Here is a 72,089-nt window from a genome sequence, read left to right as displayed (position 1 = left end):
ATCCTACGGAATTACAATTCGTACCCCACTATACCCTAACCGGTTTACAATTGACCAGTGTTTTCCAAAACGCTATATTCACCATTCTAATGAATTTTCATAAATCATTTTTTTTTGTTGTTGTTTTCCAAGTAATTTCAGTGGAACTGTAGTGGGTTATGTTTAGTTAATTTTAGAGCTGTCAATCGATTAAAAAAATGAATCGCGATTAATCTCATGAATGTCCTAGTTAACTCACGATTAATCACATCCCACTGGTCCAAAATATGTCCAGAAGACGTGGTCGCCGAACTCCAGAAGACGTCTTCAGACTAGCCAGAATGAAAGTTTTTAAGACGCATTTCCTGGACGTTGAATAGATGTGTTGTTCTGGGTGTGATATAGGCGTTGCTTGAAGACGTCTGAAAGACTTAATTAGACATCCAGAAGACGTCCTCAGAGTAGCCAGAATGGCAGAGCGTCTATTTGCAACTAATGTTGGTTGTCTATAGACGTCCTGAACCGGGTCAGGCTGGACTATTGTCCCAGTGTCATTTATCAACTCATTTTGACTGTAAAATGGACGTCCTGATCACAGCCTGGACAGACCACTGTTTTTTGGACATCCATAGACGTTGCTTGCTCAGTGGGATATATTAATCACACATTTTTATCTGTTCAAAATGTCCCTTGATTTACAATTTTAATACTCTTGCTCTTACACTTTGTGCAAAAGTTTTTTTTTTTTTTTTTTAATTATTTATTGCAAACCACAGTATATGTTACAGCCATTCATGTCTGTAGTAATACTGTCAAGAAGTATTGGGACAGATGACGCAATGCTGGCAGCACCATTCAGCAAGAAACAAACTTCTCTCCTCCTAGAAGTTCACATACTGCAATAACATAAAAAAGCTCTTAGTTGTTGTAGCCTAATTCAAGCCTAATTCAAACATGGTTCTTCTCTCTCTCTCACACATACACACACACCAAATATGCACGAATGCACAAACACTCACTCACACACACACACACACCGAATGTGCATGAACGCACGCACACACACGCACGCACGCAGGCACAAGACAGATAGCGTTAGCCTAAAGTTACAGTAGTAGGAAGGGAAGAGAAGAGCCAGAGGGATGTCGCACACAGACACACACATACACTCACATTAACGTTACCCAGAGATAGTTCTCATTACTGAGTCCAGTAGGCTAATCTCCTGTCAGCACAACTGTATTTGTCTGCCCCAACGCCTGCTCTACCTTAGACTTCTCAGTTTCGTGCAAATTCTCAATGCGGCTAATAATAACTAGTCGTGCTAGTGCTACGATGGTAACTCAGTTCACATCGACAGTACATGCAGACTTTGCTGACCCTGGCAATGTTTTAAAACTAAACTTTCCATTCATTAGTTTGTTAGCAGCGTCCATTTTAACGTCTTCCGCTGGACATCTAAACAAGGGCATTGTGGGGCGAGCTTACTGTTTTGCTTCTGGTTTACAGCCGGGTCCTGTAGTTTTTCTAACGTGGCCACAGCAGTTTATGAAAAAACTTGTCACAGCAGGTCAGAAAGAGCGTTAATCTCGTGATAATCAAAATAACGCTGTTAAAATAGTTTTGAGTTAACACGTTAATAATGCAATATTTTTGACAGCACTAGTTAATTTATCTTTACTCAATCAAAGCAAAACAACTGCATTTTCATTAATTTTACCTGAAATACACAATTAAACAACATGACTTTTTAATGTTTTGAAAAAAATGGATTTATAGCATTTTGGAAAATAGCTCTTCAACTTATTTTTTAACTCAGGCCCTTCAGGACTCTGATCATATCTGGGGTATTATCAGCAAAACGGCTGTTAATCAAGATGGTCACACTGCTTCTCCGATGACCAAGCCCTCCATGGTTCAGCAGAAGGAGCTTCTCAGCAGAATCTACTCTACACCGAGTGACCTGACCAGTGTCCAGTACATAGAGGCTCATGGGACTGGAACACCAGTAGGTGACCCAATAGAAGCAGGCAGCATCTCAGAGGTCATTGCCAAAGCCAGACCAACAGGGTCAGAGGCTCTCATCTTAGGCTCTGTTAAAAGCAACATTGGACACACTGAATCAGCAGCAGGTGTAGCAGGACTGATCAAGGTTCTCCTAATGATGAAACATGAGACTATTGTTCCATCAGTGTTCTACTCAGATGACAGTGCTAGTATAGATGCAAATGCTCTCAGTGTTAGAATACCCATGAAGGTAGAGAAATGGCAAAGCTCTAACCCAGCTGGGAGGGTGGCAGGAATAAATAACTTTGGTTTTGGTGGCACAAATGCCCACGCAGTTATCAAGCAGTACAAAAACTCACAAGTTGCAGTAGATGAAGATAGGAAATTTCCGAGTCAGCAGTATGTTGTGCTTTCTGCGGCTTCTGAAAAATCACTTACAAAGATGATTGCGGATATGTTAGATGAGACTGAAAAGGAAAGTATTGATAGCTTTCAAAATCTTGCATATACATCGGCATGCAGGAGAAGTCATTCAAAACACCAATATAGGAAAGCTTTTCTGGCATCGTCATTGACACATCTGAAAGAGCAGTTTCGGGCCGTTCTGACCAAACATTTGAAACCATCCAAGCTAGACACCGCTTTGGTGTTTGTGTTCTGTGGTAATGGTGTTACCTACAGAGGCATGTGCAAACAGCTTCTCCAGCAAGAGCCCATTTTTAGACAAAAAGTAAAAGAAATAGAGGCTCTTTTGCAAAGCCACAGAGATACCACCATTGTCGACAAGCTGGAAAATGATACAGATGAAGACAATGATTTCTCAAGACCAGACATGGTCCAGCCTCTCCTCTTTGCAATTCAGGTTGGCATTTTCTGTCTTTTCCAACACTGGGGTGTTAAACCAGATGCTGTTCTTGGGCACTCTGTAGGAGAGGTTGCTGCAGCTCATTGCTCTGGACTGTTGTCACTTGAGGATGCTGTGAAGGTCATCCATTACCGTAGTGTGTTGCAGAACAAGGTCACTGGCGGGAAGATGCTGGTTGTTGGGAATATGGGTGTCTCAGAGGTCTTAAAACTCTTACCTCAATACTCAGGGAGGGTTTGTTTGGCTGCTGTCAACAGCCCGCAGTCTTGCACACTGTCAGGGGATGCAGATGCGATAGACAAACTGCAACAGAGCCTGGGCAGTTTGGAAGATAGTGATGTCCTTTTCCTTCGTGCCTTGGATGTCTCTACTGCATATCACAGTCATCATATGAACCAAATACTTTCAGAGTTAGAAAACACCATAAATCTTCTACAACAAGGAGATAGAGAGACAGAGTTGTACTCAACTGTTTCAGGTACTGCTGTTTCAGATGCTGATTTTTGCTCTGGTAAATACTGGGCTCGGAACATACGCGAGCCTGTATTATTTGAATCAGCGGTGAGGGCAGCTGCTGAGGGCAAGAAGAATGTGGTCTTTGTGGAGATAGGACCCAAGCGAGCTTTGCAGAGGAACATCATTGAGACGCTGGGCACTGATGTCACAGTGTTGTCTTCTGTCCAGCCAGGCCGAGATCATGAGACAATGCTACTCACAGTAGGAAACTTGTTTGAGAGAGGGTTTGATGTAGACTGGAACACATTTTACAGAGGATGTGAGACCCAACCAACAAATCTGCCAAGGTATCACTTTGATGTGATTAAAAAGCCTATTACCTTGGAGGCTAACACAAGTGGCAGTGCAAGTAACCACCCTGTTCTTACCAAGACATCAAAATATGGTGCAGAATTTTGCTGTGATCTGTCTTCAGACTCAGTGTCTTACCTACAAGACCATAAAAATAACGGGTTGGCCATCCTCCCTGGTTCATTTTATGTTGACCTCGGCTTATCAGCTTTCATGGCTAGTGCAAAACCTAGAGTACCGTTGAATACTCTGGAGCTCAGCATCAGTTTTCAGAGTCCCTATTTGGTCAACAAGAACGCATCAGAGATGAGGGTCAAACTTGAACCAGGTGAAGATTGCACCAAGTTCAAAGTTTATTCTGACACAGCAACCTTTGCAACTGGAGACATATCACACAGAAAAGGAAGGGTGGCTGAAGAGCCCTACATATCTCTGGAACATGTTTATGAAAGATGTACACTTGTGCAGAGCTCTGATGAAGGATATAGGAAACTCCGTCTTGGTGGCTATCAGCATAGCTCTGTTTTCCAAAATAAAGGATACGTCCACTATGGAGAGGAACTGAGAGAGGTCATAACAGTTGTAACAATCCCTGAACAGCTCCACTCTCAGTTGCATGACTACTGCATTCACCCAGTAGTGTTAGACTATTTCATGCAACTTCTACCTGCTGCAGCTGGTCCTAGATATGTGGCAAGGCCTGGATTTCCAAGAAGTATTGCCAGTCTGACTGTTTTTGAACCTCTGCAAGATGAAATGGCAATTTATATTAGGGCAACAGAGCTTGGAGTTAACCATTTTGAAATATGCGGTTGGTTCACAGACAAACAGGGTAAGGTCTTAGTTGAGATCAAGCAGGTGGTGGTCAAATATCTTGGAAGCTCCTCTGACATTGTTGAGCAATATTTTTACCACAATAACTTTACTGAAGCTATTGAGGAATCAGAATCATTTGAGGCAAAAAAGACTTTGGTGTTTGCCGATGATTTGGGAATTGCCCATTCTTTACAGCCCCATTTGAGCTCAAATTGTGTACACGTGTCATGTGTTGATGGCAAGGACGTGTTGAACAATGGGTTGCAGTCACTAATGCAGAAGTTGAGTCTCTCAGATAATATGGACGACTTTGGGGACATTTTGTTTATGTGGGATGTCGCAAATATTACCACATACTCAATGGATGCAGTGGTGGAGAGTGGGGTTAACTGCTGTGAGATTTTTCGTAAAATCATTGTAGAGCTGAAAGCAATGAATTATACGAATTCCATCAGGACAGTGACTCATGGATGTGCAGACAGCGCAATTGATCACGTCAGTCTTGGATTTGTGCTCTCGGGAATGACAAGAGCGTGTGCTGCAGAGGTGCCAGATCTCTTGTTCCAGCTGATTGACATCAGCTCAGTCTCATCTGAGAACATCAGAGCTCTGGCTAGGGTCTTGAGCTCATATCCCTGCAGCAAATACCCAGAGCTGTCTATAAAAGACGGTCTGGTTTATGCACCAAATATAGTCCACACACTCCCTGCAATTAGTATGGACCATCAGGAGGGAAGAGTTCAACTTCTGGAATCACAGAATTTCTGTTTAAAGACTGCTGACCCATATAAAATGACAAATTTGACAGCCAGTCTTACTGATGATGAGGTCAATGACGTCCCAGAGGGACATGTTGAGGTACAGCTCAACAAAATCTGTGTACACTCTGCAGACTACTTTCCAGTGAGCACATCTGCCCTCAACTTTGGTGAGACAGTGTACTGGAACAAGTATACTAAACAAGACCACTCACTCCTGGCTCTTGACTTTAGCGGCACTATCACAGCAGTGGGCCATGGCGTGACCAGACTTAAAGTAGGAGACATCGTCGCATCCTGTTGTCCTGTGGCAGCTTCCTCTAAGGTTGTTATCTCAGAAAAACTGTGCTACTCAAACAATGACGTGCCATTTCTGAAGGATATTCCATGTATATCCCATTTTGTTATAGCATGGAACATTTTACATCGCACATTACCTAAAATGGAAGGCGAGGGGAGGCTTGGCGTCCTCTCAACTGTTACAGATTCAAGCTTGAGTAAAGTCCTTGCACAGACTGCTAACAAATCAGGATGGAATTGCACAATAGTTACAGAAATTAATGGTGGTGGTGCTGAGATGAAATTTGATGTCTGTGTTTTGTTACCTCCATTTGATAAATCACTGTTGCAGAGCGCTTTCAGCGCTCCTAGTGTGAGAAATGTTGTGATTCTTTGTGACAGCCAGGCTTTATTGTCTCTCTCTGAGCGTATTCTTAGAGCTGGTTATGACAGCATTTACACCCACATACTTCACTTGCCTCAAATTCTGGTGAAGGGACAACTCACAGAACATAGGAGTCACATTGAGACCTGGCTTAAGGCATTACACATTGACAGACATTTGTTGAACCTCTCAAGCATTTGCTTCGAAAGTGTGACCCCTGACAGTAGTGACAACCGAAAAGTACAAGAAGGTGAATCCTATTTCTGCACCAAGACCATATCTGTGGTGACTCTGAATAAAGAGGGTGATGACAAGTGTAAACTCTCCAAGATTCCACTGGTACCAAAAGAGCACAGGCTCTTCTACAAGAACTGTGTGTACATTGTGACTGGTGGCCTCACTGGACTAGGGTTTGAGACAGTGAAGTTCATTGCTGAGAGAGGTGGAGGGTACATTGTCATTCTCTCCAGGAGGAGTCCCAACTCTGAGATGCAACAGGAGATTGATGCTGTGAAACAGCAATATGGAGCTTCTATTGAAGCTTTGCGGTGTGATGTCTCTGTAACAGAAGAGGTAGAAGAGACTGTCAGTATCATTAGACAGAATTGTCCTTCTAGTCCCATTAAAGGGGTCTTTCACAGTGCAGCTGTACTTCATGATGGCATCCTTGAACATCTCAACAGGTCTCTTTATGAAGAAGTCATGAAGCCAAAAATAAATGGAGTACTAAATTTGCACCATGCCACCAAACACTGCAACCTAGATTATTTTGTTTGCTATTCCTCAGTTGCTTCTTTCACTGGGAGTCCTGCTCAGTCTAACTATGCTGCAGCCAACTCATTCCTGGACAAATTCTGTCATTACCGAAGGCATCTTGGGCTTGCTGCACAGTCCATAAACTGGGGTGCTCTAAACCTCGGACTGTTGTTAAACAAAGATCGCCTGCAGAAAATCTTAGAGACAAGAGGACTTATGGTCCTGGAGTTGATTGAAATACAGCAAAGCCTTCAGGATTGCCTGTTACTGAACCAACCACAGCAGCTTATTTGTAAGTTTAATTTCCAAAATATTGGAAGTAATTTTTATTCACAAAATGCATCTCTAGGGTTGCGTTTAGCCCCACTGGTGAAGGAGAAACTTGGGGACATTAAGGCGCCAGACCCAGTTTTTGAGCATGCCCATCAGTCCACAAGTGAGTATGTCAGGAGTGTTTTGTCCAAGACACTTGATGTTAAACCTGAGGAGATATCTGAGGACACACTCCTCTCAGCTCTTGGCATTGATTCTATGCTGGCCATGACTCTTCAGAGTTTGCTGTCCAAGGGCAGAGGTGTGACCATTCCTCTGGTCAAATTATTGGACCCAAACAGCACAATGCACTCTTTGATTGCAGTTCTGAATCAGCTTGCTGACAAAGCTTAAAGTCTTCATCATCAAAATGAATATCCTACTTGATAAACCATTCAGGAAATACCTACTGTACTGTACGTACCATTTCAATCCAAAGCCTATTCTAGTAAAGGTTGTACTACTGTAGCGTTCAAATATTCACACCTTTTTTTAATGGGTGAAGGGGACATGGATATTAGATATGGAAAGTGGAAGTGGATAGTGAAAAGAGGAAGTGACAACCGTGATATTAATATTGGCAGCATAAATGTAGAAATATTGGGTAAGGAAAGATTTTTCTGTTGATATTTTCAGTCAACATTTGCATTATATATTTTACATGTGAAATGTGTAGGCCTAGTCTCATTATTATAACCTGACATTATGCTTGTAGTGTGTAATTGTGTAATAGTTGGAATATGTGTATGTGGTACATAAAGACATTTATCTTAATCACTCTATTTGTATGTACATTTTCAAATAAACTTTTGAATACCTTACACACTGTGTGGGCTATGTTACTGACTGAATATTTAATTATTTAATTCATCACTTCTTTACAAGCTCTACCTTGGATGCACCAAATATGAAACAAATCAACCACAGGGTGGCAGTGTTTATTCTGTAACTCAGAGCCGGAGAGCGAGAGTTTTGAACAATTCAAGTCCTGGTTATCGAGCCCCAGCCGTGGCGCGACTGGCTGGGGCACTTTCACCGCACGCCAGCGACCCGGGTCCGATTCCTGCCTCGTGGTCCTTTCAGGATCTCATCTCTCTCATCTCTCTCTCCCACTCACTTCTTGTCCCTCTCTCTCCTATCCTATCCGATTAAAGGCAAAAAAGCTCAAAAATATAAATGACAAAAAGACAATATCATGTTGGAGACTAATGTCAGATGATTCTACATTGCACATTGCTTTTATTTCACCAAATATTAAATAAGTCAGCCACCAGGCAACAGTGTGTAATGCTGTACTCAGAGCCGTATAGCGAGAGTTTTGAACAATTCAAATCATGGCTGCCATGTTGGAGACCAATGTCAGATGATTCTACATTGGACAGTGCTTTTATTTTTCATTCCAACTTGCTGCGGTCCCCATGGTGCCCCCTAATACTGGTATTACTATACATTTCCTATGTCAATTCTTGACATTAGTCAAAGGGAGAAATTGACATTTAATTCAGACAGTACACTATAAAAAGGAGCAGTCAGGGCTGTCCAATTCATCAAACTATTTTACAATTACATGAAACAGTCTTTTTAAAAAACAAAACACATCCTTATTGTGTTCAAAGTCATTCCAATTGAATAATTCACTTTTTTTTGGGGGGGGGGCTTTTTTTGCCTTTATTTGCATAGGACAGTGAAGGGTGAGACAGGAAGTAAGTGGGAGAGAGAGACAGGGTGGGACTGGGAAATGACCGCAGGCCGGACTCGAACCTGGGTCCCCGTGGGCACTCGGACCCATATGTGGTATGAGCGCTGTAGCCTGCTGCGCCACAGCGCTCCCGAATAATTCACTTTTAAGTAAGACAAGCATGGGGGAAAGGAAAAGAGGATTTGTCACATTTATTAAACCACAAAACATTAAATTAAACAAACTCCAGTTTTTCTATCAAACACAATTACGTTGGACTGACACATTTTGCCACAGTAATGAAATCATCCAACAGAATCATGTTAGATCAATGTGAAGCATCTAAGTGCTGAACCAGTTAGGCAAAGGAACACATGGGATGTCTTGGTGTCACCGTTTCATTGTGTTCCCATGAGCCTGTGCAAGAACACTACGATAATCATGCTATAGTGTTGCCAAAAAAAAAAGTTTTTTAAAGAGGACTATGCTTAGAGACCAGTAGAATGTGGAGCTGTTGTATCTTGTGTTATGCTTTGAGATAAACCATGCTTTGTTTCCACCATGAATGCATTAGGTATTGAACATACACCAAGCATCAGTGTTTTCAGCAACTATTAATATTTCTACATACTAAATTGTCCTCTAACATAGATATTGTCATACACTCTCCATGTTGCCTTCTCAAAGACAGCACTTGTCTGATCATTTGTGATTCTCTATTGCCATCATAGATCTGTTCTGAATGTGTAGGGACACTGTAGACATATCAAAGAACAAACATAAATAATTAGATATCGCCAGGTCTTTAACAGCTGTGGAGACATAACAAGGTCGAGGGTATGGCCATGAGAGCTTGTTGGCCCCACATGCCGTGTTAGGGAGAAAGTATCAATTAGAGCAATTCATTCCTTGGCATAATTGTTTTCAGGATTATCCATTTTTATTGTATTTTATTTTTTAGATCATTTAGATAATAAGACAGTCAAACTCTGTGCAAACGAATGATAGCAGTTCACCTACAGTAACTCTTCAAGAAAGACTTCAGCTGAATGTTTTGAAGGCCTGTGATTGCACTGAAATGATGTCTTGAACATTGTGGCTCTCCCCCCACCTCTTTTTATTTGCTCTGGTAGCACTCAAAAAAATGACATTTGGAGGAGCTGATTCGATGAGAGAAGTAGCACTGTTTGCTTGATCTAACCCTAACTCAGTTGGAGAGGTGATTGGATGTGGGTGGTGGCAAAGAGGTTGGGGTTGAATATTGGTCCAGTCTCCATCTACCCGTTGAGGTCCTGGGGAGTTTGTCGCGCTTTGTTAGGTATTCCAGTAGCGTATTTCATGTTGTTGTGGCTTTGTGGTGGCAAGCAGTGAGTTGACGGAGGTGGGGATGGACACTGGTACATGACCCTTCCTCTTTGATTTCCTCTCAGCAGCTTTGATAGGTGCTACTATATATCTCAGCAGGATTGATAGGTGATATCTCCTCATACTCATTACAACCATTTGTTTGCTAACATTTCAGGGTTTGACGCCAGTGATTGACCATGAGTCATTTGAGCAGCACCCAGGGACACGCACAGGAATTTTGAGGGGCAGTTGCTCCTACCTGAACCCACCCCCCCCCCCCCCCCCCCCTGTGGCTGCTCCTCATCTTAGACGTAAAGTAGCCTATGAAAAATTGTCATCAGGATAAAATATTAGTCTGATTAATTAATCAATTAAATTTTTCGTAGCCAACCCTGCACTGATGTGCTGCCCTTTGCTGCCTACTTGAGTTGTTTCTCCCCCTCCTGAATCTTTTCAGTGGTCATTTTGACTTGAAACAATACCCCAAATAGTGATAAGATTTAGGCATTTGACCATTTTGAATGAAATAATGAATGTGATGCATTGCTCCCATCATTCATTCTTATTGCTAAAATGAAATGTGAGAAATGAACTATATTAGCAGACATGCCTACCAAAGAAATAGAAGCCTGCTATCTGACAACAGGCTGCTGGTCTGCTTGCAAGCTATCTGTCTGATTATTAAGGCTAAACGTATACTCAGACTGGATTTATGAAGATTTTAATTAATGTCATACAACTTGATGATGATTATTGTTCGTTTGTTATACATCACAAACTCACCTTTTCCGACAAGGTTGAGCAGGCAGTCGGTCTCACCAGTCAACAGCGGCAATATTTTTCGTCTAAGGCCGCAATACAGATCTCACTCTCGGCGCCCCAAATGGAAGTGAATGAGGGTACCTTTACTTTGCAACGTGAAATTCTGCATCCATTGCCTACTGTTTATTATTATTTTTTGCCCTCGGAAGGGCAACGTGAGTCGAGAAGGGCATATGGGCAGTTGTCCGAGCAACCTGAGCAACCCCCCTGTGCACGTCCCTGTCAGCACCCATCTTATCTTGTCCGGTGGACATGGCTGGGCGTTGTTGCTCTGGCTGTTTATGTTTCTCCAAGGTCTGCATTTCAGTGGAGGCTAGCAGGTGATTACCAAACGGCCCCAGGCCAGGGGGTTCAGTGTATCTCTCTTTCAGCTCGGGCAATGTGTTTTGGTTTCGCCGAGTTGTTGATGTCCTCAGCTTGTTCCGTCTGTGTGGCTACTGAGCACTTATCAGAGGCTCGGCTCAAGGTTGGGTTGGCAGAGAAAGATTTGGGTGCAGGAGAGAGAGATGATAGTTTTGGGTTAAGATCTTGGCCCCAGTCCAGCTCAGCTCTGTGCTATGTGGTCTGAAATATTCCCTGCGATTCCAGAAAAGGTTAAAATAGAAAAAGAAAAAAAGCCAGGTATTTAAACGGAATAGTCTGGTAAATAAAGCTCAAATAAGGCTGAGAAAAAGTTCCTTGAAATCTTGGTCATGCATCTGTTCTTTGTAAATGTAGGCTACTATAATTTACTCTAACATGCACATTCACAATGTGCTTGATAATTGCATATTTTGAAACCAGTTATGCAAGATTTTTATTTTGTGTTAGACACTGAAGCATTTGTGAAACAACAAACATCCTTTTCTCATTTAAAAGTCTCACAGCAGAGTTGTCTAGAACCAGGGTTGTGGGCTGAGCAGGTGCTGAGTGCTGGTTCTTCTCTGTGCTCATCTTTCTACTGTTGTGGTTTGATTGCTGCCTGCTTTGGGTTTGTTCCCTGGGAAATTCCTCTCTCACATCCTGGAGGTATTCAAATATGTTCCATAGTTTTAGGGGCTCTGGCATTTCCTGAGGACCACAAGCTCTAGCCTATAGCAGTTTGCTGATCTGTCTGAATTGCTGATATGAGGCCTGGAGTTAACACTTGAGTTTACTGGTGTTGAGGTAATTACATAAAAAGGCTGAACCCTGAACAAACCGTTTTAAGGCAGATTGTTCACAATTTATTCTGAATTCTGAAAAAAAAAAAAAAGAATACGAACAGAAAGAAAGAACAAGAAGCTGATGGAAGCACACAATGGAATCTCCTTAAAGAAACAGCTTAGTGTGCATACTATTGTTGTTATTGTAAGATATAGTCAGTGCGCGTTGGGATTCAGTTCATCCTGTCGGGAATTCTTTTCCGATAATGACCGGCGTTCTATACATTATCCCTTACATAATAATGACTGATCGCACTGAGAGGATTTAGTTTGCTCTGGTAGCACTAAAAAACTGAAATTTGGAGGCGGGGGGTTAGTTGTCTCAGTCTCAGTTAAAAGTAAGGTATCAAGGTTGTGTGTGCATATCACATGATTAATTAAGAATAATTTTAGTAAAGGAAATCTGATATTTAGGAATGCTAGTTTTGATAGCTGCTACTGTATATCTCCATGGTTGGCTTCTATATAATGTCTTGCCATGGCATAAGTAGTATTTTTGGTACAAATTGCTGTCTTATGTTCCTTTTTTCTTAACTATAGTTGACATTGACTTTGACATAAACAATGGCATAAGGACTTGTCATTTTGATTTTGTTTAATTTAACTGGTAAATACTATCTTTTGAGACATAGGCTAATTATTTTCAGTAAGATAGATTTGTGAAATGTTAATGGTTTGAAGAATGCACCTGTGACTGAGAAAAACTGTAATGACTCAACTAATCAAAAAAAGAGTGATGACTATCTAAGGTCAACAAATGTCTGTCTCCAAGAAAGCTAAAACAGGTCACCACAAAAGAAAGGCAAGGATCTTGTGCTACGGCTTACAAGGTCAGGACACTATGAGAACATGACTATTGTTTGTCTTGTAGTTAAACGTATCTGACGGTTTATCTATCAGGTTCAGTTTTAGAAAAAATAAAACAAGGATAAAGACAATGAGTCACGTAGTCAGCAGGTTAGTTTTCTTGGAAACAATTGAATGTGTTCTCCTTCACGTTCTTTCCCCAGAAAATACTAAAAGACACGGATTGCGTTTTGCCAGAAAGTCTAAGGAAAGCCCGTGGCAGCTCTCTATGTGAGGTAAGATTTTGTTTGATTAAGATTGGATTTTATGACTGCCATTAATGTAAATGAGTAGTCATTGGTTTTGTGATATGTTTAAATGTGTTTTGCATACATTAACTTAGATAATGCTTATTAAAAAAGCTGAATTGGTGCGGATGATCAAATTACATAAAAGCTAAATAGTTTTGTACACCTACCATTCTGCCCCCCATTTTAATACACTATAGTTGCACCTGTAATTAAAGATTGCTCATAACTTGAAACATTTTGTTATCTGAAGTAAATGTTTATTATTGTTGTTATTATTATTCTTGTTGTTATTATTGGGGCAATTGCTTTGTCGCTAGTTTGGAGTTTAACACGGTTTTAAACTCCAACTCCCAACTCCAGTAACACTCCATAATAAGGGTCCTTATTAAATAACAAACTAGTCATTAACTAACCTTTTGTTAATATTTGTTAATAGTTACTAAAATCTATCTATTTGCCACAAGTTCATGTTTTTTCATCATTAATATTAGTCATATATAACTATCAGTATGGGTCTCTCACACTGGAAATGAATGTTCACAAGGTTCACAGAGGTCCTCGATAAAACAAAACAGGCATAGCTGAAAGATGTATCAAATTTATGCGAAAACTACACTAAAGGTGATCAGGTTCAGACATAAATAGATGACTAATTAAATAGTTAATGATAAAAAAAAACATTACTTTGTGGCAAATAGATATTTAAGTAGCAATTAACAAATACTAACAAAGGGTTGGTTAATGACTAGTTTGCTATTTATTTAGGACCCTTATGATGGAGTGATACCCCAACACCTACTCCAGTTTAAAACCGTGTTAAACTCCAAACTAGCGACAGAACAATTGCCCCATTATTATTATTATTATTGTTGTTATTATTATATTAGAGCCTACCATAAGAATGGAAGCAGAAGAGGATATTGCTGTGATTGGGGTTGGATGCCATTTTCCAGGAGGCATGTTGCGCACATTAACACAGTAGACTTCTTTGTATGATCAGCATGCACTTTTCAGCAGTATGGACAACTGGGTAACACTTTACATTACAGATCGGTAATAAGTGGGTAATGTTATGGTAATATATGCAATTTAATGGTAATAAAATCTTTAAACCACATATTGCAAATAATTAATGTGTAATTTCTAGACAATTGCTGTGCAATTACCATACAACAACAATGCAAATAACTTGGATTTAAGGGTAAAATAAAATGATAATAACTGCTGTAAATATGTACTTACCGAAGCAATAAATATTTAGGAGTTACTTATTATGACATAGTATGTGACCTGTTATCTGTTGTTATGATGAAATAAATGAATAATTACAATACAATAACTATATCAGGGCTGTAATATACTGTTTTGTCTTTTCGAAAGTTTTTCTGTACGGTGGGGAGTTAGTGACATTCTTTCGAAAAGACAAAACTGTATTTTACAGCCCTGATACCATATAGTTATTGTGAAATTACCTTATTTATTTCATCATAATAACAGATAACAGGTCACATTTTACCATCAAACTAACTACAAAAACTTTGACCACTGTGTTATTGTGCCATAACACTTAAAAGTTACTATGTAATTTAGTCCTTCATAGCACAATAATGTTGGTATAATTACTGAAATATTATGTCACAATAAGTAAATCCTAAATATTTATCGCTCTGGTAAGTATATTTACTGCAGTTATTACCATTTTATTTTACCCAAGTTATTTGCATTGTTTTTGTATGGTAATTTCACAGTAATTGTCTAGAAATTACACATAAATTATTTGTTACATGTGATTTAAAAATATTATTACCATGAAATTGCATACAGTATATATTATCATAACATTACTCACTTATTACCGATCTGTAATGTAAAGTGTTACCGACAACTGCAAACACTGTGTTCTCCATACTATGATTTGTACATAATATAATAATTCACTACTACTATTTGTTATTCATATTCAAACATGTGCAAACATATTTCAGGTGAGGGTCTTGACAACTTCTGGAAGGTTCTAGTGGAAGGGAGAAATTGTACAGTAGAGATTCCAGATGAGAGATTCGACTGTTCCCAGTGGTATGATCCAGATGACAGCAAAATTGGAAAGATACGGACCAAGAGGGCTGCGCTCATAAATGGGTAAAGAAAAAATCAACACTGGACCTCTAATACATGATTTTCATATAAGTATTAGTGGAGCCACTCAAATATTAGGTAATTCCGTGTGAAATCACTCAATTTCAGCAAAATGGGGCAGGTGACCCTCTCTGAAAATCTGAAAAAGGTGTTTGTAGACCAAACCTATGCAAACATCTGAAATATAGTATATCTGTATAACCATTGCAAAACTACAGCCTTTTGAAACCATAATCATATTATATAGTCATAAGTCACAGTTACATCCTATAACACATTTGATTAATCTGTCCTTAAGAGAGTCAATAGTGCCATCAGCATGGGAAATGGCCCTGGTCATGCCCATTTTTAAATCAGGCGAAAGATCAGATATGGCCAATTACCGGCCAGTATTTTGCCTGCCATTTCTAAGATAATAGAAAAATGGGTGGCTAAATTATTAATTCAACATCTTATTTGGGTTCAGGACCCACCATTCAACAGAAACGTCAAACTGTTTTTAGAAAAGGTCAAAGGTTAGAGAGGAGCTCCTATGTTGGTGCTGTCTTCCTAGACTTAAAACGTGCCTTTGATACTGTCCATCATACAGTTCTCCTATCTAAATTAACATATTTTAACATCTCTGAGCAATCTCTCCACTCGATAAAATCTTATTGGTCCAGTAGAAAGCAATGTGTTCGTGTCAAGGACTCAAAGTCTCCATTTAGTGAATGCCCAGTAGGGGTCCCCCAAGGGTTGGCCCAATTTTAAATGATCTACCTGATGCATGCAAAAATGTTGATATTCAGCTGTATGCTGACGATGCTGTAATTTTTACACACGGCAAGAACTATCAAGAGGTAGCAGCCACACTTACATCTACAATGTCTGACATTGATAACTGGATGAACCTCAACACCAAAAAAACAGTCTGTATTCTGTCTGTAACAGAATATGAAAGTGTCAAAATCAAACGTGTTTCTTAGAGGACAGGAACTCGTCCTTGTTCATAAATTCAAGTACTTAGAAGTGCTCTATGACACAACACTACCATTCAAAAGTCACATAAAAAGCATTACACACAAAGTTAAATTTAATTTACAGAATTTTAAACAAGTAAGGCCATTTCTTGACACAAAAATTGCCAAGCTGTTTTTGTTTACCATGATCTTTTCCCATATTGAGTATTGTTTTATAAATTGGTCATCAACTAGGATGACCACACGTAAAAGCATTGAATCTTATTATAAAAAAGCTCTAAAAAGTTTTGATAAAAATACCCTGTCTTTTCACCACTGCAATATTCTACAGAGGCATAAACTTTTAAGTTTTGAGAATTTTAAAAACGTCAAGTATGCTTGTTTTATATATAAAGCGTCATACAACCTTGCCCCTCCCCCACCGTAAAGCTTTTTTTCAAAGACGTGAAAGCAGTGGTAGTACACGGGCCTCTATAAAAGGAGACTCCATTAAACCATTTAGACGTACCACTTTTGCCCAAAACGTGCTGTCAGTAATGGGAGGTAACATTTGAAGAGTTTGGTTCCAAAACGCTTTATCCACCATTTTGATGAATTTTCATAAATATTTTCTTTTAATTTTGTCTTGCAAGTAATTACAGTGGAACTGTATTGGTTTATGTTCAGTTGATTTATCTTTACTCAATCAAAACAAAAATAACTGCATTTTTGTTGATATTACCTGAAATACACAATTAAATAACATGACTTTTAATGTTTTTAAAAATGGATATATAGCGTTTTGGAATCAAACTCTTCATTTGGAATAGCCTACCTCTCCAAATAAGAGAGTGCCCCACTTACAACACCTTTAAAAATCATTTAAGACAGTGGTACCTTCAAAACCAAAAATGCAATCACTAAATGTTACACATCTCATACTGTATATTCTCTCTTCATCTTCCTTTTGTTGCTGCTGTATACTTGTTTATTGTACCTGTTCTTGCTTGTTCTGCTTGTTTGTCTGCATGTATATTTGTTTTTCTGCCTTGGTGTAGATTGTCATCTTTATACCTTTTGGTGATGTCCATGTCAGCATTGTACCTGTGTTGGTGGTGTCCATGTTTTGTCTTTTTTTGTTGTCTATTGTCTTTTTTAGATATGTTTTTATGTTACCTGCCAGGGGACTACAGATGAAAAGTAGTCATTTGACTAATTCTGCCATATTTACATGGGTGTATGTTTTATACAACAATTTTCATAAATATGCATGGTCCCTACCAAATAAACCAATACATAAATACAAAATAAATAAGATGTGTTATGCTTCAGGCCTGTAAAGATTTGCAGTGTTCTTAAGAGTAGTGTAGAGTAGTGTAGTGTCTTAGTGTAAATCTAATTTTGTTTTAAATGTGTAATAGAGTGAATGAGCTTGACCAGAAGTTCTTTGGGATCACTGATGCTGAAGCTGAGCAAATGGATCCTCAACAGAAGCTTTTGTTGAAGTGCACCTACCGAGCACTGGAAGACGCTGGAATACCAATGGAGGAAGCCAGTGGGACCAGGACTGGAGTTTACATAGGTACACTGAGAAAAATGTACTTACTTGAACATTTATTTACTTGACTTTATCATGTACAGTACATCGGTTGCATGTGAATGACATGCAACCGGTTTACAAAACTGATTAATGCTGTGATAACCCAATTTGATCATTTCAATGAAATTGATTAAGTTAAGTTTACATGAAGTATTTGTCAGAGTTACACAGGGGGCACGGAAAGTAGGCATTCAGAGATCTACTGATATTGCAACATCAATCTTAAAAAAAACTCTTTTTTTATTGCACCAGAACAAGAATCATACATCTGAAACATAGAAAAATAAACCAGGTCAAAAGACCATACAAAATATCCATATATTTTAAAATAAACATTCCAATCCCAAATACACTTTCATCCTCTGTATCTCCGCCTTCATCCTGCAGGGGGAGGAACCGGCCACGAGACCCAGTCCTTATCCCAGTCTTGACACAGCGAGCTGGAGCAAAGATCATTGAGGGCAGAGCAAGATACTTCGTCATAGTTCATGTTTATGGGCGCAAAAAGGGGGATCACTTCCTCTGCATAAAGGGGTGTGTCATGCCCATAGATTTCAATGGAACAGTTGTTGCCTCTGCTCTGCATACAGGGGGATTTTGATCCCCCCCTTTTGCGATTCGGGTTCCAGGAAGTGGCTTCTCATGAAGTATCTTGCTCCGCCCCTTAATGATCTTTGGCTGGAACCAGAGCCCATTTAGGGAGAGCCGGTCCACTCGCTATTAACTCCATTGTACCTGCAGTTCCTGTTGCAGTTCCGCTAGGGGCGATCACGAGCAAGTGCAAAACAATGGGGGTCTATGGAGCTAGACGGCTAAATTGGTCTGTTTCACCTGATTGTCATTGAAAAATCGAGGATCGGAATTTAGTGTCTGCAAGCTCAATATGGATTATAGGTCGAAAGTTGAAAGAACAATTACTTTTGGCCCTTTGGTTTCTCACAGGCTTGGTCGTTGTTGCCCATAACACACTAGCATCCTGCTAATGAATGACGTCATTGACACGTTTGAAAGGCATTTTAGAACAATCAAGGGACCAGCCATGTCCTGTGGTTTGATGTGTTTTAATGTCTATTATGTTGTATGTTCCTTAATGTGCCAACTCACTTGTCTGCACACCAAATCTACCTCCGGGTATAAATAAAGTTATCTAATCTAATCTAATCTAATGTGCATTTTCTTTGACCCCCCTTTCGCATGCAATATTCCGATTTCTTCACAAAAAATTATATCCAGAGAAAAGTGGATTTTAGGAGAAACTCCATTCACCTCCATTCATTCTCCACTTGCTCGCGCTCACCCTCTAGTTGCAGTACCATGCGGAAGTATTTAGAGAGTGGTCGTTCTTCCCCTATTAGACATTAGGTGCATCTCATGCAACGTTTATACGTCCTCCCTCGCTCCTCCGGCCTCGATCCTCACTGATCTACTTAAAGACTGATGGGGTGGAAACAGTGGGATAGTCTATCCCTTCTTCTATCTTTCTTTATGTAGATCAGTGAGCATCGAGGCCCGAGGGGCGAGGGAGGACGTATAAACGCTGCATGAGAGGCACCCATTCTCTGCTGGAGCTCTCTCCTGCAACTCCCTGATGATCTCGTTTCACCGCAGCTGTTACTCATTTAGTCTCCATCACACCTGGGTCAGAGACGGTTTATAAAGCGAGACGATTCATATGAGGGTAAATTCTGGTTTCATTGTGACGCAACTGCCACTCCCATTTAGGAGGCAAACGGAGGTATTTCTATGGGAAAAATAAACCTGTTATCAACGGCACCTGCTTCTGCTGATTCTACACCGTTCTAAACCGATTATCTCGTCACTGATCACGCGGATCAGGCGGAAGTGGTGCCATTTCATTCCATTGAAAAACCCCTTTATGATTCATCTTAGTAACTATACGATCTTTGCCCGGGTCTTCGCTTTCACCCCATTCCTCTGATTTTGCCTTCTCAGCAGATGTTCCCACTTTGCAGCCTTAAACAAACTTTTCAACTTTGTGCCAAGACTTTCCGTCTTTGCAGTCGGAGCAGCAGCTGCAGCCTTTTCTGCAACATTTCAGTTCTAGCTCTCTCTAGGCCTCTTCCAACACTTGCAGCATTTTCTTGACGCCTTTGTTGAAGCAATCCCTTTAAGAGGGGGTCAAGACACTCCTCACCTGTAGCTTGCATTGTTCCAATCTAACCAGCATTCTTCTCACTTTTCCCCTGATCCGAAACTCCACCACTGCCTTCTGCCATCCTACCTCGCTGTGGGCAAACCTTGAACAGGTTCTCCGTTGAACCACACAAGCTGCAGGACTTGAGTGCAGAGCACTCTGCCACCGCAGCGATCCCCAGAGCCACACAACCTGCATCTTCTCAGTTCACACTCACCCATCTTGTGGCACACACTTGCAGCACTCCCCTGGATGTCCTTTGATAAACAAATACCCTGTCAGGCCCCAAAGCAAAGGACTGTGGAGGGTAGATAGTCGTCTTGTCGGCCTTCATCCGAAGCTTCACGCTGTACTTTCTTTTCCCAGTCCAAAATCCATTCCTATCCAACAGTTTTAAGCCTCTCTTACATCCACACAGTATCTTCCCAGGAAAGCCACAATATCACTCACTCTCTAAGGGGTTGAACACATGCACAACCACCAATGCAAAGGAGTCCATTGATGAAAGACAGCCCATTCAGCTCACCTGATCGTGCTACTTTAATACAACCTGCAACTTTCCTCTTAGCCTGTCGTAACTGGGGGGTATTCCATCAACCTCGCTAACCGTAAATCCTGGCTAACTTTGATAAGCCTCGCTAATTTTAGAGAGAGTTCGGTTCCATTACTCCCGCTAACAGGAATCTCAGCTGAGTTGCTGGGGTAACATATGCTTCTGAACTAACCTGGTCAGTGGCAGGCTAACTGCCAAGCTAAATTAATCTGTGTTGCAAAAAAAAACATCAGTCGGAAAACGAGTCCCAAAAGATGGTTCCGTCAACCTGTGCTTTCGTCACCTGTAGCCTACAACTTCAAAAATAGAAGGAGAATTTTTTTTTTTCTGATAGTGTTACCAAGCATTGATTTAGGCTACCTATTCGGTAATTTCAAAGAATTTATGAAAAGTATGCAACTTACATTGTTTGAACTTGATATGTGTGTGGTCCAAGGAATCTTGTGGCTCTCTGCAATTTGCGACTCTGGTGGTGTCATGCGCAGCGTGACGGGATAACACACACATCATGTTTTGCGTGTTCTCGGGTTCGGTTCCCATGCGATGAATAGACATGTTAACACATTAGGCTAATAATGCCATGTTTAGTTATACTCTTTAATAAAATGCATATCACTATTGATAAAGGTCATGCACATTTAGTAGCTTGTTCAGTGACAGTAGGCTATCAGTGGGCTATATAGTAGTATATAGCCTAATTCTGTAGCCTTTATAGGCTATAATTAAAACCGCTTCATGTAGTCTATTGATAAGGCCTAGGCTAGTTCATGGATATCAAATCAACTGTAGGCTATTACACAAATTAAATGACAAATTGAAACAAATTTTAAAATGACAAATTGAAAGCCAATATTGCATTTCAGATAGTTATATTTCACACACTTTGGCAGAACTATAGCCTATGCTTACAGTATGTCTGCACGGACACATTACTACAGGAACAAAGCATGGTTCATCTCAAAGCATAACATAAGATAAAACTTGGCTACAAATTCTACTGGTCTCTAAACATAGTCCTCTTTTAGGAACTCTTTTAAAAAACTTTTGCCTACACTGTTAGCTGCATGATTATCCCAGCATTCCTACAAAGGCTCATGAACACATTGAAATGGTGGCACCAAGGTATCACATGTGTTCATTTGCCTTACTGGTTCAGTAGGCCTACTTAGGTGCTTCACTTTCATCTAACATGGCTCTGTTGGATGAATACATTGCTGTGGTAAAATAAGTCAGTTAAACTAATAATAACATTGTCTTTGAAATAAAAACATCAGTTTGTTTAATTGAATGTTTTGTGATTTAGTAAATGTGACAAACCCTCTTTTCCTTTCCCCCCTAGCCTAGAATATGTAGGCTACGCTTACCTTACTTGATTAAATTAGATAAAGTGGATTACTCAAATGAAATATCTATTTGAAGGATGTGTTTCATTCAAAATGTTTCATGTAATTGTAGCGTGATATGGTATGATAAATCGGACAGCCCTAACTTTTAATGTTTTACAGTGTAGTTTTTGCACATATTTGTATATGAGACATTTAAGAGTGGAAACCTCATTCAAGATTCTTATTATTTCTATTATAGGCTATCCACCAAACGTACTGATTTTTTTATTATGTTTTTGCAGGATTAATGCACCAAGACTTTGAACGTCAAATGAAAGCAAATCAAATCAATCACTGGACTGGCACCGGTGTGGCTATGAGCATAGCATCCAATCGGATCTCCTACACCTTCAACCTCACGGGGCCGTCATTCACACTCGACTCTGCCTGTTCTTCATCCCTTGTGGCCCTTCATCTCGCATGTCAAAGCATTAGACAGGGTAAGTCTGAAAAATTGCTATAATTTCTACACTGTAAAAAATCTGTGAGGCTCTCCTTCCAACTCCTCTTCCAAGGCAGCTAATCATAATTTATGGCCATTTGCGTTAACAAACAAGGAATTTTACTCTGGTTAATCTTTGTTGCACTTATTAGAAACAGGGCAACACAGGTAACCCAACAAATACATGCTAAGATCCTATAATTCGCTAGGAATTCTAGATTAATCCAAACAAACAAAAACCCAGCCTAGCCTAGCCTTCCATTCAGCTGAAGTAAGCTAGCTAGTTAGCTATAGCGGGAGCTAGCATAAGGGAAAAAAATGCTAACACCAAGATCACACAAACACTTTAACACCATAAATCAGTTGAACATAATGACACAACTGCAAAATAATGTACACAGCACACAGCTGGGTGTGAGGGTCTCCTTCCAACTCCTATAAAAAGCAACAAATGAAAATGTTAAACAATAGCGATGCTAACTATTAGCTGTTAATCGCTAACCAATGTACAGTAATACAGTAAGCTAATAACTAGCTAGTTAGTCACAGGCAGCAGTGATTCTTAACCATAGGACCAAACTTGGGCCATCAGCACTCCCAGAGGGCCACAAAAAAACGTTCAGTTTTGCACCTGTAGGTAGTATTGCTACCTGTCCCGGTTTCACCTGATTGTCCCGGTTTTTAATGGTCTGTCCAGGGGTGGGAAATATTCTTCCGGGACACTGAATGTCCCGGTTTTTCTAGGTTGTCCAAACTACGGACCACGGGCCAACTGCTGCCCGCCACGCATTTTAATGCGGCCGCCGATGTCTATGGCAGCCCGTACGTGCGGGGGCACCCGAAAGCTGCCATTAAGTGAATCCTGCCATATCTAAATACAATTATCCTTAACTTTGCGTAATGTTATAATACCAAAGTCGCACCTGTGAAATGTCAATAAATACCAAGTGTGCGCTTTTTGGATGTGAAAGATGATCTAATAGTAAACAATCAACGAAACGATGGATTTGGTTTATTATTGAATTCAAATCAAACCAAGAGCTGGGTCAATTCAACCTATACAGTGTTACCTGCCACAGTGCCACTTTGTAGGCCCTACTATAAAAATTGGGCCTCAAGAACCTCTGCAATATGTATAACTAGCTAGTTAGCCACAGGCTTATATTTCACCATGTGACATTATTACTTAATACAATACATGTACATTAAAACAGACAAGTTACTACTATAATAGTACATGAAGGGAAATGTGCAAAAAGAAATAATATACAAAATCAATAGATTTTATTTGGAAGACCAAGAAAAAATAAATATCAAAATCAGTTTTGGCCCTGAGGTCGTTTTTTAAATGTTCTATTTTGATCTGACCATGAAATCAAAAGTCTGAAAAACAAAGTGTTATTTGTTCGTTTGCATTACTTTCATAAACAAATGCTGAAATAACAAATCTTGATTTTGGATTCTCAATTGGATATAAAATGAATGAATGTACACGGACTCGACTAATCTGTGTGTTTTATTTTGGTTTTAGAAAGGCCTGTATAGAAAAAACAAGTACACTTTCATTTTTGATTGTTTGTTTTAAGGGATTTTCAGGATAACATCCACTTATGAATGTATGCATTCTACTCATTCATTATTACAGGGGACTGTCAGATGGCAGTTTGTGGAGGTGTCTGTTCCATCCTTGATCCAAAAGCCTTTGTGCCTCTCAGCAAAGCCAAGATGATCTCACCTGATGGCACCAGCAAACCTTTCTCTAGCAGAGCAGATGGCTACGGCAGAGGAGAGGGCTGTGGAGTTGTCCTACTGAAACCTCTTAAACAAGTAGGATGTGGTGCATTAGTCACAATAATATGTGGAAAGCAATCATATGAGTTTGACAAGCTCAAGTACAAGCATCAAGTGCGAGTTCAGGGAGTTCTGTCGTTCAATCAGAAATAAATGGGGTTATTTTTTAGTAATAATTGATCCATAAATATAGCCTGGGTGTTCCCATCCTGCCTTGCGCGGTGATTTCAATCACGCAGCTAAGGCAGCCTGGAAACTAACACTCACATTTTCGCCTGATGTTGGCGACCAATCACAGAACAGGGGAAAAAGCAAGACCATGATGAGCTATGCACAGACGCATTGATAGACATCCGTGGCGCCCAATGAGCGGATCTAGGCATTTTTTTCAAATACGAGAAAATGAACGTCTGGTTGCAAGACCACGTCGCATTTGAGAAGTGGTAGGCGCTAGCAGGCTACCATAAATATGTATCATTTGTGTAATGTGTAATTTGTTACTCACAACTAAAAACATTGTATACAAAAAGACAACAGACTAACAGAATTTTTTTTCTTCGTTTTTTTCTCAGGCTCTTCAAGACTTTGACAATATTTGGGGCATTATCAGCAAAACAGCAGTTAACCAAGATGGCCACTCTGTTTCTCCAATGACCAAGCCGTCTATGGTTCAGCAGGAAGAGTTGTTCCGCAAAATCTATTCTACACCGACTGACCTGACCAGTGTCCAGTACATAGAGGCTCATGGGACTGGAACACCAGTAGGTGACCCAATAGAAGCAGGCAGCATCTCAGAGGTCATTGCCAAAGCCAGACCAGCAGGGTCAGAGGCTCTCATCATAGGCTCTGTTAAAGGTAACATTGGACACACTGAATCAGCTGCTGGTATAGCTGGACTGATAAAAGTTCTGCTAATGATGAAACATGAGACAATAGTTCCATCAGTGTTCTACAGTGAGGACAGTTCCAGTATAGATCTGAAGTCTTTGAATCTAAAGATACCCACCAAAGCAGAACCATGGAAAGACACAGGTAAATGTGGAAGAGTAGCAGGAGTCAATAACTTTGGTTTTGGTGGGACAAATGCACACACAATTGTTAAACAATACAAAAGAGCTCAAGTCCCTAAACCTGCGATTAGACAAAGACAAAGTCTATATTTTGTTCTGTCTGCAGCATCAGAAAAGTCTCTTAGTATGATGATTGAGGACACAATTGAGAAGATCAGTAATGACGACACAGGCAATGTGTCATTGCTTGCATACACATCAGCATGCAGAAGAAGTCATCTAAAAAACAGATATAGGGTAGCGTTCCTATCTTCTTCTTTGACAGATCTCCGAAAACAGCTCCAGTCATCTCTGAATACAAAAGTTGCTCCATCTGTTCCAAACCCTAAGTTAGTGTTTGTATTCTGTGGAAATGGTGTGACCTACAGAGGTATGTGCAGGCAGCTCCTTAAAGAAGAACCTGTTTTCAGGGAAAAGGTGCAAGAAATTGAAGCCCTTTTCCAAAGCTACAAACCTCTTAAAATGATTGAAGCACTAGAATGTGACAGTGATAACAGTGTGGAATTTTCCAGACCTGATGTTATCCAGCCCCTCCTCTTTGCCATTCAGGTTGCCATTTACTGTCTCCTGAAGTATTTTGGAGTAAAACCAGATGCCGTTCTAGGGCACTCTGTGGGAGAGGTGGCCGCTGCTCATTGCTCTGGCTTGTTGTCTCTTGAGGATGCTGTGAAGGTCATCCATTACCGTAGTGATTTACAAAGCAAGGTCACAGGAGGGAAAATGCTGGTTGTCGGTAACATGGCTGTATCAGAGGTCTTGAAAAGCCTTCCGTCATACTCAGGAAAGGTTTGTTTGGCTGCTCACAACAGCCCTCAGTCTTGCACACTGTCAGGCGATGCAAATGTTGTTGCTAGCCTACATCAAACATTAAGAAATGGAGACAATGGACAAAATCTGATTCTACATGTACTGGATGTCCCTGCAGCCTACCATAGTCATGCAATGGACCCCATCTTGTCTGAGATTGAGAAACACATTGGGTCTTTGGGAAAGAATGAGAAAGTGGCTGAACTATACTCAACTGTCTCAGGTAACATATCCTCAATGAATGACTTCTGCACAGGAGGATACTGGTCCAAAAACATCAGAGACCCTGTCTTATTTGAGCAAACGCTCATGTCTGTAGCTAAAGACAAGAATACTGTCTTCGTAGAGATAGGTCCTAGGCGAGCATTGCAGTGGAACATCATTGAGACTCTTGGCAAAGACACTGTGGTACTGTCCTCAGTACTGCCAGACAGAGACCATGAGACAATACTCTCAGTTGTAGGGAAACTGTTTGAACTTGGAGTTCACATAGACTGGGGGCAGTTTTATAAAGGTTATGAGAGCCCACCAACTGTTTTACCAAGGTACCAGTTTGATGTTAAGAGCAAGCCACTGCCATCTGCGTTTAAAAAGGGAAAAATTGCAAAGTACCATCCTGTGTTAACACCATCAGGCAGAGAGGACGCTGAATTCAGCTGTGACCTATCTTCTACTGCAGTGTCTTACCTGCATCATCATAAAAACAATGATGTTGCCATCATCCCGGGTGCCTTTCACATTGAGCTAGGCTTGGCATCTTTCTTGGCTCATGTGAAACCCAGAGTAACTCTGAATGCCCTTCAACTCAGTATTAGCTTTGAGAGTCCATTTCCTCTGACAAAGAATCCGACAGAGTTGAAAGTTAAACTAGCACCAGGCAAATACGAGACTGTGTTCAAGGTACAATCCAACACTGCAACCTATGCTTCAGGAGTAATAGAGTGTAAAAAGGGAAGGTTACCTGTAGTGCCCAGTATCTCTATTCAGGATCTGTACAAGAGGTGCAATACCACCATGACTTCTGAGAACTTGTACGATGCCTTGAGTCTGCATGGCTTCCAATACACCTCTGTCTTCAGAAACAAGGCGGATGTTCATTGTGGGGAGGAATATAGGGAAGCTCTCTCAACTGTGACAGTCCCTGACGAGTTACTTCCTCAGCTGCATGACTATTGCATTCACCCAGTGATTTTAGATTATGCCTTTCAACTTGCACATTTCACTGTAGCAAAGGCCTTCATAGCAAGGTCTGGATTTCCCTATGCAGGTGGGGTCACTGTCTTTGAGCCCCTGCAAGATGAGATGGTCATTTATCTGAAGGCCACTGTTGTTGGAGAAAACCATATTGAAGTCTGCGGCTGTTTTGCAAGCATAGCTGGAAAAGTTTTGGTTGAGATTCAACATCTGATGATCAAATACCTTGGAAGCAATTCTCAGATTGTTGAAGACTTGTTTTACCACAATGAGTTCATTGTGGTCTCAGAAAACCCTGAGCCCAGCTATGCTTGCAGAGCCTTGGTCTTTGCCGATCAATTAGGCATAGCCAAAGGCTTGCAAAACCATCTAAATCCTGAGTCTGTATACATTCCATTCAGACATGCCAAAGAATTCCTCAGCATTGGACTTCAGGGTACACTGTCCAAATACAGTATATCATTTAAAAGCATTCAGGAAATATTGTTTATTTGGAGTGAGCTAGACCTCACTCTTTACAGTGTGGATGATGCTTTGGAGAATCTGGTTATGTGCTGTGAAGCCTTTCGTCGAATAGCATTAGAGCTGAAGACAATCAACTTCCCAAATTCCTTCAGAACAGTGACCTATAGGTCTGCAGATTGTACTGTAGACCACATCAGCCCTGGGTTTGTGCTGTCTGGTATGACACGAAGCTGTGCAGTAGAGATCTCAAACCTCTCCTTTCAGCTGATTGACATTGGCTCTGACTCAGCAGAAGACATCAGAGCCTTGTCTAATGTCCTTACTTCCTACCCCAGCAGCAAATACCCAGAATTGGTGGTCAAAGATGGGCAAATTCTCCAGCCACAAATTGTGCACACTTTTTCACCTGGAGTGAGTATAGACACCAATGTTGTGAGTTCAAAGGCTGCACTGCTCATGTTACAGACTGCTGATCCTTTCAAAATGTCACATTTGTCAGCCTTTATCTCTGACAGGGAGGTTGGCCAGATTCCTAAGAGAAGCGTGAAAGTAAAGCTGACTAAAATCTGTGTGCATACCTCTGACTACTTTCCAGTCAGCGTTACTGACTTTAAAGATGGAGACTCTATGTACTGGAGCACACAAACAAAGCAGAATCACAAACTCCTGGCTCTTGACTTCAGTGGCACTGTCACAGCTGTTGGAAAGGAAGTGAGCAAGCTAAAATTGGGAGACCATATTGCTGCATGCTACCCTGTCACTGCTTCATCGGAAGTCATAGTTCCTGAAGCCACTTGCTACAGAACAAAACATTTTCCATTTTTGAGAGAAATCCCCTGCGTGTCTTATTTTGCATTGGCATGGGCAGTCTTGTACCATGCACTGCCAGAACTGAAACAGTCCAAACAAATTGCCATCTTTTCCCCTGTTCCAGATTCAGGTTTGCTGAAGGTTTTAAACTTGACTGCAAATAGATCTGGGTGGGACTCCATTGTCTGTACAGAATTAGGTTGCCCTCATCAGGATTTGAATAAGATGGATGCATTTGTCCTCTTGCCACCTTTTGGTAAACATTTGTTAGACAAAGTATGTGAAATCCCTGCTGCAAAATACATTGTTGCAGTTTGTGAGAAGGACCTGCCATCCCACACTTCAACAAACTTCCTAACAGAGGTTAACAATTCTTTACATATTCAGCCAATTCTTATGCCCAGTATTCTGGGGCAGAGTTTCCTCAGAGCAAACACACCAAAGATTTACAAATGGCTCAAGTCACTGCACCTGACTAGACATTCATTTAATGTCTCAGGGGTAACTTTTCAAAGGCCAACATCTGGCAGTGTAGAGATCCCAGAATCTCTAAATTCTCAGTCATACTTGACCTGTGCAACCATACCTACAGTGGTACTCACAAATGATAATGCAGGATGTCCACTGTCTGATATCCCATTAGTGCCAAAAGTGCATCAGTTTTTCCAGAAGAATTCTTTGTACATTGTGGCTGGCGGACTCACTGGACTGGGTTTAGAGACGGTGAAATTCATTGCTTTCAGAGGAGGAGGACACATCGTCATTCTCTCCCGACGAGATCCCACTCTTGAAATGCAGCATGACATCGATGCCATAAAACAACAAGGAGAGGCTGTGATTGTCAGTTTGCAGTGTGATGTTTCACAACCAGCAGATGTAGAAAAGGCAATCACATATATTGAACACCAATTTCCCTCCATTGCGATCAGAGGAGTCTTCCACAGTGCAGTTGTGCTTCATGATGGGCTCATTGAGACACTTAATAAATCCCTCTTTGAGAAAGTCTTTAAGCCAAAAGTGAATGGAGTTCTTAATTTGCACCGTGCTACCAAGCAATGTAAGCTAGATTACTTTGTTTGTTACTCATCCATCACCTCTTTCATTGGAAATGCCTCTCAGACAAATTACGCAGCTGCAAACTCATTCCTTGATTCATTCTGTCACTACAGAAGACGTCTTGGACTTGCTGCCCAGTCCATAAACTGGGGCGCTCTAAACCTTGGTCTTCTGTTAAACAAAGACCACTTCCAAAGGTTCCTCGAGGCAAAAGGTTTGGCAGTGATGAATGTCTCGGAGATTCAAAAGAGTCTCGAAGAGTGCCTTCTCCTGAACAAACCTCAACAGGTTATTTGTAAATTTAATTTCAAGAACATGATCAGTAATGTCCTGTTTCAAAATGCATCACTCCGAACACGCCTTGAAACATTGGTGCAGGGTGGACTCAGAAAAGCCACTCCGTTGTCCTCATATGTTGAGCAAATGGTTTCTCCATCTTCTCCCAATGATTTTATCAAATCGCTACTCAGTGAAACAGTCAATGTGCAAATTGATGAACTGAGTGAAGAAAGACTTCTCTCAGCTCTGGGCCTTGACTCAATGTTGGCTATGACATTACAGAACCTCATTTACCAAGGGAGGGGTGTGAGTGTTCCACTAGTAAAACTGTTGGATCCAAACAGCACAGTTGCTACCTTGGTGGAATTTCTACAAGTTGATCACTGATATCAGAACTACTGTTAAAATCTCGTCAGCGCTCTGAATATTCAATGAAGATCTATGACATGAGAGAGAGTGGTGTGTTTTTGAAGGATATCTCCAAGGCTGTGGGGATTACCAATACCATAATGCTACAATCGACCAATCAAGTTTAAAGATATCAAATTGTGTTTTCAAATCATTTATTTAGATTTCTGTTTATTCTTCTTTTGCCTCACATATAAATAGTTCTAAAGTTGGTTTTGGCAATTATTTAATGTAATAATTAGTGTTCTAGACCAGGGTTTCTCAATGTATGTGCAGGGACACCATTCAGTTTCCTTTGAGGTTAAACGTAGGTAAACGTTAATGGAAAATACGGTCATTTGATCTGATTCACTGAATTTCTAGAAATGAATGATTCTTTTTTTTGCGCTAATCATCTTTGTAATAAAAAATTTCACTAATTTGCTTGGACTTTAAAATCACAGAACTCTCAAAGAAATTACGAGGTTGATCTTGATGCCCCAATGGGAAGTAGCTGAGATACAGTAGTTGAGACACTGTAAGCATTTAAAAAGAACACTCCTGAAATATACTCAATTATGTATGTAGCTTATTGTTCCACACATATCCAACCGTAACATGTGTTTTGTTGTTGTTGTTGTTGTTGTTTATTAAGTAATTTCAATTTATGTTGGCAATTTATCTGATGGCTACAACAGAAAATCACATTGAAATGTAATGATCTCTAATTATGGTTTCCTGAGCTAGATTTGTTCGTAAAGAGTGAACAGCAAACAACTCAAATGCAAAATGTAATACATTGTTGCATTAATAAATATACTAATTAATTAACTAATAAAACTAGATAAATTAACACATGTTTTTGTTGTGCTGATTGTGTATGTCCATTGCTCTAAAATTTTAATTGAGTGATATCTATCTATTTATATTGATCATCACTGTAATGAATATGTTCACACTAAGCAATCACAAATGGGTGACTAAATACGATTGTCAAATGACAGCCAAATGTACACCTACTGTATGGTGATATCGGTTTGTGCCGTGTTAAATCCTTTGTTAGCTGGTATGAAAGACATTGATCTAGTTTGACCACAAATTCACAGCAGAACAGAGGTGCATCAGAACCTTGCTGATCATCAGACCATTGTACTATCCCAACATGAATACAGAATGTATCTAAAGCCCCCCTGGTAGAATTAGCTATAGTTCTCCCTCTGCTGGAGAAAGTGTGCATGCTATTTCTTATTAACTGTGGAAAAAAAAGGTAATAATAAAGCACATGGATTTGTTTACAAGCTAGCGAAACGGTTGTAGGGGCAACAATGACACCATATCAAATTTTGAAAATGTAAATTGCGACTATTTCATGGAAAATATGTTCATTTTGAATTTAATGCCAACAAGTTTACCACTGTGCTGCTTCACCTCATTTAACAAAATTAGAGTTTTATTTTGAGAATGAAATGTAGTCCCATTACTCCCCAATATAGGATTGCAGTTGCTCAACAGTTTTGGGTATTCTTAGTCATGTTTTTCATTCCATGATACACCTAATCTGACAAATCTGGACTGCAGACAGGCCACTGTAAGACCTAGACTCTTCCCCTGTAGAGACACACTGTTTAAATGTGTGCAAAATTCATTTTGCCATTGTTTCCTGACATATTCATGGTCTTCCCTGGGAAAAAAACATTGCCTGGCAGTAAATGTTGCTCAAAATCATTCAGAATTGATTGTGCTTTGCCAAATGTGCAAGTTGCCCATGCTGTAGGCACTACTGCTCCTCCACAGTGTCATAGATGTTGGGTTTTGAACTGAGCACTAAAACAAGTTGGATAGGTTGGATACTTGGGCCCTCTCCTCTTTATCTCAGAACAGTCCATGACATCACAAAGAATGGCAAATTGTGATTGGTCTAACCACAGGACATTTTTTTTTCATGTTGCCTCAGTCCATGTCAAACAAGCTCAAGCCCAGATAAGATGGTGGTATTTTCTGTATCATGTCTGTGTATCATATCAACAGGCCTACTATTTTGGATGTTATCATTTTGGCTGCTGATTTTGAATTGAGTATCAACTGCGCACAAATATCATGGTTATCAGAGGTTTTCCTGAACCCATGACAATGGCAGGTCTGGAAACTGGTGTGGAAACTTGATGCAGTGTCATCTGAGGTCCAAAAGACCATGGCCATTCAATTTGTTTTTCAGCTCTTTCTCTTGTTTGCAAAGATTTCTGTGGATTATGGAAATGTTTTAATAGTATTATTTCCTAGAGATAATGAACTCCCCTAATACTTCAAAATGTTATGCTAAGAAGCATTAAAATGACATTGTTTCATCATTTGTGCACAGAGTGATGCATCTTTACTAAGAGACCCTGCCTCTCTTGGATGCTGTTTTTCATTATGTTCATATGTTTCAATTGACTTTGTATGCCCTTTTACAACAGGCTGGTAGGTTGATTTTCAGAAGTGACCATTAGCCATTGGCTATTGGCCATTTTTGAGTAAAAGTTGTCAAACAGACTTTTCTAGGGGTATCTAAAATGTCAGGAAATTCCATATATTTTTTATTTTACATCATGCGCGTATAAGGCGGTCATCTTGGATTTTACACACTACTGAGTTTCACGTAAGCGATAAAGCTTGACAAACAGCAAAAATGCATTAAAGATAACATTATAATAAAAAAATACCCCTATAGGTTATTGCCAACTTTTACTCAAAAATGCCTGAAGAAAGGAACATTTTTGTGATTTCAACCTGGTCTAACAACTACAATACATGCTGTGCAGAAGGGCACAACAGCAACTTTGTCTTTAACTCACTTAGTTTTTTATTTCACTATTGTTACTGAACACAACATTCATCATACTTAGAGGTTATGTGAAACATCACAGCCAGTGACAACACCTCAAGATGTGCCTTAACAAGAATGTATCAAGGCCTCTTAGACCTATCCCTACTAAACGTTCCATATACTGAAGCTTATTTCTCAAGTAATTGTTATCAGCATAAATGGTGCTTCATGTGCTTTTTCAAATGTTGGTTTGTGTTTACTGTAATGACACAAAACACATTTTTTAGAAAGGGAAGATTTGTTTCCTTTTCCAAGAGATGTACAGTATTGTGTGATGTTTGCATGGTTTAGTGTAAGGTTTTTATAGTTAGTGTGTAACCCGTAGTGTCAAGGACTGAACAACATAAGCAATCCAAAGAAAATATAATGTAAAATGTAATTCCTGTTTTGTTCAGAATTGTATCAATCCATATTTGTTCTTTACATGTTATTGTTTCTATTAAAACATTTCTCTACAATGCCACATGCAACAATGTTTTAAAAATATCTGCTATCATATTTATTTGTATGAATACATTGTGGTCTGGAAATATATATTTTATAAAATTTTACCCATGGACATACAACAACATTTTATATACAGTTTTCTTAAGTAAACTAAATGCTATTTAAACCACTGAGATTTACATCAAATACACACGACGTCTTTAAAAGTAAGGTATGTTATATCACAATATGACCGTGCAAGTAATTCACAAATTCATATTCACACATCAATTCATACATTTTCTTGTAAATCATTTTAACAAAAACTTTTAGACGAACCTAGCTTAAAATTAACGTTTCATGACAGCTCTGATAGTCTTTAAAGTCACCATCATCATTGCTTGGACACCTGGAATCTATAACCGTGTAGCATCATTCCTGTCTTCTATAACATCTTGAGAAGGTTCTATTAGTATTGCTGCCAAATTTGAAATATTTAAGTTAGGATCCAGTAATTTGACAAGAGGGATGTTTATACCTTTCTCCTGGAAGATAAGATTCTGTAGAGTCAGTCCCAACATGGAGTCAACACCCAGAGCTGAGAGGAATGTCTCATCATTCAGCTCATCATACTCAACACCCAAAGTCTCACTGACTACCCTAGTGACAAACTCATTTGGGGAAGAAGACGATTCAGTCGGCACATCAGACATATCTGCATCAGTAAGTTCACCTAAAACCAAAGTGCCCAACCGCTTAGAGAGAGAGGGATTTTGTGAAAACCCATGATGATACATAGTTTTGAAGTTGAACTTGCAAATGACTTGCTGAGCTTTGTTCAACATAAGACACTGCTCTAGGCTCTGAAGGATTTCTGGACCATGCATCACCATCATGCCTTTGGCCTCTAAAAATTTTTGCAGATGGTCTTTGTTCAAGAGAAGGCCAAGGTTCAAGGCCCCCCAGTTGATGGACTGCGCTGCAAGTCCGAGACGCCTTCTATAATGACAGAAGGTGTCAAGAAATGAGTTAGCAGCTGCATAGTTTGTCTGGGATGCATTGCCTAAAAATGAGGCAATTGATGAGAAGCACACAAAATAGTCAAGCTTACAGTGCTGTGTAGCATGATGGAGATTCAGCGCTCCATTCAATTTGGGCTTCAGTACCTTCTCAAAGAGGGATTTGTCAAGTTTCTCTAAAAGAGCATCATGAAGTACAACTGCGCTGTGAAATATTCCCTTTATGGGGCAAGAGATGAGACTTTCCTCAATGGTAAAGATGGCCTTTTTCACTTGTTCAGGGATGGCGATGTCACATTGTAAACTGACAATCACTGCCCCACACTGCTGCTTCACAGCATCAATCTCTAGTTGCATCTCAGAGCTCGGACTCCTCCTGGAGAGAATGACAATGTACCCTCCACCTCTCTCAGCAATGAACCTCACTGTCTCAAACCCCAGCCCAGTGAGGCCACCACTCACAATGTACACACAGTTCTTGTTGAAGAGCCTGTGTTCTCCTGGTAGCAGTACAATATCAGAGACTGCATGCTTTCCTTTGCTTCCATCTAGTATCACCATAGGCATAGTTCTGACACTAAAGTAAGACTTTGGCTCATCAAAGGGCAGTATGTCAATGCTTCCAGTCATGCTCCTCTGAAATGTAATCGTTGAGAGAGCTAAAAACTTCTTGTCAAGGTGTAGTGCCCTCAGCCATTTATAAATCCGTGGTTGGTTTGCTCTAATTGACCCTTTGGCCAGAATGCTGGAGACCTCAATGGTCTGAATGAAAGCAACATCATTGTCTTCTCTAAGAATGTTTTCAGAATCAATTGTTGAAACCTTACTGTCATGAACAACAACAATATGTTTGACACCAGAGATGGTGCAAGCTTTGACAAAGAGAGATTTGTTAAATGGAGGCAGTAAGACAAGTGCATCGAATTTGTTCAGATCTTGCAGTGGCCCACTCAGCTCAGTTGTAACAAAGGCCTTCCATCCAGACTTATTTGCAATCAGAGTGAGGGCTTTCACCAAGCCTGAGTCAGGGACAGAGGAGATAATGGCCAATTTGCCATCCCATTTCAGTTTTGGTATAATTGAGTGGAGTATCCTCCAGACTACTACATAGTATGAAACACATGGGAGGTCACTCAAAAATGGAAGTTTCTTTGTTCTGTAGCAAACATCTCCTGGTACTACAATTTTTGAGGAGGCTATTACAGGGTAACATGCAGCAATGCGGTCTCCAACTTTTAGTTTCCTCACACCCTTCCCCACAGCTGTGACAATGCCACTGAAGTCAAGTGCCAGGAGTTTGTGAGTCTGATTTGTGTGTTTGTTCCAGTACATTGTTTGACCAAAGTTGTGGTCAGAGACACTAACTGAATAGTAATCTGATGAATGGACACAAATTTGACTCAGCTGAACCTCAACATTTTTCTCTGGTATTTGTCCAACTTCCACATCAGAGGGAATGGCAGATATACTGGTCATTTTGAAAGGGTCTGCTGTCTGTAAAGTGAAAGCCTTTGCTTGTGAACTGCAAACCTTCTTCTCTTGGCTTCCTGTTACAGGCATGGTGGTGTTTACAATTTGTGGTTGAAGAATCTGACCATCTTTCACTACCAACTCTGGGTATTCGCTGCAGGGATAACAAGTCAGGACCTGATTGAGGGCTCTAATGTTCTCAGCTGAGACAGAGCCAATGTCAATCAGCTGAAATGTGAATTCAGATATTTCCGCTGCACATGCTCTTGTCATGCCTGAAAGTACAAACCCTGAACTGATATGGTTCACTGTAGTCTCTGAAGATTGATTAGTCACTACTCTGACAGAGTTTGTGTAATTCATCTTCCTCAGTTCTAAAAGTAATTGGCGGAATTGTTCACAACAATTTGCCATGTTTGTCAAGACATCATCAACTGTCTGAGTGGAGAGGTCTTGATTGCCCCACATGAACAAAATATCTGTGAAAGTTTTCCTCACATCTGAGATGTTTACCTTAGCAAACAATGCAGCCGGTCCCTGTTTCAACACTGTATTTGCATACTTTAAGGAAATATATTTTGATCCATTACTTAGATATGGTTTTATGGCCAATGAAATGGCATCATGGTCAGAAAAGACCAATGCATTCCCTTGAGTCATTGTTGTCTGTGCATCCTCTGAAATGATGTTGAGATCATTGTGAAAGAAGTTCATCTCAAGAACACGAGATAAACTCCCAACATACTTGACCACTAAATGCCTCACCTCAACAAGAACTCTCCCCTCTCTGTCTGTAAGACAGCCACACACTACAAAGTGATCATCTGCCAGATCAGTGGCTTTTAGATATATAACCATCTCCTTCTGGAGGGGTTCCAGCACAATGAAACTACCAACAGCTGAGGGAAAGCTTGGTCTGACATGATTCCCCTGGCAACCTGTGATGAGTGTCATCTGCATTAGGTAATCCAGAATAACTGGATGGACGCAAAATTCATGTACTTGACTAAGTAGCTCCTCTGGGACAGTTACAAGAGAATAAGACTCCCTTAATTCCTCCCCCCAAAGAATGTCTCCTTTGTTCTTGAAGACACCACCATACTGGAAGCCTCCTTTGTCTAATTTCCTGTACAACTCATCAGATTTAATAACAGATGTGCATCTGTTAGATATGCAATCTAACAAAATGTTCCTTTCATCCACCATCTTCTCTTGTTTACATTCTATGCTCCCTGATGCAAAGACTGTGCTGCTGGAATGAATCTTAAAAAGAGTCTCATGCTCAACTGATTCAAGAGTCACCTTCAGCTCAGGTTGACGCTTAGTCAACAGAAATGGAGTCAAGAAGTTGATACTCAGTTGCAGTGTGTTGAGTGAAGCCTTTGGCTTGGCATTTGCCATGTAAGCAGCCAGGCCAATCTCAACATATAAAGCCCCTGGGATAATGGGAACACCATTGTTTTTGTGTTCTGACAAATATGAGAGTTTTGGGGATGATAAATCACAAACAAACTCATGGGCTCTTAATCGTGTCTGTTTGAGGACAGGATGGCCACTTGCTGTACTCTCTGGTGCATGTGAAAGGGTGATGTATCTCTTAACACAGTCAAACTGATACCTTGGAAGGGAAGTTGGAATGATCTGCATGCCAGAATAGAATTGATCCCAGTTAGCACTGAAACCTAACTCAAAGAGCTTACTGAAAGTGGTAAGCAGTGTCTCATGATCTTTTTCAGGCTGTGCTGAAGACAGGACAATAGAGTCATTCCCAAGTGTCTCCATGATGTTTCTGTACAAAGCTCGTCTGGGACCTATCTCCACAAACACTGCATTCCGATTGTTACTAGCTACTGATATCAGTGCCTTCTCAAACTCAACAGATTCACGGATATTCATGGACCAGTATAAGCCAGTACAGAAATCATGATTGCTAGCTATTTTGCCCGATACAGTTGAGTACAACTCTGCATCCATTCCATTTTTCTCCAGAGACCCTATGCTGCTCTTTACCTCTGAGAGAATTGGGTCCATCATGTGGCTGTGGTATGCAGCAGGGACATCCAAGACAGTAAGAAACAGAGTATTGCTGTTTGCTGAACTGCTTAGTGTTTTGTGCAGAGCCAAAATGGATTCTGCATCACCTGATAGAGTGCAAGATGTGGGACTGTTATGGGCAGCTAAATAAATTTTCCCTGAGAAAGATGACAGGTATTGAAGTACATCTGTTACAGCCATGTTACTGACAACCAACATCTTCCCACCAGTGACCTTGTTCTGCAACACACTGCGGTAATGGATGACCTTGACAGCATCCTCAAGTGACAGCAGACCAGAGCAATGAGCAGCAGCAACCTCTCCTACAGAATGCCCAAGAACAGCATCTGGGTTTACGCCCCAGTGTTTTAAGAGAGAAACAATGGCCACCTGAACAGCAAACAACAGTGGCTGGACAACATCTGGTTTTGAGAAGTCAAGATCTTCAACAATGTCATTCTCAAGTGCATCTATCAAGCTCTGGCTTTTGTAGCTTTGTAAGGCTCTCTCAATTTCCATGATCTTTTCTTTGAAAACGGGCTCTTTCTTGAGCAGTTGTCTGCACATCCCTCTGTAGGTAACACCATTGCCACAGAAAACAAACACCAATCTGGGATCTGATTTGGAGGGGATTATCTTTTTATCAAGACTTGACTTGAGCTGTCCTCCTAACTCTGTCAATGATGAGGCTCTGAACACCTTCCTGTATTTGTGTTTTACATGACTTCTCTTACATGCTGACGTGTATGAAAGAGTTTGTATGTCAGCTGTTGTCTCCTTGCTCAGCTGTTCAGCCATATCAGCAATCATACTGGTAAGAGATTTTTCTGATGCTGCTGAGAGCACAAACATGTGCTGAGATTTCTGAACCTCTCTATCTGAATTGTTCGGTTGATTATACTCTCTGATGATAACATGAGCATTGGTCCCCCCAAAACCAAAGTTGTTTATTCCTGCAGCCCTTCCAGTGCTTGGGGCTAACCATTTTTGTGGCTGGGTAGGTACGATTACATTCAGGGCTTTAGCATCAATGCTAGCTCCATCCTCTGTGTAGAACACTGAGGGCACAATTGTTTCATGTTTCATCATTAGGAGAACCTTAATCAGTCCTGCCACCCCTGCTGCTGATTCAGTGTGCCCAATGTTTCCTTTAACTGAACCCATATATATCTGCCCTGATCCTGATGGTCTTGCTTTGGCAATGACCTTTGATATGCTGCCTGCCTCTATTGGGTCACCTACTGGTGTTCCAGTCCCATGAGCCTCTATGTACTGGACACTGATCAGGTCACTCTCTGTAGAGTAGATTCTGCTGAGAAGGTCCTCCTGTTGAGCCATGGATGGCTTGGTGATTGGAGTGACAGTGCGGCCATCTTGGTTTACTGCAGTTTTGCTGATAATGCCCCATATGTGATCACAGTCTGATAAAGCCTGTAAAATGTAATCCGAATATTGATGTGAATGTTAATGAAAATAAGATTCATTATGAATTGCTAATATCAATTTGAATGTAACATTTAATATTGTACCTTTTAGCATAATACTACTTGACTTTAAGGTATATACTGTACTACACATTTAGATCCATATATATATATATATATATATATATACACATCTACAGTATATACAATATGTGTGTGTGTGTCTGTGTGTGTGTGTGTGTGTGTGTGAACCATTATAGTCACTGGGGTTAGCGACCAAACACCTCCACGTTTTCCCTACTTAAATATAGTTCCAAGAGTAGTTACACAGAATGACGAAATGGCGGAATAGCATTCGGGAGCACTTCGACTCATCACAATGATATTACTGCGCCGAATCGAAGTGCTCCCAAATGCTATTCCGCCATACATTATAGTTAAGCAATAAGGCCCGAGAGGCTGTGGTTTATACTGTATAATCGAAAAGCTAAGGGGCGTTGTTAGGCACGACGCGAAGCTGTTCGATTATACCGTTTAAACCACGAGTGGCTTATTGCTTTTCTAAAATGGCTTATTGCTTTTCTAAAATGGTTACTACGTCGATCTAGCAAGATTTCATGAAACAAAGGCACAGCAACGAAAAAGTAACGATGTATTCATAGATAATCTTTCTTCTGCCAAGAAATATATTCCCTCCATATGAATGGTTGCCATGCAACAATGAGACACAGCCACTCTAACTTTTGTGCTAGTTTTGTGGTAGTGCATTACTATAGAACGAAATGCGGTCAAGGTGTGAGGTTATCGTGATATTTACAACGGCATAGAACGCGATTCAGCCAATCATAATCAAGGACCGGAACTATCCGTTTTAGAATTATCTTTTTTACCCGCTTAGAAAAGCACCACGTTTTATTTTTAGTTATTTTTAGTTTATACTTGGTTGTGTAACTACTTGTGGAACTATATTTAAGCAGGGAAAACGTGGAGGTGTTTGGTCGCTTCTAACTTCATCTCTGTTTGGATCCTAATGAATGAACTGGGCTAGCTAAGTGCTATCAATGTTGCGCTGCGCACCAGAGCCATTGAGTTAAGGGACTGACATAGTTTACTATGAAAAAACGGTGGACTACGTTATTCCCCTAATTAAAACGAGTTGATACATACCTCTCACGTTTCAATGCGTGCACTCACTGGCTCTGGCACGTGGCGCAACTTTGATAGCACCTAGCTAGCCCAATGCATTCATTAGGATCCAAACAGAGATGAAGTTAGAAGCGACCAAACACCTCCATGTTTTCCCTATTAAAACACAGTTACACGAGTAGTCACACGACCAAGTATGGTGAGACAAAATAAAACGTGGCGCATTACTAAGCAGTTAAAAGGGATAACTATATTGTGTGGCACAGTAATATCCTCACTGTTGCACTTTCAGTTTCATTTTGGAGTGAGGATATTACTGCGTAGAGTCTAAGTGCTCCCAATATTATTCTGCCACACAATAGTTATCCCTTTTACCTGCTTAGAAATGCACCACGTTTTATTTTGTCTCACCATACTTGGTCGTGTGACTACTCGTGTAACTGTATTTTAATAGGGAAAACATGGAGGTGTTTGGTCGCTTCTAACTTCATCTCTGTTTGGATGCTAATGAATGCATTGGGCTAGCTAAGTACTATCAAAGTTGCGCCACGCGCCAGAGCCAGTGAGTGCACGCATTGAAATGTGAGAGGTATGTATCAACTCGTCTTAATTAAGCGAATAACGTAGTTTAATATGAAAAAAGGGCGAAGTGTTCCTTTAGCTATAAGTTACATCTAATGTTTAATGCATATAATAAAAATGTCAACGTGTGTTACCCTCTTCAGAGGTTTTAAAAGGACAATGCCACAGCCCTCCCCTCTGCCATATCCATCTGCTTTATTGGAAAAAGGTTTGCTAGTGCCATCAGGTGAGATCATTTTGGCTTTGCTGAGAGCCACAAAAATGTTTGGCTCAACAATGCAGCTGACACCTCCACACAGAGCCATATCACAGTCACCTGTATGATGACACAAAGCCAAAGACAATCAAATAATGACATGTTTATGGTGAAACTCTGGAACCTATGGTTTTCATATCACCAATATGAGAGCAATTCCACAAGAACATTAGATTTTATAGTTACTTTTGAATAGACAGAATACGGATAGGCTACTATGCTATCTTTTGTACACATGCTACAGAAATATGATTGATTAGTGTGATTTTACCTTGTCTGATGCCTTGGCAGGCAGAGTGAAGGGCTACTAAGGAGGACGAACAGGCACTGTCCAGAGCAAATGAAGGCCCAGTGAGATTGAAAGTGTAGGAGATCCTGTTGGCTGCCACACTCATAGCCGTACCCGTGGCGTAATAGTGGGTTATTGTGCTGCTGCTGCTACTCAAACGGATCTCATAGTCCCTGTTCATGAGACCTAAAGAGAAAAGGTAATGGTAAACTGATGGAATGTAAGACCTTCTGTTTCTAATCAATTGTGTAGGTCTTGCCTCTGAAGGAATAAGTATATCTCAATGAACATTATTGTTTTGGTCAGCGTTACACCAGACTTAAATTGCTAATTTGTGAGAAGAGTTGAATATAAGGAGATATTAAAATGACAAAGTGACTTTGTTCATGGGGATACCACATACTATTTCTTTCACACTGCACTATGTACGCCACTTTGGTTAGTGTGAACTGTATTTTATATGTCTTGTATAAACTAGACGCACCACATAGCGGTACAAAATATGACTGCCGCTCAGTTCTGCAGATTCTCTCCACAAAAATGAATTATGCTTGTCAATTTGTCTGCATCTCCTATTTGTGCAATATATATGCATATATCTCCTACTCTTGCAGCTCATGTGCACAGTTACCTCCATAAGTATTGCAACGCATGTTAAAGTTGACTATAAAGAGGAATATAAAATCATCTTTTGGAAATTGATCTTAATGCCTTAAATTAAAAAAAAAAAGAAAAATAAGGAAATATCCAACCTATAATGTATAAATAAATTAATGTTTTTCTTAAAATACAGGGGTCATAAGTATTGGAATGCCTATGTTAAAGAGGACATAGAATGGATGAATTGAGTATTGCACTAGTGTTCTCTGATGTTAAAATAGTATATATTCAACTTTGATTTAGCAAAAAAAAAAATCAATTGCAATTCTACAAGACTAATTAAAACCATATATTTAGGCTGGGTATTGAAATGGTCCGTTTGACTAAATGGCGCCCTCATTGGCAGCCCCAATTGAACTTCAATGGCTTTGCAATGTCTTACATCACAAGCAGGCTCTTTTCTAATTTGCCCATTTTTTTGTGTCTACAGTATTTCTAAGTTCAAGATTTTCATATGGAGGGCACAACCATGCCTCATGTTCATGATAGCTCTTTGTTAATGCACAACCTCTCATAATTCATGAAAACCAAGAAAAAAATGATTTCCATTCTATGTCTCCTTTAACCCTTTGTGTTAAAATTCCCATGGAGGCAGGCAGAATTACATTTTTTTTTAATGCCAGTTATTTAATGGATCCAGGACACCCTGCACCCTGATAAAGTCCCCTTGGGCTTTGAATTGAAATAGCCCCATATCATCACATACCCTTCACCATACCAAGAGATTGGCATGGTTTTATTTCAGTTAGCCTATTAGCTGGTTTGATTTGCATTGAGCTCAATGAGAATGAAACCAGCTAATAGGCTATCTGAAATAAATACATGCCAATCTCTAAGTATGGTGAAGGGTAGCCTACGTGATTATAACAATATAATAATATACAGTACAATATTATATAAATTGTATGAACTGTTTGCTTTAAAACAAAAGGAGGACTCTGTTTACTTCTGAGCTCTGCTATCGTAACAACACCAATTATCGTCCCTTTTGTCCCAAAATTCTAAAACAACGATGTTTTTTAATACCTTAAAATAACATTTGATCAATTAACCATACCTTTTTCAGTAGCCTAGGTGTGTAGATTTGAACAAAATCTGGTTTGGTTCTTACCGGGGATTTTACCTCCTAAAATATTACATTTTAATTAAAGGGACACATACGATAATAGGTGTCCGTCCGATACATGAGCACAGACACTAGCCAGATTCACATGTACGCACACACGCCACCCTCAGGCTTGCTTGGAATGAACTCTTGTAGTGTTGTTGTTTGTGATGACTGTTTTAGGCTATGTGATTGTTTGTGCTAATTATTGCTACAGAAAGGAACCCACTGATATAATTTTCTGTTATCATCTATGTTCCAAATATATTGGTTCAATGGAATTTGTTAATCTGTTTATTCATTAAACTTTTGTAATGACTGACCAAAATTGACCCTAGTCTAAAATAGTCAGACCATTACTATGTACACATATTTATTTTATAGCCCCCCATGAATGAAATTCCACAAAACTTAGCATACTCCCAGAGGATTTCAGGTTCATCATACACATGCAATGTGGTATGGTGTGAATGTTATGGAATCGTTGACCAAAAATTCAAGAAGTATCCACGATATTCCGCAGCCCAACAATGGGGGTCGCCATGACACCGAGACGGTTTTCTATTTCCGGCGAAGCTGCATTGTATCTGTTTTAACGTGACGGTTTACGGTGCTTAACATATCATAACGCATATAAAAGTAAACTTTTCTATTTTATGTCGGTTATATATGATGTAGTATATAGATGCTGAGGGCAGAATTGTCAATATTTCGAAAGAAATCTAAGTTGAGGCATAATCTAGTTAGCTATGGAGAACGCACATGTTAACAGAATGAACGGAAGTTGAAAACAGTATCGTAACCATCGCAACGATACATATTTCCGGGTTAAGGAAAGAGGTGGATATGATGGGAGGAAAAAAAAACCTTTAAAAATCCCCATATGACCGCTATACGCTAGCTACGTTTGTGGCAGTCATAATAATGTGTACTTATTCAAGACTTCTCATATTCTCAATTTCCACACAATTTTCACAATTTTCTCAAGTATTGTTATTTGCTGGTTCAATTAATTGTTTGGTTCATGTAGATGCCACATGCTTGCTTACTTTCATTAAAAGTCGTTGCAAACGGAAGTTTGAGACAAATGTGAGGAAACTTTGCCACGCCTTCGCTTCCTATAGAACCGATTGCTTAGTCACGGCCCACCTGCCGGTGCTACTGTAGCGTTTGTTCTCGCTTGAAACCCACCACCTCCCCGTTCGCCTCCCGCTCGACTCCTATTCGCCTCCTGTGCACCTCCTATTCGCCTCCTGTCTCACTTATGACAGGGGTGCTCGCAGAGATCTTACCAAATGCAGCCAGCACAGCCTGTTTGGTGTGATCCAGCGGGGCACTTCAGGACCCCAGCCAGCAACCTTGCCCAACATGCTATCTCCGCGTAACTTAAATTGCAATATTCTCATAGCTCAGGTCCAGTCTGGTTCCCTTATTAGTGCCACAATTATCCGTCGTCTGGCATCTTGCCTGGCCTCCGCAGCAGGTCAGACATGATCTCACATTAAGCTTCACGGGTGCCCGCAGTCGTCACTCCGGGTTAACGTCTGCCAGCGCAGTTATCGCCCGGCGCGATCCCATGATGCACTTCACAGTCACGAGCGGTAATGCCAGCGCAGAGCCACCGTGCTCACGAGAAGCTCGTCAGGACCCTGACTAGTGACCTACACCAAGCACTCCCACATTTAATTATCTGGCAAATTTTGGATAATGAAACTCTTGAATTTCTTATTTGTCAACAAAAGTATGATTCTATTATTATATGCAATATATGTAATTTACTATGCAAACTATGACATTAATATTGCTGCACACTTTTATGTTTTTGTTGCACAACACTTGCACAGGATATTTCCAGAAATGTGCATTGCCTACCTATATAAACCCCTGTTCTGGTGCCACTGGCCTTCTCCATGGGAATCCCAGCATCCTCCAGGGCTCTGTAGGAACACTGCAGCAGCATCTTGTGCTGAGGATCCATCTGGTCAGCCTCAGCATCCGTGATGCCGAAGAACTTGTTGTCAAACTCATTAAATCTGCGTAAGGAGACTGAGAAGTTACTAAAGCAATTCAACAGAATGTTTTCTTTTTCAGAATTGAATCATTATTGTTGAAACATACCCATTTATAAGAGCAGCCCTCTTGGTTCGTGTCTTCCCAGGTTTGTTCTCATCTGGATCATACCACTGGGAACAGTCAAATCTCTCATCTGGAATCTCTACTGCACAATTCCTACCTTCCACTAGAACCTTCCAGAAGTTGTCAAGGCTTTCACCTGCACAATGGTGGAAGACAAATGTAAATTATATGCTGTGTCACAAAAAAAAACACAAGGCATACAGTGCCCTCCAAAAGTATTGGAACACATCCATATATTTTTTTTTAAAGATTATTTTTTGGGCTTTTTATGCCTTTATTTGGACAGGACAGTAGAGAGAACGACAGGAAGTGAGTGGGAGAGAGAGTCGGGGTGGGATCTGGAAAGGACCACGGGGCGGGAATCGAACCCGGGTCGCCAGCGTACGGTGCAGGTGCCCCAGCCAGTTGCGCCACTGCCGGGGCCTGGAACACATCCATATTTTAAGGAAAACATTTATTTATTTACAATACATTATTCATTCACAAAGAAAATTGATGTCCTTAAAGGTTGAATATTTCCTCATTTTCTCATTTAAGGCATTACGATAAATTTCCAAAATAAGATTTTATATTGTCAACTTTAGCATGTGTTCCAATACTTTTGGAGGGCACTGTATCTGTCATCTATCAAAATTGAGTATTCTATCAGTGTTTGTAGTTGCATTTTGCAGATTGCTTTTTTTTCAGTGTGAATGAGGAGATGAGGATACCGTTGGTCTGAAAGTATAGAGTCTCTATATAATGGCAAATACATTGTTTTATAAGCTCTTGCAACACACATAAAAATATAGATTAATCGAAACAATCTAAAAAGGTTGATTTTTTTCTCACCCCCTGGAAAATTGCATCCAATCCCAATCACAGCAATGTCATCCATGTTGCCAAAGGGAAACCCAGCTATCTCCTCATTTCTCTACAGTGTCTCTTCAGGTGTGTATGTTTTTTATAATCTGTAGGAGAGTTAAACATTAAGCATCTGATCTATTACGTTTTAGGTTCGTACATACGTTTAAAAGTCTGCGCCCACAACCCCCCCCCCCCCCCCCACGTTATCACTGTGGCAATAAGGAAAACAATAAAAAAAAAAATTATGCCTTGTGGTCTAAATGATGTTTCAGCATGTCTAGGTCATGGTCTAGGTCTTAGTAGCCAAAATCATGATTCAATCACTCCCTGAGATGATAGATTTTTCAGTCCCATCCATAATACAATAATAATAATAATAATAATAATAATAATAATACTTTTGTATCAAAACCTGGAATATTTACAATTTGACACCATTTTGGTCATTGTTTTTTTTTTTTTTTATCAATAAGCCATTACATCTTAAACTAAGATTCAGCTAAACCTTGATGAAACCATTTTATTTCAGGCAAGTTTTTTCTACTGGTTGCATGTCTGGACATTGAGGGCGAAAATCACACCTTCATGAAACAACATCACAGATTAGGTTTGGTTTAAGGAAGGTTTGGTTTGGTTTGAGGAAGTAGTAGTTCAACAATGATTTCGTACAAAAATGACAAAAAGGACAAAAACTGCAATTGACAAAATAAGAATTTATATGCAAATATGTGTGTTCATATGGATCATTAAGCAAACATATAGAAATATGCACTTTATTTGAGGAGAAAGTCAACATTCTTCTATCAATGGAATCTGTTTTATGTCTTACATTACTCAACACCCTGCACTGCTGATGCTGTTAAATTATCACTGAGGCAATGATCACACTTTAAACAGCTGCAAGAGTAGCCAACTCTTATGCAATGCTCAGACCATAATAATTTCAGTGAATTCAAACCTAATTCTGTCTCATTGGCTTAGTGATATGAAGTACATATATGTCTGCACAATGAAAAGAAACATTCTGTCCCTATAAAGAATTGTATTAATTTGATTGGTCAGAATGCATGACATCTTCCTGGGATGCATTACACTGACAATAAGGAGCTACACTGTTAAAGTTAAACCAGGTCCTGAGTTAATGTAGAAGTGCAGTTATTGTATAAGAAACAAAGGTTTTCCATATGGTGTATCTTCTTCTATTTTCTAAAGCCCTTTCTTCAGGGTTATCTGTTGTCTACCTTAAAGGTGCTTTGGAATTCTGTAGGAATCGGGTTGTCTTGAATGCACCATTGTGTTCATGGCAGCAGCACTCTTCAATGGAAAATGCTATTTGGGGTCAAGGGATGCCCAACTTAAGGACATCCAATATCCTTATTATCACATATGCCACTATTGTAGAGAGATAGAGTGAGATGAGAGATAACAAAGAGATAAAGAGAGATAATAGGCTTCGGGCAATCCTTGTGTTAACTTATACAAATGCATTGTTTGAGGAAGTACAGATAATTATTGCTCTTTATCACAGTCTCGGAAAAACACATAGGTAGATCCCGGAATCACTTTGTAGTTAAGCATTAGTGACCTGAATTTGAGTGTGAGTTATGGGATCAATGTGCCCTTTTCGGTTAATAAAAAAAACACACACTACCATGTTAAGATAAGATGAACCTTTAATATCTTCTAGGTGGAAAAATGTCTAGCGTGTCAGAATTTTTGGGGAATCTCCTACAACTTGTGTGTTGACACTGACACTGTGACGACACACGACGAGAAGGCTACGATAGATGATCTTGTAATGTGGCCACTCTTGCGGCCACAACGCTGCACGATTTTGTGGTTCTCTGATCGCCTAGTCTGACATGGTCAATCGTAAAAGATAATCGTGAAAGACAAAAAAGTCGTGTAGTCTGTACAGGCCATAAGAGGGTGTTACAGTGTGAAATGACCATGGCCTGTAATGAGTCGGGTGGCATGTTGAGGCTTGGCCTGTTTTTCTCATGTTGAATTATCGAGGTAAAGTGGGATCTAGTGTCAGAGGCAATAGAGATCGCTAAGACATGTGACCAAAGTCATCAAAACACAAAGAATTATGGGTACGTTTGGCTCGCCTGATGCCAGCCCATGTAAACTAGTGGGTCTGGGTCTATGATCTGGCATGATAATAATGAAAACTAAGCGTGAAAAAATTGTGTGAATAACAGTTATAATCTCGCGCTTCCTTAGTGCTGCTATCCAAGCCATTCCTCGCCTTTTTGTCACCTCTGAAACATGACGTATACTATTATTTTTCCACGCTGGAAAACTATAAAAGATAAGCTTCATGTTACTCTATTGAATTTTATAACACAGCAGGTAAACGGCATTTCGACAACTGCACTTCGTTGTTCCCGCACGTCAGTAAAACAACTTAATTTTGGGCCACCTATTCCCAAAATGCGTTGCGTTTTACGTCACGTTCTCAATCTCTATAGTCAGAGAAGGTGACTTGGTCATCAATCATGACACTCAGGTTTCTTGGAAACTGTGTGATATAGAGTAGATTTTGGTGTTAATATTGTGATATAAAGTTTTATTTAGCCTGAAGGACCAGCAGTTTAGTCTTCAGGTTCAGCTGAGGATTGTGTTCCTTCATCCCCCCTCCCCCCCGCCCTTCTTTCTGCTTTTCTTTCTGCTTTATGACCAAACCAACTCTGAAGCTATGCTACTGCATCTATGAGTTTGAGCATTTTTAGAGCTACACACCTTTTGTGAGCAATCTTATTTGGTAGTGCTGTATAATGCTCCTGTTTGCCCAGTAAAACGGTACCTGACTCTCGCCAGATCCTTGTAGTTCGCTGAGCTTCACACAAGGATCTGGGACTTCTCGATAGGAGATGTATTTCAGAAGGCAGGGCCTTGTAAAAAAATCCTTGTATGTGATTGGATAAACCACTTGTCCGTTATCTGGAATGACATGCTACTTCAAGCTCTTGCTACCCGGTCGGAAGAAGGGTGAAAACATCCTTGCCACCTATAAATGCCCTCAAAACCGTTCTCTGTTCATCTTTTGAAGAATGAATATTCAATAGATTCGACAGTTGAAATAGCAGAATCAATGTCAGTACACGTGTGCCGCCATTGTTGTTTGAATCAAACACTCGCTTCGGTGCTCCTGATTGGTTCATTATTGTTTGCTCCCTTGAAGGAGTTTGCATTGCCCTCGAGCCCAGACCCTTGTGTGGAGCTCAGCGAAACGCCTCTGGTGGAGCATGGCGGAACTACAAGGGTCTGGCGAGAGTCAGGCTAGTAAAACGGTGCTAGTGTCATAAAAGCAGCATGGCACCTTTAAGACACAAATCGCTGGTGTGAGTTTTGGAGCTATCCAAATTTATCTAACTCTATAGTGTAGCCTTCATCAACTAATTTGAATATTTACAGGTTTCTAGGCTATATTTAACATTTAACTTGTTTTTTCTATTTAGCTTGTTATGAAAATAAATATGGCTACATTGACATTCTCTTAGCCATGAGCTTTATATCCTCTGATTTTCACATTTGAAGCACAGCTTTGCTACTTGCCATTGCTATAGATGCTTTTGACCAATTCCAAGCAGTGTCCTAAACTGAACTATGGGACATTTTTGGGATTTTTGATGCTATTGGCTAGCCTGGCTAGCGCCACCACTTTTCAATGAGACATGGTCTGGGAACCAAACTTTCATTTTCTCGTATTTCAAAAAATGATCTGTTTTTCGGGCACCACGGATGTCTATCAAATGTGTCTGTGCATAGCTTATCATCTTGCTTTCCCCCCTGTTCTGTGATTGGTCCCCTATCTGAGGCAAAAATTAGGGCGATAGTTTCCAGGCTGCCTTGGCAGCGTGAATCAAATCAAATTGCGCGCCTTGCCACCGGCACGGTTACTACATGTTTCATGTAGGCCTACCATGGGCGCAGTGATATCTGAAAATAGTCCCCATAGGCAGCAAGCAGTAAGTAGTGCGTGATCTCACTGCGCCCATGGTACGTTTGCAACTTCCCTTGATTATTACCCCAGATGAGAGTGTAGTTCCATGTCCAGTCAGCCTAGAAAAACGGCAGGTTTCATTTTCAGTTGGTCTTATAGCACTTTCTAACTTGAGAAGAGACACGTTTTAAATGGGAAAATTACCGGAAATCACTTTTAAGCATGTTGCTAGCAGGCCAGAAGCTAATGGTCTAATCCGATTCAATGATCTATGCTAGGCTGAAGCTAAAAGTTGGACAGCCAGACTCAGAGAATGGCTGGATGAACGGGAAAAGGTAAATATTGATTGTTTTGCTCGAGGGGAGGTGGAAAATGAGCGTATTTTAAAAAATGGTGGAATATCCCTTTAAATCACTGATGTACAGTAAGTGTATTTATTTCATTTTATTATTCTGTGGCTAATACTTACTTGCTTACAAAGTTGGAGATCATATAGAAATGTGCTACAATGTCACAACATGTGTCATGTGTTTCGTGTGTCTCTTCAGCTGATTAAAGACCAGGCATGCTGCAGTATTCTGAATCAATGGTAAGGATTTCACAACACAAGGTAGGCCATAGTGAACAGCCTATATAACAAGTTGGGTGGGGTGTTGTGTTAGATACGTTTTGGAGAGATTAAGCAGAGGTATCCTTACCGGTAAGTGATGAGGTCATCATGAGACTTTGATACTTTTTAATCTATCTAACCACTGATAATGGTAACAAAAATGAAAGTTCTTCACGGAAATCCTGATCTTTTATGGCAGACAGTCTTTATGAGAACATGCATTAATGTTTCACCAACAAGTGTCATCAACACTATCAACTGGAGACATAAGTACCATGGTCTTATAGAAGTAATATGAGGTCAGGTGATATCTCAATCACTAGGTCTTATTATCAGAAAGATCACAAGGATAAATTGATGCATCAGCATCTAACTGGGTTGATGAGCTGTCAAATTCTTCTTCTTCTTCTTCTTCTTCTTCTTCTTCTTCTTCTTCTTCTTCTTCTTCTTCTACTTCTTCTTCTTCTTCTTCTTCTTCTTCTTCTTCTACTTCTTCTTCTTCTTCTTATTATTATTATTATTATTATTATTAGTAGTAGTAGTATAGTTGTTGTTGTCAATTCAACATACAGTAAACCATAAAAAGTCTCATCATGGCTTTAATCTATAGGGCAAAAAGGGAAGAAACGTTTTGTTGCTTTACAATGTTGACTTTGGAGAAACTGCCTTTTGACGGGTGGCTGTCAAATTATTTGTTATGTGGGGTGAGTGGAGACATACTGTACAGTATCATATCATTGCTAAAAATCATATGGACCATCTGATGAAAGGGAACACTCTTAGCGTTCCCTTATTACTTTAATTCCTGACTATAAAAGACAACACTCTATTAATCTTATGTTCTAGGAACTTGACTGAGTGTCAATAATTGTAACATTTTGGTTGAGAAGTTAAAGTGGATGTTCAAGTGACAAAAAAGGGTATGGCCTCTGGGAAACAAGTTTTTCACCACTAAACTTTAACAGTAATTGTCTCTGCATGCTCAAAGCTGACATAATCAGAATTCCAGTGATTTTTCACATACAGTAGATCTCTCGAGGTCACAATGACATCCTTCCGTTTTTGTCATCTGTACAGCTGCCTTCATCAAACACAAGCTGCAACATGATATCAAAATAAGCTGCGGACAGATCTCGTATTATGACCAGCAGCATGGTGATATACAATTTTTTCATTCATTAGCCTAATTAACACAAGCTGACACAAACACATTGAGGAGGACAGTGCATTGAAGTGTGGACTGCCACAAACATAAGCAGTATATAATACAATAGCAGAAGTAAACTCGTTCAAAGTAAATGCAGATATACAGGTGTCATCAACAATAGTTAGTTAATTTTTGTAGACTTGTCTTATTGAAGAGAATTATAGAGAATATGAGGAGTGTGACTTTAGAACATATTTGAACTTGTGAATTGTTTATCATGCAAAAACTGCATTTGAACAATCATTGAGCAACTAATAAGACACTATGTAAGATTTGCAATTTACAAGGAGTAGGAAATGGAGTGTGAAGAAATGAGAAGTAGGATTTATTTCCTTTGGATTATACATATAACTCTGTGCTGTGGATATATTAAGAACCTCAATGTTGTACATCTATTTTATACAAATAAAGCACCAGATCCATGCAGGATATATGTTGTTCATTATTGAAATGTCATCTAAGGTTAGATGATATACCTTGATATATACCTTCAACTCATAGGCTTAACTGTCTGGGGATGGCAATAGTACAGATAGTCATATAGTCATAAAGGGAACATCTGTTATTAGGAGACAAGTACATTCATTAATGTTTTACTGGCAGGTGTCATCTTAACGAGGGGCTATAAACTTGACAGTGCCCTTCTCAAATTGTCAATGGGTGCATCCTTGCAGCTGCAGTGGCCAAAGTTGTTATTTAAGAACAGTTATAGTTATATTAGTCCAGTGCCAGTGTCTTTGATGCATCTGTGTTATTTATTTAATGACTGCATGAATGTAATTATTGTCTCATCCCAAAGACACAGTTTGCCGACATTCAGGAGGACTAACATAATATTTGTGTCAGCAGCCTAGAGCCACTTAATATTTCAAACCTGCTGATTTCTGTGGAGGCCGAACCGTGCCATTGCAAGATATTTTGGTATAAAGAAAATGTGCTCATTAAAGTCTATAAAGGCTAAAGACTAAAGTGTGCGCTCATTTTACTCAGTTGTCATCTCATTTGACTAGACTTGCACAGTGCAAGTTAGAATAGGCCCACTGGTTGCCCATTTTACCACAACGTGGTCTCATTTTACTAGATTTAGTTTACAATCATGCACATTTTACTAAATTGTGCACTCATCAAAATAAAATTTAAAAAAAATACTAGAAAAGCACTCAACCTCCATCAGGCAAACACTTAACCGCCTCCTGCTTCCAGACGATGATACGGATCACTCCCACTCAGACCTTCTCTGAAAATGTCATCGAAATCCATCTATAACTTTTTTAGTTATCTTGCGAACAAACAAACAAACAAACCCCGATGAAAACATAACCTCCTTGGCGGAGGTAAAACAAACAAAAAAAAGTTCATTAAGTAAATTGAGCACACTGTTTTGGAAAACATGTCCACAAATTAGTCTAATGAGAGGGTACTTTCTGATATACACAAACACACATCTTGTAAAGACACCTCGCTATTTTCTGTAGCCCAAGTTGTTTTGCTTTAGGCTATTTGTCGTTGATGTGGGCATACAATGTACCATATTTTACACCATCATTTTCCATTGCATGTGCTATCGGAATATCACCGTTAATATTTAACCAGAGTAACAATGTTATTGCGCCATAAGCCGAGAAACTGCAGTTCAGTTTCAGCATCGCATGGGTCTAATATCGGAGAGTCGGAGGACAGAGAATTATTCTTAGTGTAGAAAGATCGGCTTTAAAATGGCTAAATGTAACACAAATTGCGTAGAGAAACCGCTATCAAACGGCTTTGGAAAACTTGGACGTATAGTTAGTAAATATCCGTGGGTGTTCTTTATTTTGCCCATGATAATATCAGCAGGTGTCGGTGCAGGGTTTTATTTTCTAAAAGACAGAGAGGCGAACGATATCGAAGAGCAATTCACTCCAAAAAACGGTCCAGCTAAAGCAGAGAGAGCATTTATCAAAGAGCATTTTCCACAAAGCGAGGAGTTTTCTAGTTTGAGGCTTGACACAGAAGGAACATTTGCTTCTGTAATCGCTGTGCACCAAACAAACATTCTCAACGTAGATGCTTTCGAAGAATTGGTAAAGTTAGACCACAAAGTAAAACAGATCAGAGTCAATAACCTGACATTTTCAGACTTATGTGCCAAGGAAAACGGCACATGTGTGTTGAACCCGATTCTGGATTTAATGAACGCCTTCATTAATGAAAACACACCGATACATTTCCCCTGGCAAAGCGGGGAATTCTTAGGGACAGCAATTGGCGGCGTGAGCACATACTCGAACAACACCATTCAGACTGCGCTGGCAATACGAATATTCTATTATTTGAAGGAAGACCAGAAAAATGAAACAGACCTTTGGTTGAAGAAGTTCATTCAGACTTTGTCAACAGATGCACATCTCAACACGGTAAGTTTAAGCGGCAAAAGAAGAAACATGGACTAGCCTCTACTAGTTAACATCATGCATGATGTGTGAAATAACGCCTACTTTGCTTCAGGGCACATAGGCTGATGTTTAATTATCATATAATGTGAATTAAAATGATCATATTATCAATTCTATTAGAATCACCTCATATGTGCACTCAAATCTTAATACATCATCTTTGCTTTGTACTGGCACTGCCTTGCACTATATTTATATTTATATTTATATTTATATTTATATTTATATTTAATCTTAAACCTCATAGGCTTTACTGCACTATTCCCACTATGCCTGTTGGGGTGTCCACGACCATGGTATACCTTGACAGGGACAACAAGGCCCCCCATAGCATCTATTTATTTGTAAATTTGTGCGTACTGTATGTATTCCTTTATTATTAGTTTTAACAGTATCGAGAGAATGAATATAGGCCTATGTGGAAATGAGAAGGCATCATGTTTAGGTTTTAGGGGTAGGCACTTAACGTCATATTAATCCGAATGAAATTGTGACATGAAATGTCCTTGCCATATGACATACTGTATTACAACTAGTTGTCCTGTATAATCTAAGACAGGCCTAGGCTAGCCCATGTTTTAAAAAAGAAATGTTCATGGTATATTTCACTGGTGCTGAGCCCATGCAGTGTTTCTCCTTTATTATAATATCTACTATATTAAAGATGTTTCAAGATCAAAGCATAAGAGATTGAATTGCTTTGTGTGTACATGTATGTTCTTGCTGTTACAGACCACTGTCTCCTATTTCACTTCAATATCACGAGCAGAGGAATTTGAAACAAATCCACAGACAGTGATACCATTGTTCTCCATTACTTACTTTCTGGCCATTACCGTCTCCATAGTTTCATGTATGAGGTATGAGGTACTTTTTTGAATCATGTAGGCCTATTGTTGTTTCCACTGTAAATTATTATTTGATTATGTAAATATAGAATATATGGAATGTATCTGTGTGAATCTGTAGCCTACATAATACATGTTTATCACTTCAGTTCACTGAAACAATTTTTTGTTGACTTTTTAATTCATTTCTTTATGTTCAGTATTTCAAATGGACAGTTCAACCTTTTGTTTCAACAGAAAGAGTATACTCATACTTGTTATTGCTTCCGATATTCATGTTTATGCCCATGGTGTCTTTACTCTACTCAATCAGGCTGGACTGTGTGAGGAATAAGGTCTGGGTGGCCACCTTCGGGGTGCTGTCTGCAGGCCTGGCGGTGCTCACCAGTTTTGGACTGCTGCTCTTCTGTGGGATGCCATTCGTGATGACCGTGGCGTCTTCTCCCTTCCTCATTCTTGGTATGCAGAAAGTCCTCCAGTTTATGTCCTTTTCTTTCAATGCTTTCATCGGCACACTGAATCTAACAACTCCTGTGATCATGATAGATAGATAGATAGATAGATAGATAGATAGATAGATAGATACAAGGGCGTAACTTTGGGTCTACCATTGGGGGGGTTAAACTTGAGGCATATTTATCAATTTATTTATTTATTGAATCATTTTCTTGTGCAAAAGGTAACATGCTAATTTGCCGTTCCTTTATTAGCAATACATCATATAGGCTAGGCTACTTAACGTAAATGCAGCTGTTCACTTGACTGTTTGTGCCATAATGACACAGTAGTTAAATTCAGTGTGCTCACATGGACCGTCTTGTGTGTAGGCCTATGTATAAAGTGCGCGCCTGCACTAGCCCTATGAGCCCTAGGCTGTTTTAAGGGCATTTTCACTACCTCTAGTTAGAAGCATTTATCCTGGTCGTTGTAAGTGCCATTCACACATGCTACATATTGTTTTTTTCAGCACAGTCTAGGCTACCCAGATCTACCACATGTATTAATACTTGCATTGATTTGATTTAGATTTTTAAATAATAAAAATTTAAAAAGCATACTATACAAATTCCTACATTTCGACGTGTATCTCACCACAGCAAGCTTACAGCTCGACATGACTTTCATGGTTGTGTAGACCTGACTGTCCTGAAAATTGCAATATAAGAACCATGGTGGAGGTATACTTTGGGGCTGAGCAATTTACAGAAATATGTGGTGTGTGCCTTCCAGAAATAAATGGTAATTTTTATTTAGTGATGAGAAATGACTTTTTGACACTTTTTGTGCTCCATATTTGTGACACTAGCTGATCTGACCTGACTTGTTTGCGTGGTAGCACACATGACGTGCACAGATGATGATTCTCTATAATATTTTTTTACTGCATTGCAATGAACAAAGTAAAGGCAAAAAAGTGTTTATTTATCAAACAAATTTGGATGCAATATGAGTCTTGAATTGGATACCATACAGGAGTTTGCTAGGATCTCAAAACCGTATTATGAACGTGACTTGCCAAAGAGAAACTGAAACACATGGTAACGTTGGATTATGAACATAGCTATTATGCCACACAAAAACACGAGGTAAGTGGAGCTAAATGAAGTTATTATTTTGCTGTCACTTCGTCTGTTTTATGGCCTAGAAGGTTATATGTGGTATCTGTGGATAGCTCTAGCTCTCCCCTTTCATCTGACATGCATATCTTTCCGATGGCGGGTTCGCGTGTAATTCAAGCGAGCGGGTGAATGCAGAGCAATATAGACTGTAAATATGATATACTTTGATTTAACTTCATGATTTTATTTTAGTTTCATACTTGATCGTACAGACAAGTGTCTAGTCTCGTTGGAAAGCCCCGGTTCTGCTCTTTCGTGCAATAAACTGTAGGTCTCATCTCGCTGTGACTAACTATCCCTGAGCAATGTAACAGAGAAGAATGGGTGTGTTTTTGACGCACTTTGCGTCCGTCGGGCTCTTAGGGCTAGCCAGCCAACTCCAGTCAACAAATCATCAGCTAATTTAACAGCTAACTTAGCAATAGGGGTATACCTCCATTTGGTCAGGATTTTTCCTATTTTTGGTTGGTGTCAACCAACAATGGAAAAAATGCTGTCTGGCTGCCTTTCAATGTCTTTTACATCTTCCCACCTGAGTTGAGAGCTTTCTCCAACCATTCATTCCAGCGACTGCGCAAAATAGTAAACAAACTTTCGGTAGAGAACGCAGGTTGGGTAATACCAAGTAGTCGGTGGGCAGGGGGGTACATTTCAGAATATTTAAAAAAAATGATACTATCTTGCTGGAAAATGAAATGAATAAAGAAAACGAACAAAAAATATTCATCCAGAATATTTCATATTCAGTGTAATCTGAATTATGTGATGATATTGAGGGGGTTATATTATCTGATATGATTTTTGGGGGGGTCATGACCCCTTTAACCCCCCCGCAAATTACGCCTATGGATAGATAGATAGATACTTAATTGATCCCCAAGGGGAAATTCAAGGTATGATATGTACAGTAGTCCATAGCTTTTACATCATTGTCATATATGGTTTGCCCACTCTTGCCACAGGTATTGGTGTGGATGACATGTTCATCATGATTTCACACTGGCAGAAAACAAAAGTCAAAGATGAGGTGGAAGATCGCATGGCCGAGACATACAAAGAGGCTGCTGTTTCCATCACCATCACCACTCTAACTAATGTCTTGGCCTTTTACATTGGCCTCTTGACCCCTTTTGGGTCGGTCCAGTCCTTCTGCATGTACACCGGCACAGCCATCCTCTTCTGCTACATCTACAACATCACATTTTTCGGTGCCTTTCTGGCCCTGAATGGGCGAAGAGAGGGAAGCAATAGGCACTGGCTTACGTGCAGGAAGGTTACACCTGCAGATGAACACAACAAGAGCAATGCCTGTTCAGTTGGAGGAGCTTATGATCCTGAGACAAAGGCAGAGGAGGAAATGCCCATTGACATCTTCTTTAAAAAGTACTATGGTCCATTTCTGACAAAGCCTTGGACTAAAGTGTTTGTCATTTTGCTCTACTCGGGATATTTGGCCGGTAGCATTTATGGTTGTTTTCAAATGCAGGAGGGAATTGATCTAAAAAATTTAGCACCTGATGATTCATATGTTGCTAGCTACTATGACAATGAAGACAGATATTTCTCAGAGTATGGCCCTTTTGTCATGTTAGTTATTAAAGATGAAAACTTCCAATATTGGGAGGAAAGTGCTCGTGAAAACCTCAACACATGCCTAAATGAATTTGAATCATCCAATATGGTTGCTAAAAACATGACTGTATCTTGGCTTAGATCCTATGTTAGTTATGGAGATGGTTTGGGATTAAATCTTACTGATGGAAAGGGTTTTATGGAGAATTTACCTACATTTCTTCTACTGTCAGGTTTGACACAAGATGTTAATATATCCAATGGCAAAATACTGGCTTCCCGAATATTCATCCCCACTGTAAACATCATCACTGCAATTGATGAGAAGGAAATGTTGAACTTTTTCAGAGACACATCATCCACTTGTGGCCAAAACATGAATCTGATGGTCTACCATCCTGCCTTTATTTTCTATGATCAATATGCGGTCGTTGTTAGCAATACCATCCAAAATATTGTAGTTGCTACTCTGGTCATGCTTTTAATCTCTCTTCTGTTGATTCCACACCCTGTCTGTTCTCTGTGGGTGACCTTTGCCATTGCCTCTGTAATAGTAGGTGTAGCTGGTTTCATGGCTTTGTGGGATGTTAATCTAGACTCCATCTCCATGATCAACCTGATTATCTGCGTTGGCTTTTCTGTTGACTTTTCTGCACACATTTCCTACGCCTTTGTCTCAAGTGAAGAGAAAACAGCCAATGGAAAAGCTATTGATGCCTTATACCACCTTGGGTATCCAATTATACAAGGAGCTGTATCTACCATTGCTGGTGTTGTGGTTCTCTCAGCAGCAAAGAGCTACATTTTCAGGACCTTTTTCAAGATTATGTTACTGGTCATCTCATTTGGCGCTCTCCATGGCATCATGTTTATCCCCATATTCCTGACATTTTTTGGGTGCATTAGTGATTCAAGCAGTGCTCAGGATGTAAAGGATCAATCTAGCAATGAGCAGCATTTGAGGCATCCTGTTCAATTGCCAAGTGTCGAATCAGAATGGGTAGAAGCAGATGGTCCAGTAAGAATAGACAGAGGCAGAAGGTCCAAACAGAATGAGCATAGTGATGTGCAATTGTCAAAGTTCTAAACAGATTCAGAAGAGTGTTCAGGATGACAAGTATCAAACTGATAATGGCAAAATGACAATGAGAAAATTGTAGCAGTAACACAGTTGCATGGGCAAACATCTGAGAAAAGTCTTGACAGGTCTTGACAATCCATAACATTGTGGGGAAGTATCAAGAAACTAAAGCACTATTAGCAATATATTAACAGCACTGTCAACTTCACATGGGAAATGCACATGTATTTTTGGAGTTTCTTTGAAATATGATTATATTTGTATATGTATGTTTTACAATACACACTGTTTCAATATACATAATAGTAGTGTTAATCATACCTTATATCAGTCATAGAGTTTATGTTATGTATGTTCTTTGTCTGGTTGCTAATGTTTACATATTTTCTAAAAACAGTACAGATCCTTATTTTATTCTTACTTACTTATTTTCCATCATGTGTAGGTGAAATATAAACATTTTTCTATAGAACATTCTTTGTCATTATTTTTGCGTAATCATGATAATTAACTGATATTCAATTGAATATGGAAATATGTGCTAATATATATTCCCGAAATAAAGGTATGTTATATACAGCTCTGTGCAAAAGTCTTAAGCACCTTACATGTTTTGCTTCAGTAAGCACCATATTGTGTAGGCCTTCTCACCCTCACTCTTAAAGGGACACTTCACCGATTAGCATTAAGCTTTGTATCTTTAGAAAAACAGTCATGTTTTTGAATGGTCGTGCATCATTCCCTCAGTTTGCCTAGAGATGGGAGAAATACGGATTTCAATGTTGGACTTCCTGCTAAAAATCATCATTTTACATCATTGAAAGCAGGAAGTCCTATTCATGGGTTTCATTGAAATCCGTATTTCTCCCATCTCAAGGCAAACTGAGGGAATGAAGCATGACAATTCAAAAACCTGACTGGTTTTCTAAAGATACAAAGCTTAATGCTAATCGGTGAAGTGTCCCTTTAATTAAAAATATGTACACAATTTGTTAAGGATAACTCTAGCCAAAATGCATCAAAGGGTGTTTTTGTGAACACACCCGAGTCAAACCTTCGCTTAAAAGCATAATTACGTCGGAAGCATCACTTTTAATCTTGTCCATGTTGTCGTTTTCGGGTTAAGTGGCGTTTTTTGAATGGGGATGGTAAGGGCACTAATATTTTGATACATGATCGTGTCAAAATCGCTATTTTTAAAACACTAAGAAGGTAACATGAAACTTTGGCCGAAGTATCATCAGTGTGTCTCTACACATGAACTTGAGCATTGAGAGCATTGTTTGAGTGCACAGAGTTGCTAAAAGAAAGGTTTTGAACAATAGGAAATATGTGGTAGGCAGTAGGCACCAGTGGCAGAGCATCTGAGGAGAGGGCCCCGGGGCAGAGGTGGAGGATGGGCCCCCTCCCTCCTGCCCTCAACACTCACGTACCCAGTGGCACAACTAACTCGGCATTTATTTTAATGTCAACTGTTACTGTTTATGTATTCAATCAGGGAATGTTTAGCATGAAAATGTTATAAACCCTCAACTCAAGAACACATAATAAATTTGATTTATTTCAAACATTAAACACATTAAGATAGATTAGAATTCTCAAATCAGCTCATTGATTTTTTTCTTAATCCTTGTGAGTCCTGAAGAATCAATATGCTGCCATCTACAGGAGAGACATGAGAAGCTCGAGTCACAATCATGGGCTCTAATTTCTTTGGCAGGCAAAGTGTAAATTCAATCAATGTTTCCACATCAATGTCTTGCCCATTTTGGTCAACCAGCAAATATATTTTGTGTATTTATAAAATTAGCTTTAGCTAAAATGAAGAGTTTGCCCATCATTTGAATTAGGGCCCCACATATTTCACTGTACACTTTGTCTGAATTAAACAAATCTCGTAAAGGCTTATAGAATTTGTAAAATTACCTTGCTTCACTTTGTTGCCACCTCACTGTAGATGACATCTGCTACTTGGTATCTAAGGGACTAGAAACAGGTACACATGTGCAGACACAGACGGAAGGGTATACACTCATGTTACTGGCTGCACTATAACAAATCACTCATCATTTTAGCATAATAGAAATACAATATATATATATACTGTATGTACATATACATAAATATATACTTTTCTCAGGCCTCTACTGTGTGCAGTTACAGTGCTGTAGGTGACATCACCGTGGGTGTCATCAGCCTGTTGAGAGAGTAGACATCAGCACTTAGAGCAAGAAACCTTGTGATTGCATTTGCGTGAGAGTGCACCAGAGACAAGTGTTTGTGTGTGTGTGTGTGTGTGGGGGGGGGGGGGGGGGGGGGTTGGTTTGTGTGAAAAAAAAAAACGAGAGACAGAGAGACAGAGAGAGAGAGAGAGAGAGAGATGGAGACATACTGCATTCTTTGGATTAGTCATAGCTATCATGCTATAAGTGACTTCAGGATCCTCCTGGGAGTTTTGCTGAAACAAAATAAGAACGAAAGACAATGCTGGTTAGTGCTCAGTCATCTATCCATCTTTTAACTTTTCATTGTTTGAATAAAGGATATGGTGTCCAAAATAAAAAAATAAATGTATTGTTAAACTTTGAATGTAGAGATGGGTAAATAGAAGGGAGGAACGGAGAGGTGGTGGAACTATTGCTGTTCTACAAAAGAACAGCAGAGGAGAGGTGGGGGAACTATTGCTGTTCTACAAAAGGACAGCAGAGAAGAGGTGGTGGAACTATTGCTGTTCTACAAAAGGACAGCAGAGGAGAGGTGGTGGAACTATTGCTGTTCTACAAAAGAACAGCAGAGGTCAGACGTGGGCCTTAAACAGGATTCTTCGATTTCCAGTTTACAGTATCTACCCATTTATTTCTGGATGCTGACACAGTGTGTGCATATGCACATGTGTAAATAAAATCATTGCATATTTATTCCCATTACCGTCCTGGTTCAGTATTCCTTCAATATCTCAATACAATCTTCTGTTTGTCACAGATGGCAATGCTGCAGAAATGCTGCTGTCATGAAAGGCTGAAAGAGAACTGATGGCCCACGACAGACCAAGTCTTTGACATTTTGTCGCCTCGACACCCTGACTCTGCTGTCTTAGAGTTTGCTTGTCCTTCTATTGGTCTAAATGATAGTCTGCATGACCCCCTGTAATCTCAGCTTCAGCTGTGTGAGATTTCAAAATAAGCATTAGCCCTTTCAGTTCCTCCTTGGTGGATCATCTTATTGTGTCTAATTATATCAAAACGTTTCCTCATTGTCACTTACCATAACTGCTGAACTCTTTCTCTCAAAAACAGCTTCACCAGGGCCTGCAGCACATCCTGTATACAGTACATGTGTGTCATTTGTTTCATGAGACATACATTTACACTTACAATTATTCCTAAAAGCCCACTGCTTATTACAAATTGTGTTTGAGTTGAAATTACACACTATTCATACACCTACTATGTTTTTTCAGCCTGAGGAGAGTCAATGCTCCACAGATGACCACCAGCATCAACAGCCCCAGCATCCCCAGCAGCAGAGTCAGGCTGAACCCACTGTGGAACACAGTATGAGAATACCAACATAATCAATACTGAAATAAAGGTCTTACTGGAAATTCTACATGGTGAATAAAAATATGGAGTTTCTATCTGCACCCTTGTGCAAATAACCTTGGCAACACAGCTGGGCTATTTGCACCCTGTATGACACGTATCAACAAACATTCATACATGGACTTTCACCAAGATGTGGAAGTAGATACTGTAGCTCCGTGGTAAACATAATTTTTTAATAGTTGGGAGTCCTGGGGTTCTATTCTCTAAAATCTTTTGGCAGAGATTCACTAGTTCACTTTCCGAAATTTGCACAAAGACATAAAAGCATAATAGAAGAGCATGTTTGGCGAAGTCTGGCCAGGGTCCTGAAGTGCTTCGCGGAATCACACCGGAGTCGACTGCAGGCAGGAGTCGGGCAGGATTCCGCCATGCACCCCTTTATTCTTTACCTATGGAAGACGGGAGGTGAAAGGGGAGGTGGTGGGTTGCGAGCGGAGTAACGCCGTTGCTGAAGCTTCAGCAGGTAGACTGCAAATAAGTAGCCTGACTGATTGAAGAAGGAGGCGTGGCAAATTCCGTCATCATTTGGACTCTATGCAAATGCTGTGATAAAGGAAGTGAGCTCATATCTCAGCAAAGTCCAAAGTTGGTACAGGGGCTTGGTTGTGAGGAGGTACCAGGAAAGTGGTGTCATTTGACCTCTGGGGCGCTGTAATAAAGTAGATGAGCTGACATCTCAGCCACTCTTTGTCCAATTGTCATGAAAGTTGCTGTGAGTGACTAATATCATGGCGACGCCATTCCTGCCAGTGCGTTGCTAGGCCCCCACATTTCCGCTGCGGCTTTATTTACATTGATTACTATACCAGGGTAAATGCACAGGGGTGCAATTAGCATACATTGATATTTGTACCCGTCAGGATATTAATAGAAACTCATTCACCTCTAATTGCCCAGGGTACAAATAGCATTCTGCTAATTGTACCAGGGGTGCAAATAGCCTCACGCTTAAAAATATCTCTGAAACCAGGAACTTGTACGCTTTCAGTTCCTAGAATAATTGTGGTGGTATCATGTGCTCATTTTGTAACTTGAAAATCTGAAAGTTCTGGCCCCAGCCGACTCCCGCCCCATGGTACTTTCCGGATCCCACCCCAGCTCTCTCTCCCACTCGCTTCCTGTCATTCTCTCTACTGTCCTGTCCAATTAAAGGCATAAAAAAATAACCTTTAAAAAAATAAAATAAAATCTGAAAGTTCTTCATAGAGAAGTGTCTTATCTCTATAAACACAATCAACCAAAATATGAATTTATGTTCTTATATGGGAATGGATGATTTTTCTCTTTAAACAGGTTGAGACAAGATGGGATGAAGTAAAACGAGTTTAAATAATAAAAACATTTAAACAATTATAGAAAGGTATACATGTAAGGGATTAAAAGCATACAATCTTACTTTTGAGTATGGGTCTTGTTTGTGGTTGATGTGGAAGACAAATCATCAACTGAAGGTTAGAAAGCGAGACAGGATGAGAAAAGAAGAGGAAATAGATCAATTGTTATTATGGCTTATTTAAAGCAACACTAAAGAGTTTTCCATACCTTAAAAATAATGTTTCCAAAATCTTTTCAGCGGTTCATCAACTCGTAACAGGGTGAACGGCACTTCTGCTTTCACTTCGCAGCCCTCTATCGGCTATAACCGCACTATGTAACTTTACGAGGTGGGGTAGTGTATCTATAGTTCGATGAAATTACTAATGAGACAGAAACTACAAATTTGACTTTCTTCGATGTCGCAATACATCATACTTTCATAAAATCATGCAACATATTCTACCTTGTTTGTTATTTGCTGGATAAACAAATAGAGTGTGTGCGACAGAGGAAAGGTGCTTTAGTGTTGCTTTACAGTAATTGAAGTATACCATTGTGAATAAAGATTGTTCTATTCCACGTCTAGTGAGATTAAACTTGTCTACCTGTGCTGGTTGTCCTGGTGGTGGTTGTGTTGATTGCAGGCTGCTGTGTTATTGTTCTCTGGGTAGTTGTCTTCTGTCTAACGATGATGTGCACAGGCATCTGTAGGTCTCCCACAGAGCAGTAGTACCAGCCAGTGTGCTTCAGTTGTAGACGTGTCATAATCACCTTAAACACTCTGCTATCTGCATCAGTACTCATGTATACACGCATTCCATCTATATATCCAGAACCCCAGATGCAGCGGCCATCAATCCGGCACCATTTCTTCACTCCATACTTATTACTGTAGTAGCAATTTATGGTGATGCTCCCATCCACATATCCGGTCTCAGCTTGACTAGGAACATAGAGTGCTGGAGAATCTGAACAGGATTTAAATAATATGCATAATTCTTGGCAAGGTATGTGGAACAAGCATTAAATGTATGTCCAATATTATGTTGACATGTTATATTATTGTGGAGATACTGTATTATCATCATAATATGGTAATTTTTGATTGCTCAATGGAATGACACAGAGGGAGCTACAATAAATGTGTGAGTATACTGTTACCTTTGACTGATATATAGACATCCTTGTATTCATACTGCCAGCTTCCTTCGATATTAAATTGGTATAAGCCTTCATCACTCTCTGTCACGCTCCTCATTGTGACAGTGAAGACGGTTTGTGCAGGGTAATTTGACATTGAAACTCTGTCTGATTGAGGCAAACGTCCACTGTCCACAATAACATGCCAATCACCCCAATAATCCCAATAATCACCATAATAACCATAAAAGATCTTCTTCTTATATCTATACGCTGCATCGTAGTGACAGGGGATGATGATGGTCTGTCCTTTCCTCACTGTTACTTTGCTCACTGAGGAGATGCTAAGGATGCCTGGAGGAACATTTAAGTCACAACAAATATTATGCAGATGTACATGCACGCGCGCGCACACACACACACACACACACACACACACACACACACACACACACACACACACACACAGTGGTTCAGTGGTGCTGCTGACACCACACGACTCATAGACTCATAAGACACCAGTAGCTCAATTATCTGGACGTGAATCAAACACTCACAGAAAGATTATATACCTCCTCATATACCTGACTGTGTACACTGCATACAGAGGTAAACAAATGTAATTTCACTCACTTTCTCTTATACTTCTTTTGGATACATGTTTCATTTAACTAAAGGTCCTTACTATTCCCAAACTGAATGTAATGACATATCATAATGACCTCATAATTACCTTGTAAGGTTGTGAGAAGGATGAGGATAATGAAGTCCATGTTGTTCGGTGAAAGTCTGAGTGTACTATGACTACGTGCCACATGAAAGTCCTTAAGCATTCTGCTGGGTTCTACTTCTCCTTTTAGTCTTGCCTACAGCATGTCCTCTTTTTGTAGTATTTGTTCTCTGTGCATGATAGATAGATAGATAGATAGATAGATAGATAGATAGATAGATAGATAGATAGATACTTTATTGATCCCAAAGGGGAAATGCTTTTATGCATGCTTTTATGAATCTAGTCTAATCATGATGCTACTTTGTTTTCATAACATGAAATTGTTTATTCCTCTTAAGTGTATTTTCCTCCCTCTCTGCTCTTTATTTTATGTATACCAGGGTGTCTGATGCAGCTCAGAGCTTCCATCTGTTTGGCTGTATTTCTCTCTTCCTCCTTTGGACTCTCTGTGTCAGTCACCATATTGTGTTGCCTTGGCTAGTCTGCCTGGCTGTTTTTAATTTGTTACGTACTGTATGTATTATCAATGTGCAAGAAGAGCGTCCACTTCCTCATTTGTCTGACCTACACCTAAACTGTCACTTGAAAAAGGACGACTTTGTGTCTTGGGTTACATTGTCTGTGCAACATTCAGCATTTTAGAATTGGCCTCCATTCAGATCATGAGTCCTTTTCACTTTCTCCTTCCTAAAGTAGATATGATGAGGCATAACTTATTAACAAGATCAATACTGTTCTTACATTGTTTTTTTTCACAGCACCATGACATTACGTAATAATGAAAACTAAAGAGAGAGAGAGAGAGAGAGAGAGAGAGAGAGAGAGAGAGAGAGAGAGAGAGAGAGAGAGAGAGAGAGGGGAGGAGGGGGGACCTGCCAAACATCAGTATGTGACGTCAAAAGGTGAGACCGTGTTGCCGATGGCGATGGCCTCCACCAGCATCATGCTCCATCAGCTACACACACATGTAGCCTCCTTTAGGAAAACAGTAGCTTCAGCAACCAGAAACACCTTTTTAATCTTTACTTTGTTCATTGCACACAAAGGCTAACACGGAAGCTCAGATCCAGTCAGGTCAGATCAGATCACAGATATGGAGCACAGAAGAGTCTTTTTTCACCACTAAAAAAGACTACTTATTTCTGTAAGGCACACACCACATATTTATGTAAATCGCTCAGCCCCAAAGTCCCCCTCCACCATGGGTCTTATATTGACATTTTGCTTGAAACATTGAGCTGTGGTGAGATACAGTATTTCAAAATACAATATTTTTTATAGTATGCTTTTTTCAGGTTTATCATTAAAAAACAAGTAAATCAAGTACGCCATTGTAGCAGATCTGGGCAGCCAAGACATCAATGTGCAATGAGCTTGTCTAGCTCTACTGTAGACTGCCTAGAGTATACCATATAGGCCTACTGTACTTTGAGTTTTATTTTGGACAGCCACCTGTTTTGACAATTGCTCATAGTTACTTGCATATGGAGATAGTGTACTTCACCGCCACCTCTGATCACCAATGAGTCAGAGAGAGCAAGCAAGTACACTTCTCCACTTGCAATGCTCCACGGGGGCGTAGGTCAACACGCATATACCTGTAGGGCACTTCCAGGACTGTGCCTGACCGATTGTAGTGGGCCCCCTCGGGCCAAAACATTGCCCAACCCTGATAATAGAGTTCCTCTGACCAGAGTTCCTATAATTAATACATAAACTAATGCATACTTATCTTTACCCTCTAGTAAAACAAGATACACATTTATCACACTTAACTTTGCAGTGTCTATCTGAGCTGTTTAGTCCATGAGCCTACTGGCTCCCCACTGAAATGTGAGTCAGTGGGTCAGCTTTTCTGTAACTGACTAAAGGGGGCCATTACAGTGCTTTAAAGTGGGGCTATATAGGCTGGCTTCTGATTGGCCAGGAGAACATTTTGTCTGCTGATTCCTATAAGTTGCTGTACCCATTCCCACAGCTAGGTGGCACTTTTTTGAAACTTAGTAAATAGGGAAACTAACAACTAACTACATGTAACTAAACAAACTAACTGAAAACATCCTTTACTCTTGCAAGACTTTATTAAGGAGGTGTACTGTATACTAAATCTATTTATGTTACATGGTCGCTTCTCTTTAAGTATATGTCTTGAATAATAAACAAATGGAACATCTCTATGTTTTTCAAAAATAAATAAATCACCTAATAAATTCCCATAAAACATCACACTAGTCACAGACAAATCAGTAACACAATTGTTTCAAGTAGACAGATCTTTTAGAAAAGATCTGTACGAAGGTGAGGTCTTGCATTCTCTCCAGATTACGCTGTGTTCCAGCAGGGCCTGCCCTCCTGTGGGTGGATAAAAGTAAGATACTCAGTCCATTGGTATTTGTTGCCTATCTGTCTTTCAATGCTGAAACGTGTTGAAAGAGGAGGGCTAATTACCTGAGCTAATTTTTGCATCTTCCGAAGGTATCGTCTCTCTATGGGAGCGCAGATCATTGTCTTTGGGGATATAAATCTATGAAGAGATACAGTAATTATATGGAAGTGTTAAACTACATGTTATACAGATGTCCACACACAACTGATATGAAAACATTCCACTGGAAGGATGAATATCTTTTTACACTCACACAACAGCAGCAAGGCATCCATGAGCCGTAGGGTCAGTGAGAACACAGTTTGTGATACCGCTCGGAATACGAGTATGACTTACTCTCTTACAACATGTTGTTGGCTTTGAATCATAGGACCACACTGCGAAGTAAAACATAATAGATCCATCAAGATCTATCATCCTGTTTATGTCTATTATACACTTATGCAGGGATATTACTGTATGTCGGGGGTCTGAATATGTTATTGTTATGTAACTACTGTATAAGTCACATATTCAGGCATTGTTTGTAAAGAGTTTATGAACTCTTTATGTTGATCCACACTATATACTGTACCAGTAACCATAGAGCAAGATCAACTGGTTGCTTATTAAGGAAGAAGAATGAACAACCTATTGATTAAGAATAAGAAATTAAGAAATTGTTCAATTAAGACCTATCAAATGTGCAATGGTGCTTAATACAGACCCCATTGAGCACTAATACATACATGTACATACAGAGTATTAGTTCTGAATTAATTAATAGCTAACATATGTTCGCTAAAATAAAGAGAGTCATGTCCACTTACCGACCAGTGCGCAGTTCAGTAATAATGTTGCCCGGACCAGCATGCTGAATGTCTGGTGCCGAGAGACTGAGGAAAGCATGATGGCCAGTCCAGCCGATGAACTGCAATGGCAGTGACAGTGTGAACCTGTGTTAATGAATCAGTTTGTTGTATCTTATAGAGTCAAATGAGGAAGTCGTCACAGGCGGCTATTCAGAGGAGGCGAGGGAGGCACATAATTGTGTACAGTATGTGATGGTAACTGGTCATCATTATGTCACACAAATGCGCTGACTGTCAAAATACTGACACACTGTTTGATGCTGATTGCTTTTGAAAGGAATGACACAAGGATGTTATAGGCCCAAAACTCACCCATGACAAATTAAGAAACATAAGAACAACCCGTTTGAACAACGCGCCTGGCCTCTGATCACAAAATAACGCCATTCGATTAGCAAATTGCTTCTCAGACCAGGCATTTCAGATTGCTAAAATAGAGGCCTATGTCACCCTGTGGATTTGCAGTCACATGATGATGCTATGGTTTGATGAATAATGAGTCAGCTGTTATCATGATCTCATCTGATTACTGACAAATAGCTCTGCTCTGTGTCAGTAAGTAGGCTACTGTAACTGTGGTAATGGTGAAACGTGAATACTGTACAGTATGTGGTCAATTCTGGTAAAACATGCATAAAGTTATGTGTGGTTTTTTGTTATTAATTTAGCAGACACCCTTAACCCAGCGTGATTTACATGTCAGTTATATTACAAGGGATTGCATTGTCCCAGGAGCAATTTGGGGTTAAAGGGATATTCCACCAGTTGGGGAATTAAGCTAATTTTCCACTTCCCCTTGACCAAAACAATTGATATTTACCTTTTTCCCGTTCATCCAGCCGTTCTGAGTCTGGTGATAGCCAGGCTACAACTTTTAGCTCCAGCCTAACGTATCATTGAATCGGTTTATAAGTATAAACTTTTCTGATCCCGTGAGGGAAATTCCATCTCGGCATTTAATCCAATCTAACCGAATTAGTGAGTCGTGACATCCCAATAAACGGATCTGGGCGTTCGTTCGAATACAATAGAAAGAACATTTGGTTCCCAGACCACGTCTCATTGAGATGTGGCGGCGTTAGCCAGGCTAGTTTGTGGTATTACTCATTTTAAAGCGAGCACAGTTCCGAGCCTAAAAACCTTTGAGAATTGTGAGTGGATGAGGGAGCATGGCCCCTAACTGATTTGAGTTTGAGACCCCTTTCCTAGAGCATATAGGCTCTCAACCGGTTTTCCGAGGCACACTGATGTGCCGTGAGGCAAGGTGTGCCATGGAGTTTTGAAGATAAATCTAGTTTTTAAAACTGTTTTTGGAAAAAGGCCTACTACTCCTTGAATTTCCCCTTGGGGATCAATAAAGTATCTATCTATCTATCTATCTATCTACTATACATTAATTACATATATTCTAAAATGAAAAGTGATTCTAATGCCAGACTAGTTGTTCAGTTATTATTTCTCTATACGTCCTCAGTCCGGTGAAGCTGAACTCTGTCATGTGACTTCACTTGAGGCAGCACGTGCACCACACAGTTCCATTGTTGCCTTAGCCTAGAAATCTAGACGCCCCTAGCGGCAGCAAATGTAATTTGGCTGGCGGGGCAGTCTAGGCACGATCCATTGAGCCAGGGAGCTGAGAACCCCCAGCACCAGCGCTCCAATCACAGCGTGTATAGAGTCGGTGGGTGGGCTTAACATAATGGTGACTGACATGCGACCAGAAGTTGCGACGGCAACGCATCCTGTTATTTGAAAACAAGAAGATGATTCGTTTAGCGTTATCCTATTGCGTGGAGAGGGAAGGTTACGCATCCTGCTACTTGAAAACAAGAAGATGATTCGTTTAGCGTTATCCTATTGCGTGGAGAGGGAAGGTTACGCATCCTGCTATTTGAAAACAAGAAGATGATTCGTTTAGCGTTATCCTATTGCGGGGAGGGAATTTGAAAGACAACTGTTTATCCCACCCCTCCGATTGAGCACTGTCTACGGTGAGTGTCCAGACCCTACATCTTGATGTGGGTCTGGCTCGTCAGGCTATTGTTGCCTAGCAGCTTGACTACAACATGATTGCATAGCATAGATTGGACTATTTTGAGTTGATACTGTAAATGGAGTAATTTCTAGTTCTACTCACAAAATAACAGGCAGTACGAGGCCTAGATGCAACAGGGGAGAAACTAAACTGTTAAAGGGCAGTGCAATGAGACCTACCTCGCTCTTGGCTTTATCCTGTCAGAGGCGTTAGGCCAGGCCCTGAAGATGGTCAACTTGATTAAATTACAGCCTTTGAAATCTCTTCTCCATTCTCTGCACT

The 72,089-nt window shown here is 40.0% G+C and overlaps 5 protein-coding genes across 5 annotated transcripts in view; 3 read left to right on the top strand and 2 right to left on the bottom strand.

Moving 5' to 3' along the window:
* Window positions 1-7,779, top strand: part of LOC134066185 (phenolphthiocerol/phthiocerol polyketide synthase subunit C-like) — a 12,730-nt gene extending 4,951 nt beyond the window's left edge. Inside the window, exon 6 of the mRNA XM_062521429.1 lies at window positions 1,799-7,779. Coding sequence (XP_062377413.1) covers window positions 1,799-7,318 — 5,520 coding nt within the window. The 3' untranslated portion in view covers window positions 7,319-7,779. The remainder of the gene's footprint in view (window positions 1-1,798) is intronic.
* Window positions 7,780-13,993: 6,214 nt separating this feature from the next.
* Window positions 13,994-31,156, top strand: LOC134066175 (uncharacterized). The gene is made up of 6 exons (XM_062521418.1): window positions 13,994-14,048; window positions 15,078-15,231; window positions 17,588-17,748; window positions 22,102-22,299; window positions 23,947-24,128; window positions 24,665-31,156. The coding sequence occupies exons 1-6, from the start codon at window positions 13,994-13,996 to the stop codon at window positions 30,158-30,160; spliced, it is 6,246 nt and encodes a 2,081-aa protein (XP_062377402.1). The 3' UTR covers window positions 30,161-31,156.
* A 2,712-nt stretch (window positions 31,157-33,868) lies between these two features.
* Window positions 33,869-46,450, bottom strand: LOC134066526 (uncharacterized). Its single transcript, XM_062521887.1, has 6 exons — window positions 46,405-46,450; window positions 45,556-45,709; window positions 45,310-45,470; window positions 41,655-41,858; window positions 41,262-41,443; window positions 33,869-39,406 (listed from the first exon to the last, which is right to left on the bottom strand). The coding sequence occupies exons 1-6, from the start codon at window positions 46,448-46,450 to the stop codon at window positions 33,869-33,871; spliced, it is 6,285 nt and encodes a 2,094-aa protein (XP_062377871.1).
* Window positions 46,451-53,900: 7,450 nt separating this feature from the next.
* Window positions 53,901-60,267, top strand: LOC134066124 (patched domain-containing protein 3-like). Its single transcript, XM_062521342.1, has 4 exons — window positions 53,901-54,581; window positions 55,353-55,480; window positions 55,782-55,927; window positions 58,050-60,267. Exons 1-4 carry the CDS (start codon window positions 53,901-53,903, stop codon window positions 59,744-59,746), a joined length of 2,652 nt encoding a protein of 883 aa, XP_062377326.1. The 3' UTR covers window positions 59,747-60,267.
* A 1,014-nt stretch (window positions 60,268-61,281) lies between these two features.
* LOC134066126 (uncharacterized) lies at window positions 61,282-66,578 on the bottom strand. The gene is made up of 10 exons (XM_062521343.1): window positions 66,536-66,578; window positions 65,824-66,156; window positions 65,268-65,630; window positions 64,742-64,790; window positions 63,188-63,282; window positions 63,005-63,060; window positions 62,133-62,198; window positions 61,872-61,937; window positions 61,667-61,726; window positions 61,282-61,402 (listed from the first exon to the last, which is right to left on the bottom strand). Exons 1-9 carry the CDS (start codon window positions 66,573-66,575, stop codon window positions 61,673-61,675), a joined length of 1,122 nt encoding a protein of 373 aa, XP_062377327.1. The 5' UTR covers window positions 66,576-66,578; the 3' UTR covers window positions 61,282-61,402; window positions 61,667-61,672.
* Between the last annotated feature and the right edge of the window lie 5,511 nt (window positions 66,579-72,089).

This window comes from Sardina pilchardus, chromosome 19 (genome assembly GCF_963854185.1).
Source record: "Sardina pilchardus chromosome 19, fSarPil1.1, whole genome shotgun sequence".
NCBI lineage: Eukaryota > Metazoa > Chordata > Actinopteri > Clupeiformes > Clupeidae > Sardina > Sardina pilchardus.
Note: the sequence above shows the minus strand (reverse complement) of the source record. Positions and strands in the feature narration are given on the sequence as shown.

Coding starts and splice junctions, on each gene's coding strand:
- LOC134066175 (XM_062521418.1), top strand. CDS start 13,994: ATGGAAGCAGAAGAGGATATTGCTGTGATTGGGGTTGGATGCCATTTT. Junction 17,749..22,101: donor CAGGACTGGAGTTTACATAG/GTACACTGAGAA, acceptor ATGTTTTTGCAG/GATTAATGCACCAAGACTTT. Junction 24,129..24,664: donor TACTGAAACCTCTTAAACAA/GTAGGATGTGGT, acceptor TTTTTTTCTCAG/GCTCTTCAAGACTTTGACAA.
- LOC134066526 (XM_062521887.1), bottom strand. CDS start 46,450: ATGGATGACATTGCTGTGATTGGGATTGGATGCAATTTTCCAGGGG. Junction 45,710..46,404: donor TGGATGCAATTTTCCAGGGG/GTGAGAAAAAAA, acceptor ACCATTGTGCAG/GTGAAAGCCTTGACAACTTC. Junction 41,444..41,654: donor CTGCCAAGGCATCAGACAAG/GTAAAATCACAC, acceptor GTCATCATACAG/GTGACTGTGATATGGCTCTG.
- LOC134066126 (XM_062521343.1), bottom strand. CDS start 66,575: ATGGACTTCATTATCCTCATCCTTCTCACAACCTTACAAG. Junction 65,631..65,823: donor TGTCTATATATCAGTCAAAG/GTAACAGTATAC, acceptor AATCCTGTTCAG/ATTCTCCAGCACTCTATGTT. Junction 63,061..63,187: donor CCTCAGGCTGAAAAAACATA/GTAGGTGTATGA, acceptor TACTGTATACAG/GATGTGCTGCAGGCCCTGGT.
- LOC134066124 (XM_062521342.1), top strand. CDS start 53,901: ATGGCTAAATGTAACACAAATTGCGTAGAGAAACCGCTATCAAACGGC. Junction 54,582..55,352: donor CAGATGCACATCTCAACACG/GTAAGTTTAAGC, acceptor TTGCTGTTACAG/ACCACTGTCTCCTATTTCAC. Junction 55,481..55,781: donor TCCATAGTTTCATGTATGAG/GTATGAGGTACT, acceptor CTACTCAATCAG/GCTGGACTGTGTGAGGAATA.